Here is a 59,196-nt window from a genome sequence, read left to right as displayed (position 1 = left end):
CTGCTGTTAATGTCCTCATGGACAATGTCCCAGAGATTTGGCAGCATGCACTGTGTGACCCCAGTGAGAATTCTCATCCAGAGACAAGCAGGGTTTTCATCCGGCTCCTGCTGTCCAGATTTCTGAGTTATCTCTGAGAAATGTAAATACGATTTAGGATTTGCGCCAGAGTCTTTTCCTGGCCCCCTGGCATGGACCCGCTCCATGAGAGGGTCAAGGTTCACGAGGCAAAAGGCTGTTCCCAGCAGCCACAACTTAAAACACTTTCAAGAAAAAGCTGCAGGGAGGAGAGGAAAAAGGAGGAGGGGAAGGCCTCCTGGCCCTTCTGTTCCTAGTGCAGGTGTGAACACGGTTTATAGTCTAACTGTGCTTCCAATATAGTGTACTCGAAATAGGAAGTTAAATGATCACTTATTTATGTAACTGAGAGTAATTATCAGTTTATTGGCATTTTTTTTTTAAGCCCTTAACGTTTCAGGAACACAAAAACAAATGGAAAACACCCACATCAGCTGTGAAAAAGAAGCTGGGCAGTTGGGTCTTGGGAGGGTTCTGTGGGCCTTGCTGGCTTGCTCGGTGACAAGTGCAGCTTTAGTGCGACGGGCCCAGACTCCGACTGGCAAGTTCTTTGTGAACTGTGATCTTGGGCAAGGTCTCTCATTCTTGAACTCTGAAACAGGGGTGATAACTCCTTGCTCTGAGGGTAGCTGTGAGGCCTCCATTAGTGAGTGGTTGTGAATGATCCTAGCTGGCACCGGGTTCTACACATGGTTCCGTTCTCTTCACCCCAGTTTGCATCCTGCACGGGCAGAGGGGATGGCTGCCCAAAGGACATGATGTGATGGGCCTGGCCTGGGACACTGTGCTCTGCACCCCACTTCAGACAATAGAGGAATTTCACCATGAGGCCAATAAAGATCCGGCTGGAGAGGCCTTAGCATTGAGTTCTGTGGTCATATATTTTTATAAAATTAGCACAAATAAAATATTAAGCACAATGGGCCAGGTGCAGTGGCTCACGCCTGTAATCCCACCACTTTGGGAGGCCAAGGCGGTCGGATCACGAGGTCAGGAGATCGAGACCATCCTGGCTAACATGGTGAAACCCCGTCTCTACTAAAAATACAAAAAATTAGCTGGGCGTGGTGGCGGGCGCCTGTAGTCGCAGCTACTTGGGAGGCTGAGGCAGGAGAATGACGTAAACCCAGGAGGCGGAGCTTGCAGAGAGCCAAGATCGCGCCGCTGCACTCCAGCCTGGGTGACAGAGCCAGACTCTGTCTCATAAAAAAAAAAAAAAAAAAAAAGCACAATGAGTGAAGACCGCTGTCTGGTTCCTCCATCACAGCCTCCTGCTGAGTGGTGCTGATGCGGCCCAGGCATCTCTGCATCCCGCTGAGGGTTTCCCCACTTCGGCACTGTTAGCTTTTAGGGCTGAAGAGCTCTGTGCTGTGGGGCCATCCCATGCATTGTAGGATGTTTAGCAGCATCCCTGGCCTCTCCCACTAGAAGCCAGTACCATGTCCCCAGTTGTGACAACTAAAAATGTCTCCTGCACATTGTCAAATGTCCCTGAGCCCGAGGGGTGGGGAGAGCAAACTGAAGTTGAGTTGGGGTTATATTATTTTGGATTTTAGCTGGATATGCTCGGTGATTCACGGTGTGGGAGGAGGTCATGAGCTACAAATTGGTCAGCGGTGTGGTCATTTCAAAGACTAGGGTTACTCCACACAAAACAAACCAAAACCCAATCTTTGAGATGCCTGAAATCAAACACCGAGTATATGAAAGAAAACTGGTAGAGGTTTCCCCAGACCTGACAACCATCCAAAAAGTGTTCATGGTGTCACTGATAAAGGCTTGTGGAGCTGAAGTAAACTGTTTTGAAGCTACCAATAAGAAGACGTTTAAATAACCATGTAAGATAGAGCAAATACTGAGTCATCTTCTGTTCTCTTTATAGAAATTTGTGTTCGTGGGAGCAGGCAATGAAAGAATATACAGCCAAACAATATAGAAACATAAGGGCTAGGCCAGGTGCGGTGGCTCACACCTGTACTCCCAGCACTTTGGGAAGCTGAGGTGGGTGGATCATGAAGTCAGGAGATCAAGACCATCCTGGCTAACATGGTGAAACACTGTCTCTACTAAAATACAAAAAATTAGCCAGGTGTGGTGGCGGGTGCCTGTAGTCCCAGCTACTTGGGAGGCTGAGGCAGGAGAATTGCTTGAACCGAGGAGGCGGAGCTTGCAGTGAGCTGAGATTGCCCCACTGCACTCCAGCCTGGGCAACGGAGCGAGACTCCATCTCAAAAAAAAAAAAACAAAAAAACAAAAAAACCCCCCAAAAACCCCCCCAAAAAACATAAACAAAAACATAAGGGCTGTCAGGCAGCTTTTTAAAAACTAAACTTTTATTAATATCTAGAGATAATTATAGGTTCACATGCAGTTGTAAGAAATGCTGTGTACTTAATTTCCCCAAGGACAGCACCTTGTGAAACTGCAGGACAGTCTCCCAGCCAGATACAGGGATGTGTCTCGCTGTAGTCACCACGGGGACCCCGCACGGCACCCTCCTACAGCACCCCCTTCCCTCTGCCCCGCTTCCTTCTGAATCCCTGGCAGCCGTGAATCTGTTCTCAGTTTCTGTAGTTTGGCCATTTCAAGAGTGTTGTATAAAGACAATCATACAGTAAGGAGCCTTTTGGGGCTGGTATTTTTCAGTGAGTAGAGTCCCTAGTTCCTACAAGGTGCTGCGTGGGTCGATGTTGGGTTCCTCTTTGTGACTGGGTCGTGTTCCATGGCAGGCATGTGCCACAGTCTGTTTAACCATTCACCTGTTGAAGGATGTCCAGGCTGATTCCTGCTTTGAGATGTTACACATAAAGCTGCTGTAAACCTTGGTGTACAGCAAGCTTGTCTAACCCACAGCCCGGGGGCTGCACGTGGCCCAGGATGGCTTGAACATGGCCCTACACAAATTCGTAAGCTTTCTTAAAACATTGTGAGATGTTTTTGTATTTTTTTTTTTTTTTTTGCTCATCAGCTACTGTTAGTGTATTTTATGTGTGGCCCAAGGCAATTCTTCTTCCAATGTGGCCCAGGGAAGCCAAAAGACTGGACAGCCCTGGCGCGTGTGAACACAGCTTTCCACTTCTCTGGAATATTTCCTGGAGTGCAGCTGCTGGGTGGTAGTGTGGTTGTATGTTTAGTTTTTTGAGGCACTCCCAGACTTTTCCAGTGTGGCTGCACCATTTCTTTTTTCTTTCATTTTTTTTTTTTGAGACGGAGTCTCACTCTGTCATCCAGGCTGGAGTGCAGCGGTATGATCTCGGCTCACTGCAACCTCCACCTCCTGGGCTCAAGCGATTCTCCTGCCTCAGCCTCTGGAGTAGCTGGGACTACAGGCATGCGCCACCACAACTGGCTAATTTTTTATTTTTAGTAGAGATGGGGCTTCACCATGTTGGCCAGGATGGTCTCGATCTCTTGACCTCGTGATCCGCCCGCCTCGGCCTCCCAGAGTGCTGGGATCACAGGCCTGAGCCACCACACCCAGCTGGCTGCACCATTTCACATTGCCCCCTGTTTCCCCTCATGCCAGCATCTGGTGTTGGGATTTTGTTTCAGCCACCTTGATAGACATGTCGTGACAGTTCACTGTGGGTTTTGTTTGCATTTCTCTAATGGCTAATGGCGTTGAACATCTTTTCACGTGCTTATTTGCTGACTGTGTATCCTCTTTGGTGAAATGTCTTTTCATGTTTTTGCCCATTTTCTACTTGGGCAGTTTGTTATTTTCCTGTTAAGTTTGGAGAGTTCTTTCTGTATTCCCGACACTCTCCTTTGCTGGATTTGTGGCTGACAGACGCTTCCTCCGATCCTGTAGCTTGTCTTTCCATCTTCTTCCCGGGGTCTTCTGTAGAGCAAAAGGTTTTAATTTTGGTGAAGTTCCATTGATCAGTTATTGCTTTTATAGATTGTACTTTGATGTTAGAATATCAAAGAATGATTTGCCTAGCCTTAGATCCTGAAGATTTTTCTTCTGTTTTTTCTAAAAGTTTTGTAAGTTTACATTTTACATTGAAGCCCATGATCTATTTTGAGATAGTTTTTGTATGAGGTGTGGGGCTTATATTGGGGTTCATCTTTTTTGCCTATGGACGTCCTATTGCTCCACACTGTTCATGGTACATGCTGTCTTCCCTCCACTGAATCGCTTTTGTACTTTTGTGAGAAAGCAGTTGAGTGTATTGGTGTAGATCTAGTTTCGGGTTCTCTGTTCTGTTCCATTGTATAATGTCTTAGAATTGGGTAGAATGAGTCCTCCTATTTTATTCTTTTTCAAAATTGTTTTAGCTATTCTAGTTCCTTTCTCTTTTCATATACATTTTAGAATAGCCTTGTCTATATCTATAAAAATTATTGTTACGATTTTGATAGAAATTGTGTTAAGCTTGTACTGTGTATTCACTTGGGGGAGAATTGATATTTTTACTCTGTTGAGTCTCCCAATCTATACTTTTTAATTTTTATTTTATTAATTTTGAAACAGGGTACCACTCTTGTCACCCAGGCTGGGGTGCAGTGGTGCGATCTCAGCTAACTGCAACATCCACCTCCCGGGCTCAAGTGATCCTTCCACCTCAGCCTCCTGAGTAGCTGGGACCATGCTACTATGCCTGGCTAATTTTTGTATTGTTTTTGTTAGAGACAGGGTTTCACCATGTTGCCGAAGCTGGTCCTGAACTCCTGGACTCAAGTGATCCTCCCACTTCAGCCCCGCAAAGTGCTGGGATTACAGGCATGAGCCACCGTGCTTGGCTGAGTCTCCTAATCTATAAAGACGATGTGTTTCTCTGTTTATTCAGATCTTTTTTGAGGTTTTCAGCAGCATTTTGTAGTTTTCAGCATGTAAGTTCTATATATGTTTTGTTAGATTTACACCTAAGTATTCCTTTTTTAAAGCAATTGTAAATGATATTATTTTGAATTTTGGTGTCTATGAGTTCATTGTTATTTTATAGAAATCTGCTTGGTTTTCATTGTTTATTTTTATTATTTTTTTGAGACAGAGTCTCGCTCTGTCACCCAGGCTGGAGTGCGATGGCACAACCTCAACTCACTGCACCCTCTGCCTCCCGGAGTCAAGCGATTCTCCTGCCTCAGCCTCCCGAGTAGCTGGGATTGCAGGCATGTACCACCATGCCCGGCTGATTTTTGTATTTTTGGTAGAGACGGGGTTTTGCCTTGTTGGCCAGGCTGGTCTCGAACTCCTGACCTCAGGTGATCCTCCCACCTTGGCCTCCCAAAGTGCTGGGATTACAAGTGTGAGCCACCACATCTGGCCTACTTGGTTTTTTAAATGTTTGCCTTGTATCCTGTCACCTGTTGCACTGATATAATAGTTTCCAGGAGCTCTTTTGTAGACTCTGGGATTTTCTAAGTAGACAACCATGTCATCTGCAACAAGGGACAGAGTTATTTTATTTTTTGAATCTACACACTGTTTTTTATTTCCTTTTCGTGCCCTGCTGGTGTGCCTAGAACTTTAGCACTGCATTGAGTAAGAGGTGACAGTGGACACCCTTGCTTTGTCTTGATCTCAGGAAGGAAACATTCCATTTTTGCCCATGAAGTATGATGTTAGCTGTGGCTTTGCCTTTAAAAGATGCTCTTTATCAAGTTGAGGGAGGTCCCCTGCACCTATTTTTCTGAGAGTTTTTATCATGAAAGGTGTTGGTTTATGCCAAATGCTGTTTCTACATCAGTCGATATACTCATGTGATTTTCTTTGTTAGCTTGTTAATGTGGTGGTTTTTATCAAAGGAGCTTTGAATATTGACATAGCCTCACATTCCTGGATGAAACCCCATTTGGTCATAGTTTATAAATCTTTTTCTATATTGCTGAATTCTGTCTGTTAATATTTTATTAAGGATTTTCTCATCTATATTCATGAGGATTATTGGTCTATAGTTTTTTTGTGCTGTCTTTGTCTGGTTTTGGTATCAGGGTAATAATCAACTTTATCAAATGAGTTGGTAAATATTCCCTCCTCTTCCATTTTCTGGAAGAGGATGTGTAGAACTGCTGTTAATTTTTCTTTAAACATTTTGTAGACTCTCCTGTGAAACCATCTGGCCCTGAAATGTCTTTTTGGGGAGCGTTTAAATTGCAAGTTCAATTCCCTTCCTTGGTATAGGGCTGTCGGATTATCTGTTTCATGCTGGGCATGTTTTAGTTTGTGTTTTCAAGAAGTGGTTCACTTTGTCTAAGTCGTCGAATTTATGTATAACTTCAATAATATGTTTTAAATATAGAATCCATTATTTTTCCTGAATTTTATTATTTGTGTGGAATTCATCTGTTTTTACGTTTTTATTTTATGATTTTTCAGTCTAAATCAATATTCACCTTTGAACCTAGCTTCTTATGATTGTAATTTTATATGTATCGTTTTCTTAAAGAAGGCTCCTCTATCCTCCAAAACATGCAAGATTCAGGCTGCACAGAAGCTGGGTCTGTCCAGCCCCTCACTAACATTTGTTTCTGGCATTAAATGAAACTTGCCTTTAAATGAAACTTAAATGCGTGGAGTGAGTTTCCAGACTCACGTGGGGCCAGGTCTCCACAGGCTGTGGTCAAGCTCTTGCTGACTTTTGAAGCAAAATCCTATATGAACAAAGGAAAAGAGATCAGTCAGCTGCCCTCGTTTCTGTCTGATTGGTGCCAGGTGATGAGCGTCCCTCCTCTTTATGCTCTTCTGAATTTCCACAGTAGTCATGCTTATTTTTTCAAAAAACGAAAAGAAAGCCAAAAAAGAAATAAAATCGGGGTGTTCGGGTTGGAGAGTTAGCAGGGGCATCTCCAGGAGGGTCCTGCCCCCCACCCCAAAGCCGGCCTCAGGGAGTTCCAGGCGTTCCCACACTCCCCGGGCAGGGCCGTGGACGCAGCGCAGACAGGAAGCCGCCCGAGATAACGCTGCGGCCGGGCGGCCTGATTTGCTGGGCTGTCTGCTGGCCCGGGCCGAGGCTTCTCCCCGCGCCTGGGACTGCGGCCGCCTCTCTAAATAGCAGCCATGAGGCGCCTGGGGGCAGTGTCCTCGCGGGCCAGCGGCGGGCAGGACGCCCCGTTCGCCCAGCGCGTGCTCAGGTAGGAGACTCTGCCCGGGGCTGCCGCTGAGGGTTTGACGGGGGCTAAGACAGTGGAGAGGGGAGGCAGGCAGCGTTCCAAACGCGGCGCGAGGTGGGCTCCCGCTGAGCGAGGAGGATGGGAATCTGTCCCTAGATCCGGGCGAAAGATTGAGTCTCAATAAATCTGGCACCAGAGTTCCGAAGTTTGATTAGATCACGGCGGAAATTCGTGGAGCCTATTGACGAGATGGGATCAGACCCATGAGAGTTGCTGGATGATGGAGTCACCCTCTTGGGTGGCAGATTTCAAAGAGTCCAAGACCCAGAGGGCGAAGCAGTCTTTGCTAATTCCAAACCGCAGTGCAGTACCTGGTCTCACAACCTGACGATCGTTCCTGAGCCTGAGCAGCGTCTGAGGGGCCAGGCGGGCAGCAGCCACGACTGCCCCCAGGGACCAGTGGCTCTGTGTTGGGCTCAGGAACGGGGATCAGAGAGGTGGGGGAAAGGTGGGCCTTGCGTTGGCAACTTTCAAGGGAGAGACTTTGAGTTCAGATGGGGTCATCTAAAACCAAGTGGGGTCATCTTGTCTCCAAAATTGGAAAGGAGGAAAGTTTCCTAGGGCCGCCGCCTCCTACCTGGATGCCTTGCGCTAGGAACTGGTGGTCTTTTTAGAGCTGAGGTGATGTGGTCGTTCTCAATTTAAAGATGAACGTTTAAAGCCATCGCACGTGCATAGCTGGAATTTTGGTTTGATGGGAAGCACTTTGCCTGTAGTACGCAGAGCACTGCCCCAATCTTTCACAGCTATTCGATTTTCTTTACAATTTTGAAAAATCCATGTACTGGAGAAGAAAGCACACCGGTAATGTGCTGAACGCTGGGGGAAGATAAGAGAGGAGAGGTCCCTTCTTACTCTGTGCTCTTGGTAAGAAGCTAAGAGGAGCGTGTGCTGTTGTGGGGTGGAATCCAGGCTGCCCCAGAAGGTGCTCTGTCACTGTAGGGAGGGAAACACCGAGGTGGGGCTGGAGCAGTCGCCAGTGAGAGGAGCCTCCTCATGCTTCAGGCATGTGGTTCTTAGGAGGTATTTGTGGTGCCTGTAAGATGCTGGGCCTTGCTGTAGATACTTAATGAAAGAGTAAAATAGCATGTTTGGCAACTGAAGCCATGATTTTTTCTCATTGTCTATTTCATTTTTTTTGAGATGGAGTCTGGCTCTGTCGCCCAGGCTGGAGTGCAATGGCACAAACTTGGCTCACTGCAACCTCCACCTCCCAGGTTCAAGCGATTCTCCTACCTCAGCCTCCTGAGTAGCTGGGATTACAGGTGTGCATCATGGCACCCGGCTAATTTTTGTATTTTTTAGTGGAGAGGGGGGTTTCACCATGTTGGCCAGGCTGGTCTCGAACTCCTAACCAGGTGATCCACCCACCTTGGCCTCCCAAAATGCTAGGATTATAGGCATGAGCCACCGGGCCTGGCCCCATTGTTTATTTCATTCGTAACATGTATTTCCTCTCAGGATTCCATGTTTAACCCCCTCTCTCCTGCTTGTCAAGTCTGCCCCTTCCATTGATGGGAGGGCCCTAAGCATCTTGGGCCCTGGCTGGGAGATAAGGATGTTGTTCTTAAAGAGGTCCTGGGGGTAGCTGTGGCTTCTCCGTTTACAAAATGGAATTCCTCTTCTAAGAAGGCAGTCAGAGGGTGAGACCTCTGGGAAGCAGAGACTCCTTCGGGGGCCTGGGTGCCCTCACCCTGTGCCTACCTGCCCTGGTTCCTGCTGTGCGTCTGAGAGTGCCCCGATGCAGGGCCTTTGCCTCCTCTGTGCCCATAGGCCTAGCTGGGGCCTGTCGTGGGAAAGTGGACAGAAACTCTGTGAATGGGCAGCGGGGTCAGTGAATGTGTGGAGCGAGTGAAGGCACGAGAAATCCCGGCCTGGGCTGTTCCGGGATCAGCAGATGAATGCGAGTGAAGGCACGAGAAATCCCACCTGGGCTGCTCCGGGGTCAGTGAATGAGTGGAGCGAGTGAAGGCACGAGAGTCCCGCCGGCGCTGCTCCGGGCTCAGTGAATGAGTGGAGCGAAGGCATGAGAAATCTTGCCTGAGCTGCTCCGGGATCAGCGGATGAGTGTGAGTGAAATCCCGCATGAGAAATCCCGCCTGAGCTGCTCTGGGTTTCTCCACTCACTACTCACCCCTTTTCTTGGGAGATGGAGTCTGATCTTTGTTGAAGCCACTCTTGGGACATCTGTGGAGTGAGGGCAGTAAAAGCGTTGCTGAACACCTGGTTATACCTGAACAGAATCATTTCTAGCTAGAGAGGAAGTTCCCATGTCAGCCTTTGATTCCTGAGACATTAAAAAAAAAAAAAATCTAAACCCAGTTTGCATCCAACAAACTCTGAGAAGTGAGGTTCGACTTGCGCACTGAGTGGGTGGGGAGCAAGAGTTTATTACTGCTTTCAGAAGCCACATACCAGAAGGAGCCAAAATACTGCTGCTCAGGCAGCAGCCGGGGAGACTATGGTTATGAGCCCAGTGGACCAGTACGTCTGGCTACAAACCTCGTGGTGCCCCTTGTTTTGACAGTATTTTTGTATTTTTTGTTTTTATTTATTTCATTTTTTTGAGACTGAGTCTCACTCTATTGCTCAGGCTAGAGGGCAGTGCTGTGATCTTGGCTCACTGCAACCTCCACCTCCTGAGTTCAAGTGATTCTCCTGCCTCAGCCTCCCGAGTCGCTGGAATTCCAGGCACCATGCCCAGCTAATTTTTGTATTTTTAGTAGAGACAGGGTTTCACCATGTTGGCTAGGCTGGTCTCGAACTCCTGACCTCAGGTGATCCACCCGCCTCGGTCTCCCAAAGTGGTGGGATTACAAACGTGAGCCACTGTGCTTGGCCAATTTCAACATTATTAGGAATTTCAGGACAATGACAGCAGGGCAGTAACCCATGTCTGCAAACTGCCTGCCCTGGAAATACTGCGTAGACATTAGATATAATAAAGATTTGGAAACACGGAAACACCACGAGGAGAAGAGCAGAAGGCTCTATTTGCGATGCAATTGTGAACTTTCGTTCTGTTGTTTGTTCCTTTATTTACTCATTCATTTGTTCACTCAGTTTGGTGCCTGCTAAAATGCAGGCTTCTGCGTGCCCAGAGACCTTTACGAAGCTGTAGCTTGCACGGATCACTCGCACGTGGACCCAAGCCTTCAGGGAACAAGGAAGGTGGGGGGAGTGAAGTCAGCTGGTGGGGTCCTGGCTTTCCGCTTTTCAGTTGCCCTTGTTGTTCTAATATTCGCGTGAGCACAGGGGAGCAGGGTGTGGGTCTCTACAGGGGAGCAGCAGGTGTGGGGTGTGGCGAGGAGGTTGGAGGCGGGCCGTGGGTGGGTGAGGGTGTGGAGAGGAGACTGGAGGCAGGCGGTGGGTGAGGGGTGTGGAGAGGAGGCTGCAAGCGGGCTGTGGGTGAGGGGTGTAGAGAGGAGGCTGGAGGCGGGCTGTGGGTGCAGGGTGCGGAGAGGAGGCTGGAGGCGGGCTGTGGGTGCAGGGTGCGGAGAGGAGGCTGGAGGCGGGCTGTGGGTGCAGGGTGCGGAGAGGAGGCTGGAGGCGGGCTGTGGGTGCAGGGTGCAGAGAGGAGGCTGGAGGCGGGCTGTGGGTGAGGGGTGTGGAGAGGAGGCTGGAGGCGGGCTGTGGGTGCAGGGTGTGGAGAGGAGGCTGGAGGCGGGCTGTGGGTGAGGGGTGTGGAGAGGAGGCTGGAGGCGGGCTGTGGGTGCGGGGTGTGGAGAGGAGGCTGGAGGCGGGCTGTGGGTGAGGGGTGTGGAGAGGAGGCTGGAGGCGGGCTGTGGGTGCGGGGTGTGGAGAGGAGGCTGGAGGCGGGCTGTGGGTGCGGGGTGTGGAGAGGAGGCTGGAGGCGGGCTGTGGGTGCGGGGTGTGGAGAGGAGGCTGGAGGCGGGCTGTGGGTGCGGGGTGTGGAGAGGAGGCTGGAGGCGGGCTGTGGGTGCGGGGTGTGGAGAGGAGGCTGGAGGCGGGCTGTGGGTGAGGGGTGTGGAGAGGAGGCTGGAGGCGGGCTGTGGGTGCGGGGTGTGGAGAGGAGGCTGCAGGCGGGCTGTGGGTGCGGGGTGTGGAGAGGAGGCTGCAGGCGGGCTGTGGGTGCGGGGTGTGGAGAGGAGGCTGGAGGCGGGCTGTGGGTGAGGGGTGTGGAGAGGAGGCTGGAGGCGGGCTGTGGGTGAGGGGTGTGGAGAGGAGGCTGGAGGCGGGCTGTGGGTGCGGGGTGTGGAGAGGAGGCTGGAGGCGGGCTGTGGGTGAGGGGTGTGGAGAGGAGGCTGGAGGCGGGCTGTGGGTGAGGGGTGTGGAGAGGAGGCTGGAGGCGGGCTGTGGGTGAGGGGTGTGGAGAGGAGGCTGGAGGCGGGCTGTGGGTGAGGGGTGGAGAGGAGGCTGGAGGCGGGCTGTGGGTGAGGGGTGGAGAGGAGGCTGGAGGCGGGCTGTGGGTGAGGGGTGGAGAGGAGGCTGGAGGCGGGCTGTGGGTGAGGGGTGGAGAGGAGGCTGGAGGCGGGCTGTGGGTGAGGGGTGTGGAGAGGAGGCTGGAGGCGGGCTGTGGGTGAGGGGTGTAGAGAGGAGGCTGGAGGCGGGCTGTGGGTGCAGGGTGTGGAGAGGAGGCTGGAGGCGGGCTGTGGGTGAGGGGTGTAGAGAGGAGGCTGGAGGCGGGCTGTGGGTGCAGGGTGTGGAGAGGAGGCTGGAGGCGGGCTGTGGGTGAGGGGTGTAGAGAGGAGGCTGGAGGCGGGCTGTGGGTGCAGGGTGTGGAGAGGAGGCTGGAGGCGGGCTGTGGGTGAGGGGTGTAGAGAGGAGGCTGGAGGCGGGCTGTGGGTGAGGGGTGTAGAGAGGAGGCTGGAGGCGGGCTGTGGGTGAGGGGTGTAGAGAGGAGGCTGGAGGCGGGCTGTGGGTGAGGGGTGTAGAGAGGAGGCTGGAGGCGGGCTGTGGGTGAGGGGTGTGGAGAGGAGGCTGGAGGCGGGCTGTGGGTGAGGGGTGTGGAGAGGAGGCTGGAGGCGGGCTGTGGGTGCGGGGTGTGGAGAGGAGGCTGGAGGCGGGCTGTGGGTGCAGGGTGCGGAGAGGAGGCTGGAGGCGGGCTGTGGGTGAGGGGTGTAGAGAGGAGGCTGGAGGCGGGCTGTGGGTGAGGGGTGTGGAGAGGAGGCTGGAGGCGGGCTGTGGGTGCAGGGTGTGAAGAGGAGGCTGGAGGTGGGCAGCGGGTGTGGGGTGTGGAGAGGAGGCTGGAGGCGGAGTGCCCAGCTGCACGGCCTGGTGGTGGAGTTGGGGCCGATTGTTCAACTCTCCATATTGCATTGTCTTTAGAGTAAGGAACTGTAATAATGTACAAGGTTGTTTTGGGAATTAAATCAGATATGTGTCCACATTTGATATACAATGTATATTGGCTCCTTGTTCTCTCCATCAAAAACCTATTTTTAAAAATCCCTTACATCATGACTGAAGGAGGAAGGTGAGCCCTTCCTTTGAGGTGTGGGGAGAGGGTAATCGGGCAGAAAGAGGAAAGCAGCCAACAGTGCTGGGAAGCCCTGGATTTCAGTCCCACCCTCACCACACACTGGCTACGCAATGCTGGGAAGCGTTCTTAATTTTTCTTTTCTTTGGCTTCCCCATCTGTGATGAGGGCCTGATGGTGCTGATCTCTGTGCAGTGTATGGGAGTTATTTTCCTCCAACTCAGTGGACATTCTGCACCCCTGTCCTTTTCAAAGTCATTTCTGCAAGGGGCTCTGCAGAAAGAAGCCAGGTCCTCATTTGGTGCACGATGACCCACGCTGCAGGACGGCACTGAATGGAAACGGGTTTCCCTGTACCCATTCCATGGGAGAATTGACTGACGCAGAGGCACTGTGCGGGGGACAGGTGTCCTCAGATGAGGAACCCTGGCTTCCAGCCCTTTCCCTGAACTGGGAGCCCAGGCATGTGATCATAGTAGGATCAGGAGCTGCCATTCGATGAGCATTCACTATGTGCTACACTGGGTCATGGTGCCACACACATTAATTACCTCTGTTATCTCTTCAAACAGCCTATCTCCATATTAAGAGAAGGGCAGGGGCTTGCAAAGGGCATGTGGTGTGGCCAAGGTGCTGGTAAGTGGCTCAGCGGATTTGTAGCTGTCCCTCACCCACTGCTCTCAGGATGCCAAGTCCCAGGAGGTCTCTGGGCAGTGCCATGGCCCCTTCATGGCCCAGGGAGGCAAGCGCTGGCCTACCGGCCCCACAGTCACGAGGGTGAGCTCCACGCCACCAGCTGTGCCCTTCCTCTCCTAGCACCCGTCAGTGGCATGCAGTCTGCCTTAATAAGATTAGATAATCCATAAGCTACAACTATATAAAGTTGAGTATAAAGACACTGAAGACTATGGATACTGTGCTGTGATATCTTATAAAACTCAAAAGCGGCCAGGCACGGTGGCTCACGCCTATAATCCCAGCACTTTGGGAGGCCGAGGTGGGTGGATCATGAGGTCAGGAGATCAAGACCATCCTGGCTAACACGGTGAAACCCCTTTTCTACTAAAAATACACAAAATTAGCTAGGCATGGTGGCAGGCGCCCGTAGTCCCAGCTACTTGTGAAGCTGAGGCAGAAGAATGGCGTGAATCCAGGAGGCGGAGCTTGCAGTGAGCTGAGATCGCGCCACTGCACTCCAGCCTGGGTGACAGTGAGATACTCCGTCTCAAAAAAAAAACAACTCAAAAGCAAGCAAGGCTGGGCACAGTGGCTCACGCCTGTAATCCCAGAACCTTGGGAGGCGGAGACGGGCAGATCACTTCAGCCTAGGAGTTTTGAGACCAGCCTGGGCAACATGGTGAGCATCTGTCTCTACAAAAAAGACAAAAATTGGCCAGGCATGGTGGTACATGCCTGTAGTCTCAGCTACCAGGGAGGCTGAGGTGGGAGGATCCCCTGAGCCCAGGAAATTGAGGCTGCAGTGAGCCAAGATGGCACCACTGCACTCCAGTCCTGTCCCAAAACCAAAAACAAGCAAAACGTGACAGAATATGGTTTAAGAACGCATAACGTGTAGGAATGCTGCTTAAACCTCGCCAGAGGAGAAGTTCACATTGGGGATGGCGTCCCCCAGGGGAGGGCGCGTGGATGGGAGCAAGGCTGGGGCTTCGGGGCTGGCGAGGCACGTGCGCTCACCAGTGTCTGCTGTGTGGTTAGACCTCGTCATCGTGTAGTTGTATACATACATTAACTCCTAATGAACTAGAAAGTGAACATCAAAAATGACACCTCGAGGTATTAATAATTGTTGAAGCTGGGCAATGGGTACATGAAAGTTCATGGTACTTGTTTTGTGTGTATCCAACATTTTCCATCATAAATGTTAATAATGATGAGAGCCTCAGCAGGACAACGCCGGGCCCCATGATGGCTGCGTCACCGCACGGCATGGGGTGCTCCCATCCACGCCCCTTCTCAGCAGAGCCGGGCGAGCCCCCACTTTCCTCCTGGCCTTCCCACTCCTGTGCTTTGTGAAGTCATCTTTACTTCTGATTCCTCATGGGTTCTTGTAGGATGTTTGAATAAACGGGGGTGTGGGCAGTTTCTGAATTAACCCCTTTTTCCACCACCCTTCCCACAGGTGCAGGGGGCCCCGGAGTGGCGGGAGTGGAGCCGGGATTTGAGTAGGGCCTCCGTGGACAGGGTGGCGTGCGGACCATGTAGACCATCATGGTGTAGCCGAAGCTCATGGGTTTACTTTTTGTGACTTTGAGCTTTTTCTTTTTTCTTTTTTTTTTTTTTTTGAGACAGGGTCTCACTCTGACTGCCCAGGTTGGAGTGCAGTGGTGCAATCACGGCTCACTGCAGCCTCAACTTCCCCGGGCTCAGGTGATGCTCCCACTTCAGCCTCTCCAGTAGCTGGGACTACCGGTGCGTGTCACTACACCTGGCTAATTTTTTGTACAGATGGGTTTTAGCCATGTTGCCCAGGCTGGTCTCAAACTCCTGGACTCAAGCAATCTGCTGGCCTTGGCCTCCCAAAGTGCTGGGATTACAGGCGTGAGCCACTGTGACTTTGAGCTTTATAGTACCTTTTTTCCCCCGAGCCATTCTTGGACATCTGGGATGAGGGATGGCTTCAGCTTTAAGATCTGTAGGTTTTCACAGAGGTAGGATTTAAGTTCTGTCATCTTCAGCAAGTGAAGCTCTCCCACCCGCATGCCTAACCTCTGGCTCCGCCCTAACTCTAACCCTCTCTCCCTTCCCGCCCCGCCCCTTCATCAACCCTTGCCTCAGTGGAAATGGACATTTAACATGGAATGTTCCTGGCGGTAACGCTACCCGTCTCCACGTCATCTTTTTTATCTGTTACCATTAGAGGGGATTTTTTTCAGATTTGGGAGAAGGATTTCAAATGACTTCCCTTCGAGCTGCAGGGCTGTCTTGGGCATCTTGACCTCCACACATTTCTGGGAGAACTCCTCGTGCAGCAGGACGTCAGGTGGTAAAGGTGGGCTCTCGCCAGCCAGAGGCAGGGTCTCTGTAGACTCCATAGGGCCCTGGCTTTCGGGATCTGTCCGGACCACCTTCCCCTGGCTTTTGTAGCAGGGCTGTCAGGGGGCTGTTGATGTGGGAATCCCGCCACCACAGATGGCCTTTCTCTAGCAGCTAAGGTGACCTTCATTTTGGGCCTGAGAGGGCCAGCTGGCCTGGAATTGTGGGAGAGAAAATGCAGGGTGCCCTGACCCCCAAGCCTTGCAAACCAAACCATTGCTCCACCCACCGGGTCACATAGGAGTCTATAGGTGTCTCAGACTCGGAAAGTTGAACCCGAGCCCCTGACTTCACCTCACCTCCTCAGTTCTGTTTCTCAGCAGCTGGCTGCACTGTTCACCTGGCTACTCAGAACAAAAGCTTTTATCTTTGACTTCTCTCTGTCATTTCCCACATAATTGATCAGCAAAACCTGTCAGCTTTGCTTCCAGACTGCATCCCAGACCTCTGTCATCACCTCCACCCACGCGTGGGGTCCAGCTGCCGTCCTCGTCCACTGTGCTGTTGTGGTCACCCTGGCTTGGTCTCCTTGCTTCCATTGCTGTTCCCCTAAGTCCCGTCTCAAGAGCAGGGTGACCCTTTTGTAAAGTCTCTCCCTGATGCAGACCCTCTGTCTCATACAGAGCAACCCCCAAAGCTGCTGGGCGCCGGCTCCTGTCTCCCGCTCTCTGCTTCCTCTGTGTCCACCAGGCCAGCCCACCTCTCCCTGCACTGTCCGGCATGCACTGCCTCAAGGCTTTCTCTGAGCCGCCTTCACCCACCTGTCAGCGAGGCTTCCCTGGCAACCATCCTGAACAGCAGCGTGTGTCCCGGCCACTGTACTCTGCCTCACTCTTCCCCACGGCGCTTACCCCTGCCTTTGTCTGTCTCTGTCTGTCTGTCTCTTCCAATAGGAATAAAAACATAAATGTTCTTGCTCTACTCCTGGTGCCTAGAGCTGTGCCTGACATTTGGTCGGCATCCACAAATGTTTTTGAACGAATGATTAACCAAACGAAGGGCTGCCAGGAAGTACCTGGAAGCATGGCCTTTGGGATGGACAGATGTTCCTGTGGCATCGATGCTCTGCGGAGCCCCAGTCCCAGCTCTCCATGGCTCTTTATCAGCTGTGCTCTGGGGCTTCTGTCCGTACTCTGCCCTTCTGGCCTGTCCCTCTCTCCCCTACTGTCCCTTTCCCTCTGTTTCCTGGGCCTCTCCCTTCAAGTTTAGTAGTTTCCATTGCCCTCTTTGTTTTCCGAGTTTTATTTATTTATTATATTTTATTTTTTTGGGGGACAGAGTCTCGCTGTCATGCAGGCTGGAGTGTAGTGGCATGATCTCAGGTCACTGCAACCTCCACCTCCTGGGTTCAAGCAGTTCTCCTGCCTCAGCTTCCCAAGTAGCTGGGATTACAGGTGCCCACCATCACACCCGGCTAATTTTTGTATTTTTAGAAGAGATGGGGTTTCACCATGTTGTTCAGGCTGGTCTTGAACTCCCGACCTTAGGTAATCTGCCCACCTCGGCCTCCCAAAGTGCTGGGATTACAGGTGTGAGCCACTGCGTCCGGCCTTGTTTTCCAAGTTTTAATGCCCTTCATGATGAAGAAACAAAGAGGTCAGCACATACCCGCCCCTTCTGGGATGGTCAGATGTCCATGACACCCCTCTTCCTGTGGGCTCGGCCCCCACCTCCCCAGGCACCTGGGTTCCTAAGGCCAGGGCTCCTCTCTTCTTACTGATCTCTCCGAGGAAGGCCAGGTGCCTGTCTCCTGCCACCTAAGGAGATGTGGGGCGTGGATTCCTTGTCTGTGAATGGAGCCGCTAAGCTTGGGGCTCCTCAGGCGCCTTGGCTCTTTCCTTTAGCCGTATCTCAGCTTCCCTCCACTGTGCCCAGCTCTGCAAAGGCTCCATGTCTGTGGCTGGCTATGCTGTGTGGAGACCCCTACTCCACTCTGTGTAGTAATCGTTTGTCCCAGAGATCAGATGGAACTCCTTGGGGTGGGCGAGCCGTAGGCCTTCATTCAAGGCTCACTGACCGGGGCTGGCATGCATTTGGTGCCTGGTGCTGACCCTGGGGCTGCTGTGGAAGCTTCTCAGTGGAGGCTCCTGATTGGTGCTTAAGTGAGTGAGAAGCACCCGCCATGGGGGCCCAGACAGCCCTTCCAGGCACCAGGAGGGCTACACCCCTTGCCTCCGAGGCCTGCTCACTGTCACTGGCTACCCAGCTGTTGCAGTTCCCATCACTGTTTATTCCTTCCTCTGTGTAGGAGTTGGTGTCCTGCCTGCGCTCAGGATGAGGGGGGATCTGGCCCTGGCGGGCGTTCTAATCAGTCTGGCCTTCCTGTCACTGCTGCCATCTGGACATCCTCAGCCGGCTGGCGATGACGCCTGCTCTGTGCAGATCCTCGTCCCTGGCCTCAAAGGTAACCGCTCCCTGGACTCTGGGCTGCTGGGCAGTGGCCTCCGGGCCAGCTAAGAGACTCCCATGCAACTGGGCAGTTCCACGGAAAAGCACAAAGCCTGAGCAAATCTACTCATCCCATTGGGTCTCAGTTTCCCCATCTGGAAATCAAGGGTTGGGTGACATGATGTCTAAACTGTCTTCGGCCATGGAATTCCTAATTCTGAAGATAGCCATTTATTTGCAACTCAGCCCTCTCCAGGGGGACCTTGCTGGAAGGCACCTGGCTTTGCATCAGACCCTGCACACATGGCCTCGTGTGATCCTCCCCATGAGATGATCTCATGTGGACCATTTTACACATAAGGAAATTTGAGGCTCAGAGAAAATTTGCAACTTGTGTAAGTTCCCAAAGTGTGCTTCTACGTTGCTTCCTGAGAGCTCTTAATATTTTATTTTAAAAATTAAAAAATCCCTGGTGGTCTAGTGGTTAGGGGAAAAAAAAAGAAACAAACTTTTTTTTTTTTCTTGTTGCTTTGTCTGTAATCTGCTCCCGGATAGAGATAGTTCTGCAGGTCAGGCATGGGTGAGAAAGTCCCTGAGGCTGCGGTATCTGAAGCCTCCAGAGCAGCATCCTCAAGTAAGAAAATCACCAGCTTCTACAAAGCAGAGGCAACAGGTCCCCAAGCCTGGGGGAGCCCGGTGTGAAATGAAAATGTGGGCCCCTTGTTCAAAATTACAGAACCCAAGAAGGGACAGCAGAGTGTGTGCCAGTGTCGGGTGGCAAGGCCGGGGCTGTACCGGCCGCAGCAGAGTCCAGGCCGCTGGTGAGGGGCGTCACGTGGGTGCCGAGGAGGGGGAGGGGGAGTCACGTGGGTGCCGAGGAGGGGGAGGGGGAGTCACGTGGGTGCCGAGGAGGGGGAGGGGGAGTCACGTGGGTGTTGAGGAGGGCGAGGGGGCGTCACGTGGGTGCCAAGGAGGGGGAGTCACGTAGGTGCCGAGGAGGGGGAGGGGGAGTCACGTGGGTGTTGAGGAGGGCGAGGGGGAGTCACGTGGGTGCCAAGGAGGGGGAGTCACGTGGGTGCTGAGGAGGGGGAGGGGGAGTCACGTGGGTGCCGGGGAGGGGAGTCACGTGGGTGCCGAGGAGGGGAAGGGCAGTCACGTGGGTGCCGAGGAGGGGGAGGGGGAGTCACGTGGATACGGAGGAGGGGGAGGGGCACATTGACCTTCTGCAACCTGCATCAGGTTCGCCCCCTCCTCATCCCCTCGCGGGCTGCTTGGGCCTTCAGCTTCTCTTGTGGAGTGTCTGCAGCTCTTTTTATTGAAACATTAGAGAAAAGTAGATTCAAACCCGTGATCAAAACAGTCACCACGAAAGACAAACCCTGCTCAGCCCGTGTTGTACAAAATGAAAAGGTGAGCCCTCTTCCGGGGCGCAGGGTCCGGACAGCTCGGGGCCACCCTGCCAGGCCGCGCAGCTCTGGCTGGGGGCTTTTTTCCGGCTGGATTCACCCTGCGGTTGGAAACCAAGTGGACCGTCCTGCAGCCCAGACAAGCCCAGTGGCCTTTGTGCTTTTAATTCTGATAAATGTGCCTGCTTTAGAAAATGTTTAATTATGTTAGAAGCAACTTAAACTGTTGGACGCGTACGGCTCTCAGAAGTTTTGGTGAATGTGGCTTTGGCCCTGACTTTGTGGTAGCGTGTGTGGGTTTGTGAGTGGAACCTTCAGCTTTACGTTGGAAACCGTGGCTGTGGACAGCTGGACTTTTGGCTGTGGAGGTCACGTCCCTGCCCGATGTGGTGGGTGCCTCCGAGTCCCTACCGTTCTCTTCCCTGTGCCCTGCCAGGTCAGTAGCCCGCACTGGTGGGGGCCGTGGGGTGGGCTCCAGGGTCCTTTCTGGACGCCGCCTTTCCCAGGTGCTGTTGGGAGGGTCCTTCCCAGCTGTCCACGTCCTGGGTCCCCCGGATGTGCTGTCATTTCCCACATGGGTAGGGTCCCTTCTCAACCTTCGCAGGCTGGGAAGTAGGGCAGGTCTGAGTGTGCTGTGGGTCAGCCGTCCTGCGTGACGGGTCACCTGTCCTCCCAAGCCTCGGCCTCCTGGTCCGTGAGGTTGGGGAGGCGATGCCAGCTTTGGGCTCTGCGGGGATACAATGGTGGCACCAGGAGTGGGCACACAGTGACCGGGGAACCAGCCCCTGCTCGCTGCTCTGGGACAGTGACTTACAAAGCACTAACCCTGTGCAGGCAGCGAGCCCGACCAGGGAGCGGATCAGGTGTCCGTCCAGCACGCGCCCCGCGAGTCCGCAAGCGAGAGGCGCGCACCAGGGGCAAGGAGCGGTTTAAAAGGATTCAGGATACCCAGCATGTCAGGAATTGGGTTACTCAATGGAGAAAATGGTGTGTGCCAGCAGACTTCATCCCTGCCGGCCACAGCATGTGCCGTAGCCCCCCAGGGTCGCTGGAGTTCAAAGAGGAGAGGCAGCGTGCGGCACAGTGCCAGCTTCTAAGGAAACAGACACACACGCTGTCACCATTCATTCATTAGACAAACGTCTGTTGAGAATCTACCAGGCAGGCTCAGGGCTGGGATGAAGAAGCCACGGCCTGTCTCCTCACAGTCCCGCCATTCGGCCCCGGACATGGGGTGGCACCTGGTCTGCGAAACACGGCATGTGCCACCCCCACAACCCCTTGTGTTTTATATCCTGAAACCTCTGCCAACTCCACATTTGGCTGAAGAATCTTCCTGGGCACACGTGTCAGGCTGCCGCTGACTGCTGGTGGTGCTTGAGATGACATTTATTTGCCATTCCAGGCCATTCCAGATAATAATAATATATTATCTTTACATTTAGAGGGAATAATATATTGTCTTTACATTTAGAGAGAATGACAACTCCTTTTAATGGGAAAAAACAGTCTTTTTTTAATGGTTAAAAAAATGGCTGTAGGCGAGAAAACATTTATCGGTATTAACAAATGTGTTTCCCAGAAATATGAAAGGTCATAGTTCTTCTTATAGGCTTTATCAAATTAATTTTTTTTTTTTTTTTTTGAGATGGAGTTTCTCTCTTGTTGCCCAGGCTGGAGTGCAATGGTGCGACCTTGGCTCACCGCAACCTCCGCCTCTCAGGTTCAAGCGATTATCCTGCCTCAGCCTACCAAGTAGCTGGGACTATAGGCGCATACCATCACGCCTGACTAATTTTTGTATTTTTAGTAGAAACGGGGTTTCACCGTGTTGTCCAGGCTGGTCTCGAACTCCTGACCTCAGGAAATCCACCCGCTTTGGCCTCCCAAAGTGCTGGGATTTCAGGTGTGAGCCACCATGCCTGGCCTATCAAATTAATTTTAAAATCATTTACTGCCATTCTTTAAAACAACATTGATAAAACCAGTAATGGGGCCTGAATAACACGCGCTGTGGGAGGTTTGCTCTTCTGACATCTGATGGCCTGTCTGTGCCGTCTCCCCTTGTGGAGAACGAGCCAGGCAGGCTGAAGTCCTGGCTTTCTCCTCTCTGACTTCCCATGGCCCTGGGGTGCTGTGACACTTGCTGTGGCCAGCAGGGATGTGAAGTCGCTGGCACACAAGTTTGTTCAGCTTCTAAGCAGGTGGCATGACAGTCAAGCACTGTCCACGGATCTTCCTCAACTGGCTATAAATATGTTGAAGTATCTTAGGTTCTCAATAAAATAACTGACTTGCGCTTTCCTAGCTGGGTTGGAAATGACCCCAGATACAATCTAGGTAAAAGATTTTTGTTCGTAGATTTGTACATGATTTGCAGGGAAGCCAAGCAAATAGTAAATGCCAGCCACGTTTTGTTTCTTTGAGCGAGGAGAGAGCTGCATTGTGATGATGGTGGAAGTGAGCCAGCAGTTGAAATGTTAGCCTCTCCTGGTAGAGAAATAACTTGTCATTAGAACTTTATGTAGTCAATCATCCTGAAAATGAAAAGGATGTGGGAAAAATGTCATTGTGCTCGCTGGGTCTACATTACAAAATGCGTGGAGTGTTGAGTGGGGAAGTGTATAGAAATCTTGCTCTGGAGTCATTACCTGCAGGGACATACATCTTTATGACCCGTGGGACCAGTGGACAATGAACACTTCAAACCTTGCCAAATTGGCCAGGTGCAGTGGGTCACGCCTGTGGTCCCGGCACTTTGGGAGGCTGAGGTGGGAGGATGACTTGAGTCCAGGAGTTTGAGACTACCCAGGGCAACATAGTAAGACCCCATCTCTGGGAAAACAAAAACAAAAACAAAAAAACAACCCTGCCAAATTGTGAACAGTGCTCGAAAACAGCCTTGGTTCTTAAGATGCGTGGACAGGGCAAGTCTACAAGGCGGAGGCGACGGGGACCGTGGAGAAACCAGGGCAGCCCCGCCGTGGATGGGAGGCCTCTGTACTCTCTGGTCTTCAGTGCTGCTGGTCCTGAACCAGGGATTAAAATACTTTTTCTCGTGACAACCAGCACGGTGTCTTCCAGGGCATATTTTGTTCAATCCCCATCAGAGCTGAGGAGGACCAGGCTGGGAGGGCTTACGCTGGGCTTTGCACAGGGAGGAAAGCGGTTTCTGACTCCAGGTTTGGGTTCTCCACACTGCAGGCACAGCCATGAGGCATTTGGGGTGCCTGCTGCCCATCACTGGCTGAAACGCGCCTGGCCCTGTACAACTGCAGACACAGGTCCATTAAGCATAGCCCTTGGGAGATGGCGTGTAAGTGGATTTTGTGATTAGCTGAGAGATATAAAGAAAACCTATGTTAAATCCTCTTTTTAGAAAGTCTTGCTGTTTTTAATGACTTATTATTCTTTCTCTCCTGCTTTAGTAACGAGAGTTTGTGGGACACAGTGTAATGTGTGGTGCTCTTCAGGGTCTTCCTGTGCCTCCAGTTGTTACTATGAACTATTTTTCTTTTCTTTGATTTTTTTTTTTTTTTTAGAGACAGGATCTTGCTCTGTCATTCAGGCTGGAGTACAGTGGTGCCATTATAGCTAACTGCAGCCTCCAACTCCTGGGCTGAAGAGCTCCTCCCACATCAGCTTCCTGAGTGGCTGGGACTACAGGTGCACAGCAACACATCCTGCTATTTTTTTTTTTTTTTTTTTGAAATGGAGTTTCACTCTTGTTGCCCAGGCTGGAGTGCAATAGCGTGATCTTGGCTCATTGCAACCTCTGCCTCCTGGGTTCAAGCGATTCTCCTGCCTCAGCCTCCAGAGTAGCTGAGATTATAAGCACCCGCTACCACGCCTGGCTAATTTTTGTATTTTTAGTAGAGACGGGGTTTCCCCATGTTGACCAGGCTGGTCTCAAACTCTTGACCTCAGGTGATCCACCCGCCTTGGCCTCCCAAAGTGCTGGGATTACAGGTGTGAGCCAACACGCCTAGCCCCTGCTAATTTTTTTGTAGAGATGGGGTCTTGCTATGTTGCCCAGGTTGGTCTCGAACTCCTGCCTTTAAGTGATCCTCCTGCCTTGGCCTCCCAAAGTGCCGGGATCACAGGCATGAGCCACTGCATCTGGCTAACCAGTTTGTAAAAATCAGATTAGAGACAGGCAGATGGATGCAGGTGGAGGTTGGTCAGAAGCTATCATGACAAATTTGTCCTTACTGCTTTATCTTTAGGAGGAGAGGAGACGAGCGTGAGTAGTCATGCTGATTAGTGAGTCTCGCTCTGAGGTTTTGAAGCCTGAGCAAGGTGTGGTAAAGACACACTGGCATGCCAGCACATCCCAGCTTATTCTCGTAGCTGTGTCTTTACCTGTAGCATGGACATAGTGCCTGCCTCATGTAGGGGGAGAGGTGAAATTATTATGCAAATAAGTGAATGCCATGTACAAACTCCAGGAGCTTTCTTAAGCGTTATGAGAAGAGCTGGCAGACCCGCTTAGTGTTAATTCTTGACGAGTATTGATGGAGCACCTGCCTTCTTCCTGGTGCTCTGGGGGACTGAGGGTTGGGTGAGATGGAGCTGTGTCTTCTCAGAGCTTTCAGCCAGTGGGAGAAAGAGCAGACTGCTGTCATGTAGGCGGTGTGAAATGCTTTATGAAGGAACATTCTTCCACCCTCATCTCAGCCACAATCACTGTTGGCCTGGACCGCGTCATGGGTGGTCAGGTTATCCCCATGAGCTCCAGGCATGAAGTCCCTGGGCTGCCTGCTGCCTCAGGCTCGTGGCTTGCTCTGCCCAACCACTTGGCTTCCCGTAATTCCCTCCAGCCCTCCCCCCTTGTCTGTGCACCTGCGGACCCTGTCCTCAGAACACTTCTTACTCTGTGCCTGGCTACCCCTGCTCAGCAGCTCAGCCTGAGAACCACCCCTTAGAGGGCTTTTCGGATCTTGCCATCTAAATTATGGCTCCTTTGTTGAGGTTATTGCCTCATTTTATTCTTGCGTCCAGTGTTGCTAATGAGAATTCTTATATCCATCTGATTCTCATTCACAGGTATGCAGTCTTTAAAACTGTTTTTCCCTCCTGGGTAGCTGACAGCATTTTCTCTTTATTCTTGGTGTTCTGCGGTGTCGCTCTGACGTGTCTGAGTTACTTTTCTCTGATTTTCCCCGTGTGGTTCTCTGCAGGCCCTTTCACAGAGTTCTTTCATGGCTTTCCTTAGCACTGGGAAATCGCAGCTACTAAATCTTCGCAGCCACGAAGGCTTTGTTCCTCTCTTTCCAGAACTGCTGAAAGAGCGACATTGGCAGTTGTGAGTTTTTCCTTCAACTCTCAACTTCATAACTTCAAAACAAATAAACAAAGCCTGCATTTCTTATTAGTGCTGCCCTGTGAACGATGCTTCCTCCTCAGCCCTGGCTCCACGAGGCCTCTTCATCCTTGGCCACTGGGAACTCGCCTTTCTGCGGACTGGCTCCCGCACAGCGTCTCTGCTCGGCTCTTTCCACTGCAGTGTGCTGTTGTTCATGGACTGGCCTCTCCCATGTTACGAAGACCTCAGTTCACCGATTGCACAGTCAGCGTCCGGCTGCTCCACCGTTCCGTCTTCTCTGCTCTTTCTTCTGCATGATGCTGATGCCCCTGAAACCTCTGGGGATTCTTAATGCTGAGTTTATCTTGTTAGTGGGTATTTCTTGCTAAACTGTCAATACTTCTCTTTTCTTCTTACAAGATAGGAAAGCAAACTTGAGAACTACTTGGAGCCTCAGAGCAGCATGTGAGTGTTGACTGTGGGTCAGCCCAGGGGCAGCCCACAGGCTTTTCAGCAGGTGGCCCTGCGGGGCTGGGGCTGTGGCACAGGGGTGATGTGGGGATGGGCCCTCCGCCGTCGCTGTGCTTTTCTCTTTGTTACTTGGATTTAAATGGAATGTCCCCTCCGTGAGGCCAGATAATCAGCTTTGGGGATTTTGTGGAGGGATCTGTAATCTCAACTGAGCCTCTCTCCAAGACAAGGTGTTTGGGCCGCAAGGTGTGTGGGCAGCAAGCCATCCAGATGCCGAGGCAAGAGACCGAGGGCACGAGCTCTTCCAGTATAATAAAATATATAAAACAACGAGTTGACACTAGAGTATATATACTGTCTCTCTATATAGAGTTGTTTTATATATTTTATTATACTGGAACAGCTCGTGCCCTCGGTCTCTTGCCTCGGCACCTGGATGGCTTGCTGCCCACAAAGGTGCAAATGGAGAGTTACAGAGAAGTAAAGTTTATGTGAACGCTGGCACAATTGTGCAGAGAGGGATGGTGAACTTGTAGCGTATCAGCGCGCACACGCACACCCATGCACACGCACACCCATGCACACGCACACACGCGCATGCACACGTGCACACACGCGCATACACACGCGCGCACACACGCACACACATGCACACACATGCACACACATGCACACACACTCCCTCTCTGCAACCATTCAGAGGAGGGATAGTGCAACAGGTAAGAAATGCGGTCTTATAAAAATGACTACAGAGCCGAGTCCCAGCCAGGACAGTGGCCCTGTTGAGAGAATCCGGAAGAGCCTCCCGGAGAACCAGGTGAGAAGGCGGACCCTGGACAGGAGCCGGCTGACCAGGCAGGCTGGGCAGAGGGCACAGAGTAGGGAAAGACCAGGGTCTGATGTAGAGACCACACTGAGGAGAGGCTTAAGTACTGGATGTCATTTATAGCTGAATCTAGAGACTTAATAGAATTCCATTTGTTTCAGGACAATCATTTTGGTGTGGATTAGAGTGGGGGAAGCAGACTGGAGCGGAGGTGTTGGTGCCCACACGCCTTCCTGAGGCCCCTGGCCTTACTGCACACATCTCTGGACTGTGCCTTGTAGGGTGTCTCCACCAGTGATTCACCCTCCGTCTCCTGCACCTGCTGAGCCCTGGAAGCGGGTGGATGTGCCCAGGTGGTCACAGGCAGCCCCCATGGTGGAGGCCCTGGCTGAGCAGGAGCCTGTGCCCTGGGGGGCTCACGCTGATGGGGCCAGGGGGATGCTGACATAGCTCGTCCTTCCCTGAGTACCAAGCAGATGAAGCTCAGGGAGAGGTTGGGGTGACGCTTCCCATGGGGGGGCGCCTGGAGATGGTGCCGCCCTTCTCATTGGTGTTAGGGTTGGGGAGAGCCAGCATTTAGATCTGGCGCTGTGTGCCCAGGGACAGACTAGGAGCCCGCCAAGAGGGGTAACTGGTGAGAGAAACACAGGCCCTTTCTAAGAGAGAAGGTAGGGCCGGGAGAGAAATAGCCCTACAAGCAGAATCAGGAGCACCCAGGGTAGGGGCTGGGCTGCAGGCGGAGAGGGAGGTGGGGAGAGAAGGGGCTTGGCCACCTGCAGGGACCCGGGGAGAACCCTTCTAACTGTTCTTCCTCCACAAATCACTCTGAGACGCTGTGCTGGCCAGACGAGCTGCTAAATGGATGTGACTTCTTCCACAGGGGATGCGGGAGAGAAGGGAGACAAAGGCGCCCCAGGACGGCCTGGAAGAGTCGGCCCCACGGGAGAAAAAGGTACCTGCAGCCCTGGGCTGGCCCTCAGAGCTCTGAGGATGGAGGCACCGCTCCTGCTAGAGCCAGGTGGGGAGGTGGGGGTGGTGGTTCCAGAGAGGACAGGCCCTGCCCTCTGGGTCCCAGGGAGGCAGACGGAATGGGACTCGGCTCGGGAGCAGGGAGAGGAGAGTGCTCCTTCAACACTGCTCCTTGTGCTGACCTGTGGGGCCCTAGGAAAGAAAGTGTGTCCTGGAACTCAGCAGAGGCTCTTGGCCCCTCTAAGCCTCATCTGTAAGATGGGAATAACAGCTTCCAGATCATTTGTGAGCGCTAAGTGAATCAGTGTCGTTATGAAGGTGGCGTGGCAGAGTACACAGATAGGACCCTCATCACTTTGCGTCTGTCTCCTCCTTCATAAAGTCGAGTGATTCTGCCTGCCTTGTGGGACTGTGCCGAGGCTCATGGGAGCTAGATCATACATGTAAAGGAAATGTATCATGTGTAAAGTAGCTGCACAGTACATGGCAGGGGTTAAATATATGGTGGCTATTATCTTTATATACTCCTTGTTACTGCTTAAAATTTTTTTAAGTGTTTTTTCTTTTTCTTTTTTCTTTTTTTTTGAGACAGAGTCTTGCTCTGTTGCCCAGGCTGGAGTGCAGTGGCACAGTCTTGGCTCACTGTAACCTCCTCCTCCCAGGTTCAAGCTATTCTCCTGCCTCAACCTGTTGAGTAGCTGGCATGTGCTATCACGCCCAGCTAATTTTTTTTTTTGGGTATTTTTAATAGAGATTAGGTTTCACCATGTTGGCCAGGCTGGCCTCGAACTCCTGGCCTCAAGTAATACATTTTTTCCAAGTCATTAAAGATTGTCTTTAGAAATGCTTTCTCAGTATGTACACATCATTCTATGAGAACATATACTACAGTTAGCCAACCCCCCAACCAATCTTTTAACATTGGAGGGTTAAGTTGTTTCCAATTAAACAAAATTATTATAACAACACAAAGATAATTAAATGTATATTTAAGCCCATACACTGTTTTTTGAAACGTTTTTGAGGTATAATTTATGGACATTCTCATTTTGAGATTACCGTGCAATCAGTTTTGACTATTGCACTCGCCCGTACCCTCATCCTAAGCAAGAGCTGGAACATTCTTATTTCACTTAGCGCAGTGCCCTCCAGGTTCATCCAGGTCACAAATGCTAGGATTTTCTTATATTTCAAGACTGAATAATATTCCATTATATATATGCCATGTTTTCTTTATCCACTGATTGGTCAACAGATGCGTAGGTTGTTTTCATGTGATGGCCGTTGTGAATAAGGCTGCAGTCAGCATAAAACTGTAGGGATCGCTTCAAGATCCGATTTCATTCCTTTGGCTGTGAACCCAGTAGTGACATTGCTGGATCATGTGGTAGTTCTGCTTTTGATTTTTTCTTTTAAGTTTTTAAACTTTTTATTTGCATATTTAAAAAATTGTGCATTCCAATAATTAAAATCATTTGAACAACAAAAAAATGGCACTCTGATTAAACTGCATTACAGCCTGCAGGACACCTTGGGCCAGCCTGGTTTTACTCTAGATTTCACTGTCGTCCCACCCCACTTCTTCTTCCACCCCACTTCTTCCTTCAGCAACATGCAAGTTCTTTCCTTCCCTGCCAGCCAGATAGACAGATGGGAGAGGCAGGCGCGGCCTTAGTTGTCAGTAGTTCTTTGATGTGAAAGGGGCAGCACAGTCATTGAAACTTGATCCAACCTCTTTGCATCTTACAAAGTTAAACAGCTAAAAGAAGTAAAATAAGAAGGCAATGCTTGTGGAACGTACAGTGCATGTTGGCGGCGCATGCCTCATTACGATTCGCCTGCTTGCTTCTCCTGTTCAGTCGTTTCTTTGGAAGGCAGTGGATTTTTCTTGAGTCTCTGTCTTCTTCAGTTTCGACTTATCGAATTTCTCGATCTCAGCCTTATCGGGTTTGTCAGACATGGTTGTGGAGGAAAAGCGGAGCGAGGCGTGCGAGAACGAGAGAAGTCTGGTCTGCGCAGTGGCCACCACCGAGTTGTCGCTTTTGATTTTTTCAGGGAGCCTTTGTACTGTTTTCCATTCCTGCCAGCGATGTCTAAGGGCTCGCCTCTCTCCACATCTTCTCCAATGCTTACTCTCTTTTGACTTTTTGATACCAGCCATCCTAACAGGTGTGAGGTAATGTCTCATTGTGGCTTTAGTTTCTATTTTCCTGATAATTGATGATGTTGACCACCTTTCCATAAACCTGTTGGACATCTGTATGTCTTCTTAGAAAAATGTCTATTCAGATTCTTTGCCCATTTTTAAATTGGGTTATTTGTTTTTCGGCTATTGAGTTGTATGAGTTTCTTATATATTTTGGATATTAACCTCTTATCAGATATATGGCTTGCAAATACTGTCTTCCATTCCATAGGTGCCTTTCCGTTTTGTTGATTGCTTTCTTTGCTGTGCAGAAACTTGTTAGTTGGATAGGTTAGCACCACTTATTTATTTTTGCTTTTGTTGTCTGTGCTTTTGGGGTCATATCCAAAAAAATCATCGCCAAGACCAATGTCAAGGAACTTTTCCCTTACATTTTCTTTTAGGAGTTCTGTGATTTCAGGTATCATTTAAGTCTTCTATTTTGAGCTGATTTTTATGTATGTTATAAGACAAGGATTCAGTTTTGTTTTTTTGCATGTGAATGTTCAGTTTTCCCAATAGCATTGTGAATTCTTTGTGCCTTTGTTGAAGGTTAGTTGACTGTATATGCACTCATGGGCTTATTTCTGTGCTTTCTTTTCTGCTCTATTGTCTATGTGTCTGTTTTTATGCCAGTGCTTGTTTGAACAAGTATACTGGTTTGATTACCATCTATATGTAATATAATTTGAAATCAGGAAGTGTGATGCCTTCAGCTTTGTTTTTCTTGCTTAAGGCTGCTTTGGCTATGCATGACCTTTTATGGTTTTACATGAATTTTAGGATTTTTTTCCCATTTCTGTGAAAAGCGCCTTTGGAATTTTGATAGGGATGGCACTGAATCTGTAGATTGCTTTGGGTAGTATGGACATTTTGAAATATTAATTCTTTTGATCCACGAACAGATATTTTTTCCATTTATTTGTGTCTTCAGTGTTTCATAGTTCTCAGTGTACAGGTACACAACACTTCCTTGGTTAAACTTATTCCTAAATATGTCATTCTGTTTGGTGCTACAGTCAAGGAGAATTTCCTTAATTTTTTTCAGGTGGCTCATTGTTAGTGTATAGAAATGCTGCTGATTTTCGTGTGTTGATTTTGTATCCTGCAACTTTACTGAATTCGTTTATTAGTGCTAACCAGTTTTTAGTGGAGTCTTTAGGGTTTTATTTATATAAGATTATTACATCTGCAAACAGAGCCAGCTTTACCTCTCCCTTTCCAATTTGGATGGATCCCTCCCTCCCTCCCTCCCTCCTTCTTTCCTCCCTCCCTCCTTCCTTCCTCCCTCCCTCCCTCTCCCTTTCTCTTCCTTTCTTTCTCTCTCTTTCTCCCTTTCCTTTTCTTTCCTTTCCCCTTTCCTTTTCTCTTTCTTGCCTAATTGTTCTGGCTAGGACTTCCAGCACTATATTAAATACAAGAGGTGAGAATGGTTATCCTTGCCTTGTCTCTGATTTTAGAGTAAAGCTTTCAGCTTTTTTACCAGTGAGTATGATGTTAGCTGTGGACTTCTCATATATGGCCTTTATTGTGTTGAGGTGCATTCTTTGTATATGTGCTTTCTTGAGAGCTTTTATCATGAAACAACACTGAGTTTTGTCAAATGTTCTTTCTGCATCTACTGATGATAATATGATGTTTATTCTTCATTCTGTTAATGTGGCATATCACAATTATTGATTTCTGTATGTTGAACCATCCCAGGCATAAATTTTGCTTGATCATGGTGTATAATACTTTTTTTTTTGAGACGGAGTCTTGATCTGTTGCCCAGGCTGGAGTGCAATGGCACGATCTTGACTCACTGCAACCTCTGCCTCCTGAGTTCAACCAAATCTCCTGCCTCAGCCGCCCAAGTAGCTGGGATTACAGGCATGCACCACCACGCTCAGCTAATTTTTATACTTTTAGTAGAGATGAGGTTTCACCATGTTGGCCAGGCTGGTCTTGAACTCCTGACCTCAGGTGATCCACTTGCCTCGGCCTCCCAAAATGCTGGGATTACAGGCATGAGCCACCATGCCCGGCTGTATATAATCTTTTTAATGTGCTGTTAAATTTAGTTTGCTAGCATTGTGTTGAGGATTTTTGCATCTATGTTCATCAGGGATATTGGCCTGTAATCTTTTTTTCTTGTATTGTTCTTGTCTGGCTTTGGTATCAGGGTAATGCTGGCTTTTAGAAATTAGTTCAGAAGTATTCTGTCCTCTTCAATTTTTTGTAAGATTTTAGAAGGATTGGTATTAATTCCTATTTAAATTTTTGGTAAAGTTTGGCATGAGGCTACCAGGTCCTGGGCTTTTCTTCGATTGGAGATTTTTGACTACAGAATCAGTCTCATTACTGATCTGTTCAAATTTAGTATTTTTTCATTATTCAGTCTTGGTGGGTTGTATGTTTCTAGGAATTTATCCATTTCTTCTAGGTTATTCAAATTTTTGATATATAATTATTCATATTACTCTCTTATGACCCTTCATATTTCTGTGGTATCAGTTGTAATTTCTCCATTGCATTTCTGATTTTATTTGTTACCTCTTTTTTCTTCGTCTAGCTAAAGGTTCATCAATTTTTTTTTTTTTGCCTTTTCAAAAAGCAACTCTTAGTTTTGTCGCTTTGCTACAGCTTTTCTAGTCTCTATTTGATTATTTCTGCTCTGATCTTTGTTATTTCCTTACTTCTGCTAACTTTGGGCTTCATTTGTTTGTTTTTTTCTAGTCCCTTATGGTGTGAAGTTAGATTGTTTATTTGTAATCTTTATTTTCCCTCCATGTAGGTAGTTATTGTTATAAACTTTCCTCTTAGAATATCTTTTTGCTGTATCCCATAAGTTTTTGTATGTTGTGTTTTCATTTTCATTTGTTTCAAGATTTTTTTTATTTCTTTTTTGACTCATGGATTGTTCAGGAATGTGTTGTTTAATTTTCTCGTATTTGTGAATTTTCGTTTTCCTCCTCTTGCTGATTCCTAGTTTTATACTGTTGTGGTTAGAAGAGATGCTTGATATGATTTCAGTCTCCTTGAATTTGTTAAGACTTGTTTTGTGGCCTAATGTATGATCTATCTCAAAGAATGTTCTGTGTGCACTGGAGAGGAATGTGTTTTCTGCTGCTGTTGGATGGAATGTTCTCTGTTAGCTCCATTCGGTCTAAAGTGTAGTTTATATACAGTGTTTTCTTATTGATTTTCTGTCTGGGTGATCTTTCCATTGTTGAAAGTGAGGTATTGAAGTCCCGTACTATTAGTGTATTCTATCTATTTGCCCTTCAGATCTGTTAATATTTGCTTTACATATTTAGGTGCTCCAATGTTGAATGTGTATATATTTGTAATGATTATGTTTTCTTGATGAATTGACCTTTTATCATTATATAAAAAGCTTTTTTACTCTTGGCTACAGTTTTTCACATAGTCTATTTTGTCTGATATAAAATAAATATAGCTACGCCTATTCTGTTTTGGTTTCAATTTGTGTGGAATATCTTTTTCCATCCCTTCATTTGTAGTCTATGTGTGATCTTAAAGCTGAAGTGTGTCTTTTGTAGGCAGTGTATATAGTTGGGTCTTCTTTTTATTTATTTTTATTAAGCTACTCTCTGTCTTTTGATTGGATAATTTAATCTATTTACATTTAAAGTAATTATTGATAGTTAAAGATTTGCCATTGCCATTTTGTTAATTGTTTTCTGGTCACTTGGTAGATCCTTTGTTTCTTTCTTCCTCTCTTGCTGTTTTCCTTTGTGGTTTGATAATTTTCTATAGTGGTATGCTTTGATTCCTTTTTCTTTCTTTTGTGTATGTACTAGGTTTTTTATTTGTGGTTACCACAAGGCTTATATAAAACATTTTATAATTATAACAGTCTATGTTAAACTAATAACAGCTTAACTTTGATCACTCACAAAACTCTACACTTTTACACCCACCCCCCATTTTATGTTTTTGATATCACAATTTACATCTTTTTTATTGTACATCTATTAACAAATTATTGGGCCAGGTGCAGTGGCTCACACCTGTAATCCTGGCACTTTGGGAGGCTGAGGCGGGTGGATCACGAGGTCAGGAGTTCAAGACCAGCCTGGCCAGCATGGTGAAACCTCGTCTCTACTAAAAATACAAAAATTAGCCGGGTGCTCGCCTGTAGTCCCACCTACTCAGGAGGCTGAGGCAGGAGAATCGCTTGAACCTGGGAGGTGGAGCTTGCAGTGAGCTGAGATTGTGCCACTGTGCTCCAGCCTGGGCAACAGAGTGAGACTCCATCTCAAAAAAAAAAAAAAAAAGTAGAATATATTAGCTGGGTGGCATGTGCCTGTAGTCACAGCTGAGGCAGGAGGATTGTTTGAGCCCAGGATCTGGAGGCTTCAGTGAGCTATGATGATGTCACTGCACTCCAGCCTGGGTGAGAGAGTGAAACCCTGTCTCTAAAAACAAACAACAACAACAACAAATTATTGTGGCTATAGTTATTTTAATATCTTTGTCTTTTAACCTTTATACTAGAGTTATATATGATATACACATAACCATTACACCATCAGAGTATTCTGAATTTGACTATTGCTATCATTTGAATGTTTGCCCGCTCCAAAACTCACGTTGAAACTTGATCTTTAATGTAATAGTATTGAGAAATTGGGCCTTTAGGAGGTGATTGGATCATGAGTTCTCTGACATTATGAATGGATTGATCCATTTATGAGTTAATAGATTAATGGGTTATTACAGGAGTGGGTTAGTTATCATGAGAGTGGGACTATTATAAAAGCCAGGTGGCCTCTCTCGTGAGCCCCCTTACTGTGTGATGCCTGTGCTACCTCAAGACGCTGTGGAGAGTCCTCATCAGATGTGGCCTCTTGACCTTGGATTTCCCAGCCTCTAGAACTGTAAAAAAAGAATTTCTTTTCTTTATAAATTACCCAGTCACAGATATTCAGTAATGGCAACAGAAAACAGACTAAGACAAGTATATAGTTTTATCAGTTATCTCTACACTTTTAAATGTTTTCATGTTACTAATTAGCATCCTTTTGTTTCAGCTTGAAGAACTTTCCTTTACATTTCTTGTAAGGGAAGTCTAGTGGTGGGGAACTTCTTTAGCTTTTGTGTATCTGGGAGACTCTTTATGTTTCCTGTATTTTTGAAGGATGGCTTTGTGAGTACATAATCTTATTGCCAGTTTTTTTCTTTCAGTACTTTGAATATATGATCCCACTTTCTCCTGGTCTGCAAATTTTCTGCTGAGAAGTCTGCTGATAGCCTTATGAGGGTTCTTTTGGATGTGATGAGTTTCTTTTCTCTTTCTGCTTTCAAAATTCTCTTCTTGTCTTTGATTTATGGTAGTTTGATTATAATGTATCTTGGTGAAGTTTTCTGTGGGTTGAACCTATTTGGAGACTTTTAAGCTTCATGTACCTTGATGTCCACATCACTCCCAAGTTTGGAAAGTTTTTTAGGCGTTAATTCTTTAAATAAGCTTTCTATTAGCTTCTCTCTATATTCTTCTAATACAGCTTCCATAATGTGAATGTTAGCTTTCTTGATGGCATCCTTTAGATCTCATAGGCTTTCTTAATTTCTTTTAATGCCTTTTTTCTTTTTTCTTCTCTGATTGGATATTTTTAAATGACCTGTCATCAAGCTCACATATTCTTTCTTTTCTTTTGTTTGATCAATTCTGCTGTTGATGCTCTCTACTGCATTTTAAATTTTATTCATTCTGTTCTTCAGCTTTAGAGTTTCTGTTTGGTCCTTTTTTGAAAAAAAAAATCTATCTCTTCGTTGAATTCCTCATTTTTAATGTATTGTTTTTCTGATTTTGTTGAGTTGTGTGTCTCATTGAGCTTCCTTAAAATGATTATTTTGAGTTCTTTGTTAGGCAATTTGTAGATCTCCATTTCTTTGGGATTGGTTTACTAGGGTATTATTGTGTTTGTTTGGTAATGTCATGTTTCCTTCATACTTTATATTCCTTGAAGTCTTGCATTGCTGTTTTCTCATTTGCAAAAGCAGTCACCTCCTCTAGTCTTTATGGACTTTTTTTGGGAGAGAAATTTCTTTACAAAACAGCCTGGCTAGGGATTCTGAGGCTCTATCAGACCATTTCTATGGATGCACCTGCTCCACACCTTTTGCTTCTCTTGGAGAGGGGTGAATTTTTAAAGAGTATATGCCTTTTCTTGATCCCACAAAGGCAGTCTAGGTGCTATGAGCCTCTCATTAGTTTCTCCTAGGGCAGTGCTCTGAAATGCTCAAGTTCTTGTGCCTTCTCCCTCCCCATCCCTCACAGTCAAGCTATCTGTCTGTGTGAGATGCTTGCACTTGCCATCTGTGGGGGTGCCTTTGGGAGCTGGCAGAGTGATGGGTGAAGCATGTGAGCATTTGGGTGCCCGTGGTCCAGTTGGGATGGTTCAGAGGAAAGGCGTCTCCATCGGCTTGTTGGGGGGTTTCCTAATAAAATCTGCAGAGCAATTATTAGGGTCCATAGCCTTTCTTCCTAGCTCCCAGTCTCTCCCAACTTCTCCTCCATGTCAGTCACCTTGGTATTGGAGGTAAGACAAGAAGGATGCAGGCCTTTTTTGGGCAGCATCCTGCATGGCTGGGGGAGCTGGAAGCTTATTTACTACACTTTCACTTACTCCAGTGGGAGAAATCATGGGCCAAGGAGGTTTCCCTGGGCGCTGAGCTTTGTTGCTCAGCTCACAGTTGCTCAGCTCACAGTTGTGGGAAATGGTCACACGGGTAAAATGAAACTGTTCTTACCCTCATCAGTGCATCTATTCTTGGATTTTTTTCTCTAACAGCGTGCTGGAACTTCACTGGACTTCCAGACTCCTACAAAGACACTTTTGTTCTTGGGGAGTTGTCAAAATGGAAGCTTCTTTTGGGGGACTATGGCAGAAAGCTCCTCTTCTGCCATCCTCCTAACGTCACCCATGCGTGCATGTCTTGTCTTCCTAATCTGATTATACATTCCTCAAGGGTAGGGATTTGTGGATCACCCTCTGCCATCCTGCGAGTAAGTGGTTCCAAGTCCCTGACATAGTAGTTATTCCTAAGTATTAGATTCATAGATTTACAGAGGGTCATTAAACGTACATTGACTACCCCAGAGATATGGGGTTAAAGTCTGAAAGACTCTTTTCATTTCTACCTTTCAAAGAATCTTAATAAAAGGGTCCATAAACACAATGGCTTGCTGATCAAGGCTGCAAGGATTCTCTATTAAAACCTCTGAGGAATTCCCTTCTCCCTCCCTCGTTTCTTCCTTCCTTCTCCCACTTAGCAGTGGCAGCAGGCTTCTTCAGGCTTTGAGGCCTGTCGCCACTGATGTTCAGGTGTGGGTCAGGCTTCCATGCTCAAGCAGGCCTCAGGTCCCTGCTGAGGGGTGGGCACGGATGGAGGGTGAGCCTGAGGCAGGATGTACAGGACAGCGACTGCTGAGACAGCGTTCTTGGCTGCCTTGTGGTAGGTGTGGGGCCATGGACCCAGCCCAGGGTGGGGGTTAGGGAAGAAACTCGGGAGGCTACTCGTAATTCAAGGTTTCTGAAATCTGGAGACAGGGAGGGCTAGAAGTCCATAAATGGATGTGGCATTTGGCATCTCAGGGAGTCAGCTTAGGGGAGTGGCATTTAGCACTCAAGGGTCTATGCTGTGCCTCAGCTTGGACGCATGACTTTGGAAAGTTTCTTTTTTTCTTTTCTTTTTTTTTTTTTGAGACAGAGTCTCGCTCTCGCTCTGTTGCCAAGGCTGGAGTACAGTGGCATAATCTTGGCTCCCGACAACCTCTGCCTCCCGGGTTCAAGTGATTCTCCTGCCTCAGCCTCCTGAGTAGCTGGGATTACAGGCGCCTGCCACCACACCCGGCTAATTTTTGTATTTTTAGTGGAGACAGGGTTTCACCACATTGGCCAGGCTGGTCTGGAACTCCTGACCTCAAGAGATCTGCCCACCTTGGCCTCCCAAAGTGCTGGGATTACAGGCATGAGCCGCCATACCTGGCAGACTTTGCAAAGTTATTTAACATCTGTATTATCTGAGTTGTCAAGCGGGGATAGTCATAACATTGTATTTACTTTTTCCAACAGTCACAGCCAGTCGTGGCAGCTTCTGACATCTCCAAAAGGAAGCGCACCTCATCCTTTGTAGAAATGGGATCACAGGGTAATGGATCTGGAAATCCCACCTTCACACTTAAGTTGGACCCTGAGATGCAGAGAATAGGCAACCACCCTGGCCATGGCCACATGGCTCGGACAGAACTGGAGCAGAAGCCCCATCTCTAGATGGACGTGGTTTGCTGGGAGGGAGGAATATTGTTAGGCACAATGTGCTCCTAGCCTCAGCTGAGCAGTGTAGAGAACACAGACGCAGAGCCAGACAGTCCTGGGCATACTGGGCTTGTCCGTATCGTGGCTCCACCACCTGTTAGTCGTGTCAGCTTCTGGAATCGGCTTTGTCTTCCCAAGCCCCCTTTTTCAGTATCTGTAAAATGGGGGGCGGGGGGCGGGGATCTACCGCCCAGGACTCCCAGAAGGGTTAAATGGAAGGATAGACGCACAATGTCTTGGATGCGGCAGTTGCCTGGTGCCTGGTGGCCTGGTGGTTGTTGCTATTATTCTCTCTTCGTTTGCACGGAAGAAAGCCTGGGCCCTGGTGCTTCTGTTCATGGGAACTCACTAGGGAATGAGCATGACTTCCGGGCTCTGCAATAACCAACTGACATTCTTTCTGATAATCCTGGCTGTTTCTGTCAGCTGTAAGTGCTCTGTTCTGGATAATGTTTATTCTCAAGGACATTAGGTCAAAGAGAGAATGGAATATGTTTACAAGGACATTAGGTCAAAGAGAGAATGGAATAAACTTAGGACTTTTTATACGCAACCTGGAATGAATCTCCTCCCTGAGACCTAGGACACCATGGGCGCTCTGCCTGTGTGGTAGGCGGTGCCCGGGCCCCAGGGGGCGCAGATGTGCTGGGAACCAGGACCTCAGCCACCACCACCCTCCACACACTCTCCCTGGAGTCTCGCTCTCCAGTGGGACACAGCCTTGCCAGCTCCTCTGGCCCACTGGCTCTTCTGCCCGTGGGCTTGCTAGCTGGGTGCTAGTGGATAGCTTTCTAGCTCATTGCAGCGGGGGGCACAGTGGCAGTTCCCTGATGTCTGGTCACTGACATCTGTGGCTTCCATGGCATTACACTGCGGAGACTCACCTGGAGAAAAACAGTGACCTCTGCGGGAACTTGGGGGCCAAGACTTCCTGGTTTCTAGGGTCCTAGGAACCACTGCAGTCCTGGGCAAACTGGGGGCTGCAACTCAACTTCCCCTGGGTATGATGATACTGGGCACGATGACGGGGGGCATGATGATGGGGTGGATCTGGGCATGATGACGCTGGGCACGATGACGGCATGATGATGCTGGGCACGACAACGCTGGGCATGATGATGGGGTGAATCTGGGAATGATGACACTGGGCATGATGATGGCCATGATGATGCTGGGCACGACAACGCTGGGCATGACGACGGGGGCACGACGAGCACGATGATGGGGTGGATCTGGGCACAATGACTGGGCATGATGATGCGGAGCACAGCGATGCTGGGCACGATGACAGGGTGGATTTAGGTATGACGACGCTGGGCATGACGATGCTGGGCATGACAACAGCGTGAATCTGGGCACGATGACGCTGGGCACAATGCTGCACACGATGATGCTGGGCATAACGCTGGGCATGATGACAAAGTGGGTCTCAGCACCTGTCCCAGTGCTTCTTGAAGGGGCTCCTGAAGGGGAGGAGCATGCCTGGGAAGAGTGGGGCCTGGGTGTGACAGCCCTGCTCCCATGCCGGCCCTGCTGTTGCCCAGCCTGTGACCACTCTAAACCATTGTTTTCAACTTCTGACATCAAAATCACAGCCTTCACAGGGCGTTGCTGCCATGAGTGGGCCTGGGGTCTGCAGATCCGCTCTCATCCTTGTGTCTTCAGGTCCTAGCATGAGACCTGGCATTCGGAAGCCCCTCTGTCCACTGTTGGAAAAATATCCTGAGGTTTCATATCTTCAAATACCTCTGCAATCTGTGGGTGATCCCAGTCTATGGCCAAGGGCCCCCCATCTGTGTCATCCTCCCTTCCCCAGGTGAAGCGGCTGCCCTGCCAGGTTCTAGAGAGCTGGTCTGTGGGATGAGGCTTCTGGCCATGCCGGGCGGGGGCTGTGTTCTCTGCTTGTCTATGGAGGCGGGGCTCTGCTTCAGGTTTCCCCAGGGGCTCTCATTTAAATGCAGCTCCTGGCCCAGGAGGGTGGCCTGAGACCCTGCAATGGTCTTAACAGCACCCAGGTGCTGCTGCTGCAGGCCTGGGCTGTCCGCATTGGTGGGGGTCCAGATGCCTCTGCTTCCACAAAGTGCATGCTCTGCACATGGGAGCCTGGCTGCAGCGGGGGCTGCCCTGAACAGGCCAGCTGGGTGTGTGCTGGGGGCGTTGAGGGAGTGTCCTGTCGGGAAAGTGAGACTTCCCCACCCCGCACTCGGGGAGGTGGTGCGGTTGGATGACCTGTTCTGAGATAAAAAGCCAGGACATGGCCCAGAGAAAGCCAAGCTGTTAAAAGTCACCGAGGAAGCTGAATTTCAAATGCTCTTTTTGCCCCTTCTCCACTTCAGAAGACTGCGTGAAGTGTTCATTAAAATTAATAAGAACTCCGCACCTGCTTTGAGCTGCCCTCAATCCTCGTGCGTGTCCAGAGGACAGATGGGAGGCACAGCACTGCTCACAGTGGTGATGAGATGTGGGATGGGCCGTGGCATTCGTGCCCAGTGCGCCGGGTGCCGCAGCCAGAAGCTCCTATGGCAGAGAGGGAAGGGATCCAGGGTCATCAGGTGCTGCAGTCCTGTTGTCGCACGCAGCCAGCGGGAGGGGGCGTTGCTTGCCTCTTGCAAAAAGCTTTCTGTCACTTGGAGGTGCATGAGGCCTTGGGAGAGGGAAAAAGGAGTTAGGACTCTTGTTCTAATCTGCTCTCCTTAGAGAACCTCTGGGTCTGTAACCACACTACTGTTCTGCCCAAGGGTTAGTTTCCAAGAAATGTCTTCAAGTTGAAACAAGTTGGCTACAAAAAAGGTTGTGGTATAAAGTAGAGAATGTGTTGACAATCTCAGTGGATTTTAATGGTTCTCACCTTTTCTTCTTCCTCCAGACACCCCAAAATAGAATATTTCTGTCAGAAACAACAGCTCACAGCAATAGGTCCCAGTGTGTGTGGCTGGTATGTGGCAGTTGGAGTGTAGTGAGGGTCTCCTAGGTGCTTCTGGGGTTCTCAGTTTCAGCCTAGGTGCTGACCAGCTGTACAAGCTTGAGTTGTGTGAGGATAAAAGTAGGCTTATGTACATGCACTCATGCACACACGTGTGTATAGTGTGTGCATGCATACATGTGCACATAACATGTATGTTTGTGCATGTATAGTTGTATGTATGGATACATACATATATGTATACATGTGCATGCATGTGTGCATATATATATGTACCTGTGTGTATGTGCACATGAGCATTTGTGTGTATGTGCATATAGCATGTGTGTGAATAGTATGTATGTATATGTGTGTTCCTATAGTATGCATGGGTATGTCATGTGAGTATGCCTTTGTCTATGTATGTGCTGCTGGATGCCCTGTTTTGAGATAACAAAGCCAGTCCACAGGTCCAGAGAAAGCCCAGCTGTTAAAAATCGCTGAGGAAGCTGAATTCCAAGTGCTCTTACATATGTATGTATATGTTTGTATTCATGTATGTATGTTTGTGTGTGTACACATGTATCCATGTATGTAGGTTTGTAAGTTTTATGTATGTGTATATGGGTATGTTTATATGTACATATATATGATGTGCAGATACATGCTATGTGTGGTTGTATTTATACATGCATGTTTGCATGAATGTGTGTGCATGCATCATGCATATGTGTATGTATTTGTGTGCATATGTTATGTGTTTGCATATTGCATATCTCTGTTAATATGTGTATGTTTGCATGCACATGTATGTATATGGAGGTGAGTATGCACATCTCTGTATGTGTATATGCATGTGCACGTGTGTATGTATGCATGTAGATGTCTGCATGCATATGTGTATAGTATGTATGTGTGCATATGTATGTGTATGTGTACATGAATGTATGTGTGTATAGTATATGTGCACATGTCTGTATATAATGTGTGAGGGGACTTCAAAAAGTTTGTGGAAAAATGGAATTAAAAAATAAAAATAAATATATCAACTTTATTTCTCAACATGAGCACCATCAAGTTCAAGACACTTTTGTAAGTAATTATACCAGCCATTTAGTCCATCCCTAAAGAACTGAGGGTCCTGGGAATTTCACCATGTCAATGTAGTCTTTTTTACATTGTTTACTGAAGAAAAATGAGTGCCCTTTACAGATTTTTTAAGATTAGGAAACAAAAAGAAGTCAGAAAGAGCCAAACTGGGAAAGTTGGATGCTTAATGATTTCCAATAGAAACTCTTGCAAAATTGTCCTTGTTTTATAAGAAGAATGAGCAGGAGCATTGTTGGGGTGAGAAGGGCTCTGGTGAAGCTTCCTGGGCATTTTTCTGCTAAGGCTTTGGCCAACTTTCTCAAAACCCTCTGATAGTAGGCACATGTTATTGTTCTTTGGCCCTCCACAGAGAGAACTAGCAAAATGCCTTGAGCATCCGAAAAGCCTGTTGCCATGACCTTCGCTCTCAGCCAGTCTGCTTTGTTTTCCTGGACCACTGCCACCTCTTGGTAGCCATTGCTTTGATTGTTTTGTCATTAGGATTGTACTGGTAAAGCCACGTTTCATCTTCTGTTACAATTTTGAAGAAATGCAATACAATACACACCCGTAATCTCAGCACTTTGGGAGGCCGAGGTGGGTGGTCAGGAGTTCGAGACCAGCCTGGCTAACATGGTGAAACCCCGTCTCTACTAAAAATACAAAAATTAGCCAGACATGGTGGTGCATGCCTGTAATCCCAACTACTCAGGAGACTGAGGCAGGAGAATCACTTTAACCTGGGAGGCAGAGGTTGCAGTGAGCCAAGACTGCACTACTGCACTCCAGCCTGCACGACAGAGCAAGACTCTGTATCAAAAAAAAAAGTTAAGAAAAAATTTTAAAAAATGATTCTGAGGCATTCTTCAAAGAATTGTAGCAGTAAAGCAAAGCAGACTGGCTGAGAAGAAAGGTCACGGCAACAGATTTCTTGGATGCTCAAGGCATTTTGCTAGTTCTCTTTCTGGAAGGCCAAAGAACGATAACATCTGCCTACTATCAGGGTGTTTAGAGAAAGTTGGCACTGGCTCATCTGGTGGAGGGAGTGTTTCTCCACCCCCAGGCCCAGCTGTGCCCAGTGCCTGGCCCTTCCCCCAAAGGTTTTCCTGCAAGGCTGAGGGGACTGTGGAGGGGGGTCTGGTGGTCCAAGCTATGGGTTTAGGGCAGAAGGGAATAGGAGGGACGGGAGGGTTTGGGCCACCTGTAGCCACCCCAACTCCCCATCAGCCGAGTGCGCTTGGTCACGGCTGACACAGGCGAGAGGGCTCGGAGGGGGCTCTGCTTGGAGGGCTCTGCTAGGAGGGCTCTGCCTGCTGCTTTGCACACTCTGGTCTCTCGGTCTCTGTCTCCCACCCCCCTGGGCTTGGGAGTGGGGCACTGGTTGTCCTCCCACAGGAGCACAAACCTGCGCCATGCATCCAGCCCCCGGCTCTTAGAAATACAGCCATCCTGCAGTTCTTGGCCCATGGAGGGTGGCTTTGGCTGTACCCAGGGGTGGAAGGTCCCACAGGCTAGGGCCTGCCCACAGTGGAGGTGCAGTGTTTGGAGCCCTGGACGTGGTGGAGTCAGGAGGCCTTGGTCTGAGTGAAATCCATGCCATCGGTGTGCGCTCCTGCTCCTGATGCTCGCTGTGATCCGAGGCATGGAATGCCCTGAGGTCCCACTTGACAGACAGGGAAACTGAGGCTTACAGAGGGCTGTAACTTGTGCAGGGTTTCCTGGGTGGAGCACTGGGATTTGGGGCCAGGCCTGTCTGATCGCAGAGGCTGTGCTCTGAATCATGCGGCACTGTGTTCTTTCCTGGCTCACTGTGTGACCTGTGGTGGTCACCTGACTCTCTGAACTCCTCTTCTGGAGCAGAGGGCAGTGTCTCCGTCTCTCAGTACCACACAGCGGGCAGCTTCCAGGACAGAGATGATCCTCTTCTGGAGCAGAGGGCAGTGTCTCCATCTCTCAGTACCACACAGCGGGCAGCTTCCAGGACAGAGATGATTTCCTCCCGGCTGTGGAGGCTGGAAGTCAGGGATCCAGGTGCCGGCAGGGCTGCTTCTTCCAAGGCTGCTCTCCGGGGCTTACAGGTGGTGTCTTCCTGCTATGTCTCATGCAGCCTTTCCTCCACGCATGCACAATCCTGGCCTTTCTTTCTGTTCGGTAAAGCCACAGTCCTGTTGGACCAGGGCCCACCTGCATGACCTCTTTAAAGACCCTGCTTCCAGTAGGGTCACGCTGGGGTTAGGGCTCCATCGTCGGAATTTTGGAGGATGTAATTCAGCCCTGACGGATGATGCTGCTAGGAACGTCGTGAAGCTGAAATCAGCATGTACGTGTGGATGTGCTTTCCTGGCACACAGTCTACCTGGGAGTATTCTAATTTATTTCTGAAAGATGGAAAAATGAGCAGAATCCCGGGACACCCACCGAGTCCCCACTTGGAGAGGGGCAGCGTCAGAGCACAGGAAAGGAAACCAAAGTCCCAGCCCTAGGAATGTCACCTTCCCATGAAAAAGCACAAACACCACAGGGACTGAGGAGTGACGTGGCAGAGGTGGATTGTGACCCTTCACCTGAACGAAGAGCCAACTATTTGCTAAGAAGCCTCCACCTGGAAAAGATGGGGAGGGCGCGAGGGGCTTCCTCCCCACCTGGGAGCTGTTTCTTCCCGAGACCCCTGAGAGATGAGATGTGAAGCTGTTCAAGGACAGTGATGGGGAGAGAGAAGCAACCCGCAGACCCCGCCTTCCCGTCTTCCCACCCACACAGCTCCTCCCTGGAGGACGAGGCCAGGCCCCCAGGCTGACAAGTAGACCGGGATGGTGAGGCCCAGGAGATGGTGGAGGAGAAGCCCCTGGGCGCAGATGCACTTGGGGAGGCTCCTCCCATCTTCGGGAAAGACTTATTAGTGGTTCAGTCCATCGGCTGGGGGAGGCACGCGTCCTGCTGCTGTGGACAAGTTAAAACCTGAGAGTGAGTTGAGAGCATTTGGCCTTTAGCCATCTCTGAATCACACGGCCAGGTGTTAATGCAAATCCAAGGTCATCACTGACACTTGGCACCTGTCTCTGGCGAGTAGAGCTCAGCTCCTGCCCTTGGAGAAGTGTGGGACCCAGTCCCTGCCATAGGGGGTTCTGAGAAACCAGGCACAAATGTGGAACCCCTGCTCTGGCTGCTTGCTGACTGTGAGGGTGCCATGTGATTCCAGGGAGAATTGCAAATTGCTTCCCTTGCAGCGAGTTTTGGGCATGTATAATGGGTTGGCTGGTTGATTGAAGCTGTTTGTTCCAGTTTCCCTTCTCTCTCCCTGCTCTGGCATTTTACTGTTACAGAAATCTTCAGGTTGAAATTGTCATGACTCAGAACAGCAGGAACGGGTACCTGGCACCTGCTGTCGGGAAGAGCAGCCCAGGTGGCTCCAGCAGGTGCTGGACTCACAGGCTGCCGTGGAGAGGGATTCAGAGCAGGGCAGGGCTGGCCCCCTGACGACGAAGGCAACACACTGAGCGCTCTCTGGCAGGGCCCCCTCTGGTGTGGGGGCCCTGCCCCTCCCTCTGTGAGACCTCCTGGCTGTCCACCCGGTCCCGGCCCTGCCCATGTCTTGGGCCCTGTCCTCACTGGGTGCCCCCCCAGTGACAGTGCCTCTCACCGCCTTGCTGTGTCCCTGCCTGCCCTCGGGTTCCTCCCCAAGCTCCTCTTCCTCACGTAGGCCCCTGCCTCCCACTGGACACTTCTCTCAGGTACCCTCCTGGCCCTTGTCACCATCACATGATAACCCCTCTCCCCTGCCCGTCCCCCTCTCCCCTGCCTGTCCCTCTCTCCCCACGTGCCCCGTGGCATCCTCCTCTGGCCTCTCCAGAGCTGCGTCTCCCTGCCCCCACCTCGAGGAGGGCTCGCCACCCAGTGCTAGCTGTGTGCGCCTCATCCACATGTCCCATCACACACGAGGTTCTGCCAACGCTGCCTCCTGGGTGTCTCCCCGATCTGGGCATTTTTCTTATCCTCCCAGACCCTGCCTGCCGTGACCCCCTTCACCCCCGGCCTGCTCTGCCCTTGGCCTCCTTTTGCGCCTTTCAGTCTTTCCAGCAAGTGTTGCCAGATGCTTCCTGAACACAAGTCTGATCTCACCGCCCTCTTCACCAACCCTCCGCGTCTCCCACAGCACGGAGCATGCACCACACCCTCTCCGATGCTTTCCTGGTCTCTGAGCATGGACAAGGAAGTGGCGTCCCTGTTGCCCCTTTTCTATTCCCTTCCTCTCGCATGCACTGCAGTTGCTGAGCCACTGTCCCGATTTACCAGCAGACCCTGAGCTCTGACTCCTGCAGCCAGCGCCCTGCACAGCTGGCGACACACACTGCCTGGTCCGCGAAGCAGAGTCGCCTCCGTCCTGGCTGTCCAGCTCCAGCCTAGGTGCCATTAGGATCTCCCCCTGCCTCCCTCTTCCCCGCATCGTCCCCTAGGCTGGATGTGGCCCCCAGCTGCCAGCGTCAGGAGAGCAGCCTGGGCCTCAGAGCAGCAGAGCGTGGCTGTTGTCCTGGCTCCGCCATGCCAGGCCATGTCATTTTCGTAGCCAGATAAGAGAATGCATGTGAATGTGCTTTGTGAATCAAGGCTGCATTTTACTGCAATGTAAGCCACTCTCTGCAGGGGCGTGTGTGGTTTCATTTTAGCAAAGCTCACTGAAGTCTGTGTTCCGTCCTCTGGTTTCTATCTATTCTGAATTGGGGGAACGTTACATCTGCTTCGCAAAACAAGACTAGGAGTTTCTGGCAGGGAAGTCCTTGGTTCTAAGGAGGCAGGTGGTGTCACTGCGGGACAGAGCATTATCTGCGTGCAATAGAAAGTCCTTCCCGCCGCCCACCGCTGGGCGCAGTGGCTCACGCCTGTAATCCCAGCACTTTGGGAGGCCTAGGTGGGCAGATCATGAGGTCAGGAGATCGAGACCATCCTGGCTAACATGGTGAAACCCCATCTCTACTAAAAGTACAAAAATTAGCCGGGCGTGGTGGAGGGCGCCTGTAGTCCCAGCTACTTGGGAGGCTGAGGCAGGGGAATGGTGTGAACCCGGGAGGCGGAGCTTGTAGTGAGCCGAGATTGTGCCACTGCACTCCAGCCTGGGCCACAGAGCGAGACTCCATCTCAAAAAGAAAAAAAAAAAAAGAAAGTCCTCCCCACCACCCGCTGTCTTGCCGGATTGCCCACATTGAATTTCCCACATTGAATTTCATTTAGTTCCTGCAACGGTGGGTTATAACTGATCATGAAGTCCTAATAGTGTGTAAACATGTCCATGAAAAAGAATTACTGAGTTAAATCAGGTTGCCTGTTTCTTTTCTCAGTTTTTCCCTGTGTACTTATTTGCTGTTTGCTGGTTGGGTTGGTGGTCAGTGGTGATCACCAGCAGACAGGAGCAGTTGCTGAGGGCTTAACACTTTGCGGGAGGGTGTACTGAGAAACTCCACCCTCTGGCTTAATTTGTTCTAGGGACTGGGTGACAGCGACATTCTTCCAGCTTGGTCCAGTGATCAGAGAGATAATCCCGTGGGATCTTGGTGTCCCTCTTGCTATGAATGAGAGAAGGGTGGGGGACACACACCACCCCACACCACCGCTGCATACACCCAAGCTGGGGACGGGCCAGCAGGTCACGGGGATCAGGCATTCTGCTGTAGAGCAGGTCAGGTCGGGAGGCATCTGATGAAGTGTCCTAGGACCCTCCTCCCTGGCTCAAGTTCACACACCCGAGAGGAGCCAGGGGCTTTGCCACCTGCCACCCACCCACCAGACCGTGTTCCTGACAGTGCCAGTTATGTCCATGCTTACAGAGTTGTGGGTGCGTGATTTGGTGGGGTGCAGGAGTAAGAGCTGGGAGGCACTGCCTTGCTGGGATGGAGGAAAGACGAGCTCTCATCTCACACAGGCATGGAGGGGATGGACCGTGGTTGAGTTTGGAACTTAGGGATGCCCCGTTCGGCCCCTCCATTCTATAGTGTGTATGACTTCTGGGGGAAGTGCATCTTCCTTTAGAAGCTGTATCAACAGGCGACCTCCCTGTGACAGTCACATACGTGACCTTGAAGAGATTTAGAGCTGTCTTTCTTAGTCTCTTCTATGTGCCTGTGATGTTAGGAAGGAGGGCGGTCGGGTCACCCATGCACGTGTGTGATGGAGGAGGCCACGGTGTCACCTGTGCATCAACCAACTTTGCTCTTATTGTTTTCTACAGGAGACATGGGGGACAAAGGACAGAAAGGCAGTGTGGGTCGCCATGGAAAAATCGGTCCCATTGGCTCTAAAGGTATTTGCGATGTGATTCTTGCCTCATTTCCCCCCCTGCCCCTAGGGTCAGAGTCTGGATACCCTGAGAATAACTGTAGCCTGAATTGTCCTGTCCGGTGCTCTTATTTATGCTCTGTGCATGGTAGATAAGAAATATACTGCAGTGCTTCCATTTTTGGGGTGCTTGAAGCTAGTTGCTGGCTCTGTGCTTACAGGGTGCGGTGAAGTGCTCCCCAATCTGTGGGATTTTCACAGCGCCCCAGGGTGGAGGGGCTGCAGCTAGTGTGCTTGGGCAAGACTCTGGCTGTGTAGCCACAACATCCTTAACGAGTTTGGTAACAGACTTAGAACCTCACGTAAGGAGCGGACGGACCCTGCTCTGGAGGCATGGCGTCTGTTCCCCCAGCTCAGGTCTCAGGCATTTCGAGGTGATGGGATGGTTCTTGGTGAGAACAGGATGTGGGATGGCAGCAGCGGGTGTGAGCGGCAACTATGGTGCCAACACCTGGGCTCAGTCTACACCTGTGGGTTCTAATTGCACCGTCTCCGCTGCTGCATTTGGCTGCACAGCCTTGGTAAGGCGGGCAGATCAGCTGTGCCTCCCATGATGAGAGACTGAGGCCAGGACAGCTGAGGGGTTGCTCAGAAGGTGCTGCTCCTATGCGCCCCCCACCCCCCTGCCATCTGGTCAGTGGACGTCTTTGGAGCGCCTGGCTTGTTCCAGGTCTATGCTGGGCTCTGGGGGACAGAGCCAGTGGGAGGGCAAGGGGCTGACTGTCCCTGAGCTCTGCAGGTGTGGACTCATGAAGTCTTCTTGGGGTCCCACACGGTGTAGCAATGCGACTGAGCTGCCCTGAGCACCGGCGGTGGAGGGAGTCTGCTGTGGTCTGTCCAATTCCGGGGCCAGGTTCTTCTACCTCATTCATCTGCCTCGGAGCAGGTTGGCCCAGGCACCAAGAGGCTACGGTCTGGGGTTTGAGCTGTGAGGGGGTTCTCATGGTTTGTTCTGATCCATGGTCACAGACCTCCCCCTAGCCCAGCCTGTACCTGGTAGAAAGGGCTCTGTGGCCAGGAGAGCGATGGGGAGGGGCCCAGCTCAGCTGCGGGCCTCCTCCTGGAAAACCCGTGAGAGGCACCTTCCCTGCCACGGCCAATCCAGTGAAGAGCACGCAGAGAACCACCGGATCCGGAGGGAGGCGTGGGCTTCACAAACCCAAATAACATCATGGTAAAATACTTATATCCGTAAACTTGCCATTTTAAGTATTTTCAGTGTACAATTCGGGGACATTGAGTACATTTGCAATGGTGTACAGCCATTACCACTATTTCCAAACCCTTTTCATCTCTCCAAAGAGAGACTCTGTTCCCGCTAACCAGTGGCTCCCCGTTCCTCCTCCCCCAGCCCCGGTAACCTCCAATCTGCTTTCTGTCTCTGAATTTGCCTGTTCTAGATATTTCACATATGTGGAATAACAATGTTTGTCCTTCTGTGTCTAGTTGATTTCACTTGGTGGAGTGTTTTCAAGGTTCACCTGTGTGGTAGTGTGGGTCAGAATCCCCTGCCTTTTTAGGGAATAATATTCCACCATACGGACGGACCACAATTATTGTCCATTTACCTGTTGATGGACACATGGGTTCTTTCCACCTGTTGCCTTTTGTGAATAATGCCACATTGCGTATTGACTCACACGTGGGGATGTGTATACTTTTACCATGCGGTGTGTGCTCTGGGCAGATTCTGGCGTCTCCTAAGGGGCAGCTGGTCCAGGCTGGCCTTGTTTGGCTTTGCTTATTTGATTTGCTTCGTGTCTGAGATTGTCATCCTGGGTTCTGGTCAAGCTGTGCTTTCATTTCCAAGCTCCCGATGCTGATAAAGGAACACAAAGGAATCAGGTGGGTGGAGACTGCGACACTCCTTCCCTCCTTATGCAAATGGAATCGGAATGCACTCAAATCTCTTCACAGAGGCATTTGGGGCCTCTCTGTGAGAATAAAGAGAATGCATTAGAACTTATTTCTATTAAGTCACATGACTTAATTTTAGAGCAGCTAGAAAGTCCTGTTGCCATCATTTTATTCAACCCCCTTGTTTTGTATGTTGAGGAAAACTGAGGGGCAGGGTGGTGAGGTCGCTTGTCCCATCTAACCGGAGGTTGGGTCCAGGCCAGGATGGAGCCCAAGGCTCCTGGCATCTGGGCCCTCCAGGACACCAGGCTGCCGCGAGTGGGGACAGGAAGGACCTTGAGCCAGGGCAGGAAGGAGTGCGCCGACTCTTGGATTAGGTGAGCTCTCAGGCCCGCGCGGCACTCCCATCATGCTCCGTCTGGATTTTCCTGCTGTCATGAGAGATGTCGGGCGCTGCTGTTGAGAGGAGTGGCCACTCACTCACGGCACCAGGGATTCATGAGGTGATGTCTGCAGAGTGTTCTCTCAGATATCCTGGATTTTCCAGAACTGATTTAAAGAATGATCACCCGATAATCCCTGTCACTCCATGACATGTATACGGTTCGTATCACATAAATAGTGCCAGAAGCAGGAATTACCTGCAGAATGGAGCTCCGGTACTTCATAGCAACAAGAGGGCCTGGGAGAAATCTGAGACAAATCACATTTTCAGTCTTGATGTTTTTAACTCATAGAACACATCCACCTCTGCCTGGTGACTTGGACCTTGTTTTTCATTTTCAGGTGAGAAAGGAGATTCTGGTGACATAGGACCCCCTGGTCCTAATGGAGAACCAGGTATGGCATAAAGGGTCCAAGGATTTTTAATAAAATGTATTAAAAATTGCACTTTTGAAAACAACGTAGATCTACACCATGTAGATCCCACGGTGGACACCCACCCACCATGTAGATCCCACAGTGGATCCCATTCAGAAGGTGCTCTCCGAGAAGGATCTGAAACGAGGGAGAAAAGAGGGGTGCTAGATTTCTGAATAAAAGTCCTTGTTTTAAAAGCTCCTCCAGCACCACAGAGATGAGGAGGAACAGCTGCTTGGAAGGTGTACTTGCCGGGGTGACTTTGTTCAGTACGAGTGCGCTGAGATCAGTGTCACTGAGTGGCCAAGCACCATCCGCTCAGGGCACCTCCAGGCACTCAGCCAACCTGAGGGGCCTGGACAAAGCCTCTGGGAGACAGAAGGACCTGGAGGCAGGTGAGAGCGGGGCAAGGAGAGGGGACGTCCCATCCCAGGGCTGAGCTGCTACCATCAGGCCTAGCTTGGTCAGAGAGTTTGGAGGTTAAATGAGGAAAGGAATCCATCCACTTCCCCTGACAGGGGTCTCTCTAGAAAGCCTCTATTCCCTCAAACCTCAGTGAGCTTGAAGATAAAATATATTTTAAAAAATTTATCTTAGATAAAACTTCCATTAAAAAACCCCAAAACCAAGGCAAACCCCAAGAAAGATCGAGTTTCAAATGTGCAAGTGTGAGTGGGTGGGGGGGTCTCACGTATGAGGGTGAGGAAGGTGGTTTGGGCTCTACGTGATTGCTGACGTCCAGGAAGAGGGGATTGAACTTCTACAGGATATGCCAGACCGCAGGGTGGGCTGAGACTCTGCACAGTGGAAACTGTGGGAAAGGGCGCAAAGCCCACCGGCACGCCACAGCGATGGGGGTGGATAGTGGGGTGCTGGGCAGGCCCAGGCTCCGATCCTGGGGAAAGGCAGAGGCTGCTGGGCCACGGGGAGCCCCGGCACCACGGAGGTGATGACCAGGTGTCGCTCTTCACAGGAGGAAGGCTAGGGTCCGTCCAGGGACTAGGAACAAACTCGCAGCCTGAGGGAATGGTTGGCAGAACTGGGAGGGCAGACTGTAGCTCAGTTGATTAGCCAGAGAGGACCTAGGACAGCTGCGTGTTCTGGGCACCGTGCCATCTGCGAGGCATCAGAGGGACTTCCCATCTAGCCACAGGGGCACAGATACTCGATTTCGGAGCCCAGACTGTCTGCCTGGGCCCAGATCTCAGGCTCTCCATGCCCTGTGGCTCTCAGTGACGTCAGATGTGATGCAGGGATAGGAGCAGCACGCGCGCAGTCACGGGCGTGTGGGAACGGAATGAGCTTATTGAGAATGAGATCTGTTGCCGGAAAGGCCTGTGAGGTGTTCCCTGTTATTTCAGCGTGGGAGGTGGCTTCCCACCACGGCTCTGCGTCCCACCCATGTCCCCCTCATCAGGCCACGTGTGTTGCTCCCTCTTGTGTGTAAGGACAGACACCGGCTTCATCCCTCCCTCCCTATCAGCTCCCTTTCACCACCGTTTCAATACATGCAAGCAATTCCTGTCTTAAAGCAAAATGGCTTAAAGCAAAGACCCAGAGCCCCTCTCTGGCGGCCGCATGTCTGCAGCTCCCGAGTTCTGTACTCTGGACCTCTGTGCCTCCCTCCACATTCCTGCCCCATTGTCCAGCTGGGACAGCCCCTGATCCCTAGGTGGTCGGTCCGAGGGCTGCTCCAGCTGTCTTCCCGCCAGACCAGGGCAGTGCCTGTCCTGTGGGCACAGCCTGCCCTCCTCGCTTCCTCACCCACGGCCTGCAGGTGCTCCTAATGATGCTGCCGTGTCCTCCCTCCCTGAGCCGTCACTCGTGCCCTGTGTGTGCCCACGATGCCCAGCTCTGCCCTGGCCCCCACTCCCCACCTGACGTGTCACAGGCACCTGAGTGTTGGCAGATTCCACCTCCTGTGCTCAGCCAGGAATGGAATGGCCCCACCACCTCTTCCATTCCTGACAGACGCCGCTTCAGCTCCCCTCAGCCCTGCAGTGCCCCCAAACCATGGAGGCCTGCTGGCCGTCTGCACTGTCTTCTTCAGATGTTCTAGCTTTTCTCACTGCTCGCCCTCAGCCAGACCCGCTTCCCTGGGTCCCAACCCTGCCCTGGGCTGCTTCTCACCCCTGCACCTCCATTTCTCTTCCCCCTACAGCTGGAGAGGTTTGAAATACACGTGTCTGCCCTCCCTCCACTCCTGTGGAGGTCTTTCCCTGCTCCCCCTGCCTTTAGGATGAAATGGGAAATGGTTATTGCGGCCTCAAAGGCCCGTGGGGCATGTTTGTTGAGTAAAATGTATATTTCCGGAGAGGGGCCCTCGCCTCTCTTCTGAGGCCAAGTCCTCGTCCAGCCTTTGTAACGCGCAGGCCTGGCCCCCACAGGCCTCCCGTGTGAGTGCAGCCAGCTGCGCAAGGCCATCGGGGAGATGGACAACCAGGTCTCTCAGCTGACCAGCGAGCTCAAGTTCATCAAGAATGGTATGTGGCTCCCGGCGCTGCCCTCGCTCCCTCCCACTGTGTAGCCCCGTCTGAAGCCCCCCAGCAAGGGCTCTGCCGTGCCCACGCCTGCCCTGCCGGGCCCTGCTGCCCTGCTGGCCCCTGCTGCGCATGGCTGTGCCTTAAGTTCGTTGTAGAGATGCAAGTGCTCGCTTTTCAACCCTGCCTTACCCCACAGCTGTCGCCGGTGTGCGCGAGACGGAGAGCAAGATCTATCTGCTGGTGAAGGAGGAGAAGCGCTATGCGGACGCCCAGCTGTCCTGCCAGGGCCGCGGGGGCACGCTGAGCATGCCCAAGGACGAGGCTGCCAATGGCCTGATGGCCGCATACCTGGCGCAAGCCGGCCTGGCCCGTGTCTTCATCGGCATCAACGACCTGGAGAGGGAGGGCGCCTTCGTGTACTCTGACCGCTCCCCCATGCGGACCTTCAACAAGTGGCGCAGTGGTGAGCCCAACAATGCCTACGACGAGGAGGACTGCGTGGAGATGGTGGCCTCGGGCGGCTGGAACGACGTGGCCTGCCACACCACCATGTACTTCATGTGTGAGTTCGACAAGGAGAACATGTGAGCCTCAGGCTGGGGCTGGCCACTGGGAGAGCCCGTGAGCCTCCAGCTGGGGCTGCTCACTGGGGGCCCCACATGTCCCTGCAGGGTTGGCAGGGACAGAGCCCAGACCACGGTGCCAGCCGGGGAGCTGTCCCTCTGTGAAGGGCGGAGGCTCACTGAGTAGAGGGCTGTTGTCTAAACTGAGAGAATGGCCTGTGCTTAAGAGGAAAATGAAAGTGTTCCTGGGGTGCTTTCTCTGAAGAAGCCTAGTTTCACTACCCGTATTGTAGCCCCAATGTCATTATGTCATTATTATCCAGAATCGCTCTTCCATAAAGCTCGTGCCTTTGTCCAAGCTATACAATAAAATCTTTAAGTAGTGCAGTAGTTAAGTCCAAATAGTGGCAATGGGGTCTTGAATTACTACCTTTTAATTTCTATATGAAAAAGAACTCACTTTGACCAACGCTTCTGTAAATTACATTAAAATATAGGTTCCTTCACACTATTATCCATGTAAAAACAATTTTGCTTTGCTTCAAACCCAGATTTCAGGAAAACAACAACAAAAAAATTCTCCAAACTTTACTACTAAATGTGTGGAGTTATTTTGTTCTCTTAATTTGTTCAATAGCCGGATTAGTTATCTTTTTTATTCTAATTAATTTTTGTAGAGGTGAGGTCTTGCTATGTGGCCCAGGCTGGCCTTGAACTCCTGGGCTCAAGCGATCCTCCCACCTCAGCCTCTTGAATAGCTGGGACTGAGGCAGGAGCCACCACACCCGGCTTGTATGAGTTATTTATTGCTGCCTAACAAATTACCCCAAAACTCAGTGGCCTAAAAAAGATTGATTACCTCCCAGATCAGGAATTGGCACAGGGCTTAGCTCGGTCTTCTACTTCAGGGCCTCTCCCAAGCTGGAACCAAGGTCACTCCTCGTGTGGTTTGTACAGAGCTCAGGTCCTCCTGGGTTGTTGGATGGAGGGCCTCAGTTTCCCACCAGCTGTGGGTCACAGGCTCCCACAGTTCCCTGTCACAGGGGCCCTTCCCCTGGGCTGCCCACAACATGACAGCACCTTCCTCAGAGCAGCCCAGGAGAAGAGCTGAAGAGAGAAGCTGCAGCCTTTCCTAAGCTCACCTGGACGTATCCTGCTGTCTGCGTCCATTTGCATTGCCACAAAGGAAAACCCGAGGCTGGGCAACAGGTCAAGAAAGAGGTTTATTTGGCTCACAGTTCTGCAGGCAGCACCAGAAGCGTCGTGCCAGCATCTGCTCCTGGTGAGGCCTCAGGCTGCGTCCACCCTCGGTGGAGGGGGAGGGAGAGCCGGTCCTCACAGAGATCACATGGGGAGAGGGAAGCCAAAAGAAAGAGAGGGAGGTGCCGGGCTGTTCTGCATAATCAGTCAGCTTAGGAAACTTACAGAGTGAGAACTTGCTCACTAGGGTAAGGACTGAGGATGGCACCCAAGACACTCATGAGGGTTCCGCCCCCGACCCAAACACCTCCTATTCGGCCCCACCTCCACCATGAGGGTCACATTTCAACATGAGATCCGGAGAGGCCCAACAGCAAACCACAGCTCGTGCCTTCCCTCTGCGGTGCTCTACCAGCTTGAGGCGAGGCACCGGATGCAGCCCACACATGGGGGTGAATACCAGGGGGCGGGGACCACTGGGGGTCGGTTCAGAAGCTGCCTGCCACAGTACCTCATGGTTTTTTATTTTTTTATTTCAGAATCCCAATAAAAATAACAAATATCTTCATTTTTAAAATAGAACACATGTACATGCACATTCCCTCCCAGCTGGTATTGTGGGACGAGAGGGAGCTGTGGAGCCGGCTCCCAGGGGCGGGTGTATTTGTGCACATCCTGTGAGGGAGGCCCCGATGGCCCTTTGTTCTAGGTTATCTATTCTGGGTGTTTGTACAGTGAAATGCCTTGGAAGGTAAAGATAGTGTCTCCCTTCCCTGTCTCCCCACCGGAGAAAAGGGCAGAGTTGCCTGCAGCCTTCGAAAATAGAGTGTCTCGTTCTGTGGCAACGGGCAGGCATGGTTACTGTCCAGCATAATAAAGATGATGTCTCCCTCCAGGAAAGAGTGCAGGCATGTGTACTACCTGCTAGAGAAGAACCGGGTTCCCTAGGCTCAAGGGTCCTCCCTGTAACGGACCCACTGCATGTGCAGGTGCTGTTTGCCTTCTTCCTGAACCCCTGAAGGGAGTGGAGCCCAGGATACCGGTGCAGAAATGCCAATACCCCAGCTACGGCTGTTGCTGTAAGTAACAAACTCCTTTGTCTCTGACCCAGAAGTCTCATGTCTTCGGCCAGCACCCATGAACCTGGGGCTGTAAGTAGGGCAAAATCTGAGACCCTTCACAGTTATTGACAGGAATTTCTTGATATCTCCTTGAATTTAATTCTCATCTCATTGGAAGGACATAGCAAACAAGTTTATTCCGGACCTGAGCGGTCCCTGGTTTGGTTGGATGGGAAGAGGAGCACCTTGTCTTCATGGAGCAGGTTCCAGGGAATGATGTACAGCCAGAGAAGCAGGTGCTGCTGCCTCGCTTGCTGGAAGGGAGCCCGTCAGAGCGGCCAGGCTTTTGCTTCATTGGCGCAGACTCTGTGTATGAGAGATGGAGTCTTCCTACTGGTTTGTATATCCTTCTGGTGCTTACAAGTTACTGCAGCCATTAACTCACCCCTCTATCTGCTCACCCATGCATTCATTTACTAAGCAGTCAGTTTGAGCATTTCTCCGTTTCTGACTCTGACAGACCCATGGTTTTCTGTGTGGCAGTTCCAACAATGCCTGGAGTATAGCTGAGGAATTGGGGATGCTGCTGTGTGTGTGTGTGTTGGGGGGCCGGGCTGTGTGTGGGGAGGGTTGTTACTGAGCAGGTCATCTCACCGAATGGGCAAGTCCTCAGTGGTCCCCACTTCTGGTCTCACAGGCTGTGCCCTGCTGTCCATCATCCCTGTGAGGACGCAGAGCCACTCCGTCAGCCCCCACACCCCTCATCCCCCCATTGCCTCTGAACTCTCTGGTTCACTGAGGTGGCCTTGAAATATAGGGCCCCAGACAGGCTGCAGGGGTTGCACGTGTGATGACACAGGGACCATGTGAATGTAATTTGTAATATGTTCAACGCGACACACACATATGTCTAAGAAGTAAAAATTCTCCTTTTCTTCAATCAGCCTTGCTCTAGTTGAGGGTCAGTCTTTCTAGGCCTTTTTCAAGAGCATGCACACACACACACACACACACACACTCACACACACACTCACACAAACTCACTCACACACGTGATTAAAACGTACCTGGAGAATGGGTCGGGGGTGGGCATTCTTTCTTACCCTGCCTTCTTCATCCAAAACCTGTCTTGGGGCAATTCCCATGCTGCCCATGGGACCTGCCTGCTCCTCCCATCCTGCGGCAGAGTATTCCAGAGTGTGGCCGCTGGGGGTCACTCACCCATCCTCTCCTGATGCCCCTGGGGGTCACTCACCCATCCTCTCCTGATGGACACCAGTGTTGTCTCAGCCTTCACCTTCTGGGGTCACTCACCCATCCTCTCCCGATGCCCCTGGGGGTCACTCATCCATCCTCTCCCGATGCCCCTGGGGGTCACTCACTCATCCTCTCCTGATGGACACCAGTGTTGTCTCAGCCTTCACTCTCTGGGGTCACTAATGCATCCTCTCCTGATGGACACTGGCGTTGTCTCAGCCTTCACTCTTGCAACCCAGCTGCGCTCAGGCTCCTTGACTGCACCTTGATGTGCGCCGGTGAGACCCTATCTGTAGGGGAGAAGCAGACCTGGAGGTTGAATGGCTGCACTTACAAATTTGATAACAGATCCAATGCCAAGTCTGGACCTGTGAGTTACAGGCAGAGAGGAGAGACCAGGCTCTGCTGATGACAGTGCAGTGGGCAGGTGTGGGGCAATGGGCAGTGGGTGTCCTGGGGGCAGCAGTGCCAGGGAACCCGGCAGCCCTTCCAGTCTGTCCCACTCCTCTGCTAGTGATGAGTCTGAGCCCTCAGGATGGGAGCAGGAGAGCTCTTTGGCCTAGAGAGGTTTGTCCTCTTTTCCATTTCTCCCCCCATTAAGGAGCAGAGGTAATTATTTTAATGGATGAGTCTTATTCATTATGTGGAGTGGCTTCTCCCTGACACGTCTCCCAGTCACACAGGAAAGCATGTCTTCCCATCTGTCTTTGATGAGGCTTTCACATGCTCGAGGCTGCTCTGCCCAGGCTGGGGGAGCCAAGATGCTCCTGACGCTGGCAAAGCTCTCGTGCACACATAGGGTGTCGGCTCTGTGCTTGTGAGGCTGGCTGGCTCTTCCTCACCTGCACGGCAGCATCCACTGCCCACAAAGCCTCCCTGGCTGCCCCGGGTCCACCAGTCCTGGAGGTGCAGCTGGCCTCGGGGATCCTGCAGGGTCTGGGGTGCTGCCCACAGAGTGGGTGGAGACCCTGCTTCCATGTGCAGACTCCTGGCCACAGGGAGGGCCTGCTAGCTGGGCCTCCACTCCCATAGGGCTGCCCGCAGCATCTTTGTCCAAGTATCCACGGGGCTGCGGGCTGCCCACTGCCCCCCATTCTTTGCTCCAACAACAACCCCTGTCCTCCTGCAAATCCATTCGGGCAGATCCTCCTGCAAATCCACTTGGGCAGATCCTCCTGCAAATCCATTCGGGCAGATCCTCCTGCAAATCAATTCGGGTAGACGGCTGCCTCTTCCACCAGCACATCACATGACCCGCTGTGTCCCAGGCTGGGACACGCCTTCAGGTGACAGTGTGATCTTCACGAAGTTACTGAAATGTCCTAAGCCTCGATTTCCTCATTGGTGGAGTGAATGATTTTCGTGCCTCCCACTGGGGCCTTGTGAGGATTACACGACACGATGTGTGTAGGGCGGTCGGCGTGGCAGAGTACTGGGTATTGAGTACTGAGTACCTGGCCCCGTAGAGAAGCCTGGGTGCAAGGCAGTGGTGAACGTAGCCCAGGACAGTACGTCCTCATGCACACTATAGACGGGTTCATAGAAACGGCAACACACGTCATAGACAGGTTCTTGGAAATGGCAGGCTTAGGTGAAATGGCAACTAATGAAACCAGTTCCACAATGGGCATGTTAATGAGCAAGACTGAAGTGCCTAGGGCATCATTCTGGTCACAGGGTCATCACCAGACTTTGAAAAAAGACCCCAAACACCACTTCTTCTTCTTTTTTTTTTTTTTTGAGACCGAGTCTCGCTCTATTGCCCAGGCTGGAGTGCAGTGGCACAATCTCGGCTCACTGCAAACTCTGCCTGCCGGGTTCACGCCATTCTCCTGCCTCAGCCTCCTGAGTAGCTGGATTACAGGCGCCTGCCACCATGCCCAGCTAATTTTTTGTATTTTTAGTAGACATGGGGTTTCACCGTGTTAGCCAGGATGATCTCAATCTCCTGACCTCTTGATCTGCCCACCTCAGCCTCCCAAAGTGCTGGGATTACGGGTGTGAGCCACCGTGCCCGGCCCCCAAACA

General features: G+C 50.6%; 1 protein-coding gene and 1 pseudogene across 7 annotated transcripts; one reads left to right on the top strand and one right to left on the bottom strand.

The window, feature by feature from the left end:
- Nucleotides 1–6,989: 6,989 nt before the first annotated feature.
- COLEC11 (collectin subfamily member 11) lies at nucleotides 6,990–54,022 on the top strand. Of its 7 annotated transcripts, none has more exons than XM_024242817.3 (7): nucleotides 6,995–7,155; nucleotides 17,937–18,092; nucleotides 26,965–27,036; nucleotides 47,780–47,851; nucleotides 50,530–50,583; nucleotides 52,992–53,087; nucleotides 53,284–54,022. In XM_024242817.3, the coding sequence occupies exons 2-7, from the start codon at nucleotides 17,963–17,965 to the stop codon at nucleotides 53,673–53,675; spliced, it is 816 nt and encodes a 271-aa protein (XP_024098585.1). In that variant the 5' UTR covers nucleotides 6,995–7,155; nucleotides 17,937–17,962; the 3' UTR covers nucleotides 53,676–54,022. The 7 variants fall into 7 exon arrangements, with proteins under 7 accessions (XP_024098587.1, XP_024098586.1, XP_024098585.1 ...); XM_054548435.2 differs by lacking the exon at nucleotides 6,995–7,155 and adding an exon at nucleotides 37,326–37,401 and having other exon boundaries at nucleotides 17,941–18,092; XM_054548436.2 differs by lacking the exons at nucleotides 6,995–7,155; nucleotides 17,937–18,092 and adding exons at nucleotides 19,498–19,918; nucleotides 37,326–37,401.
- LOC100449228 (thymosin beta-4-like) lies at nucleotides 28,457–29,085 on the bottom strand (annotated as a pseudogene).
- Nucleotides 54,023–59,196: the final 5,174 nt, after the last annotated feature.

The sequence above is a fragment of the Pongo abelii genome, chromosome 12 (assembly GCF_028885655.2).
Source record: "Pongo abelii isolate AG06213 chromosome 12, NHGRI_mPonAbe1-v2.0_pri, whole genome shotgun sequence".
Lineage (NCBI taxonomy): Eukaryota > Metazoa > Chordata > Mammalia > Primates > Hominidae > Pongo > Pongo abelii.
This window is presented reverse-complemented; position numbering and strand designations above follow the sequence as displayed.

Coding starts and splice junctions, on each gene's coding strand:
- COLEC11 (XM_024242817.3), top strand. CDS start 17,963: ATGAGGGGGGATCTGGCCCTGGCGGGCGTTCTAATCAGTCTGGCCTTC. Junction 27,037..47,779: donor CGGCCCCACGGGAGAAAAAG/GTACCTGCAGCC, acceptor TGTTTTCTACAG/GAGACATGGGGGACAAAGGA. Junction 53,088..53,283: donor GCTCAAGTTCATCAAGAATG/GTATGTGGCTCC, acceptor CTTACCCCACAG/CTGTCGCCGGTGTGCGCGAG.